Source organism: Chelonia mydas, chromosome 1, assembly GCF_015237465.2.
Source record: "Chelonia mydas isolate rCheMyd1 chromosome 1, rCheMyd1.pri.v2, whole genome shotgun sequence".
Taxonomy (NCBI): Eukaryota; Metazoa; Chordata; order Testudines; family Cheloniidae; genus Chelonia; species Chelonia mydas.
This window is the reverse complement of record NC_057849.1, coordinates 188,404,963-188,475,209: the sequence shown is the minus strand read 5'-3', so window position 1 is coordinate 188,475,209 and position 70,247 is coordinate 188,404,963. Positions and strand designations below refer to the sequence as shown.

The 70,247-nt window shown below is 43.9% G+C and overlaps 1 long non-coding RNA gene across 2 annotated transcripts; it reads right to left on the bottom strand.

Moving 5' to 3' along the window:
• Positions 1-30,666: 30,666 nt before the first annotated feature.
• LOC122464132 lies at positions 30,667-66,870 on the bottom strand. Of its 2 annotated transcripts, XR_006288044.1 has the most exons (3): positions 66,821-66,870; positions 35,175-35,251; positions 30,667-30,986 (listed from the first exon to the last, which is right to left on the bottom strand). It is a non-coding gene; the product is annotated as an uncharacterized LOC122464132 (long non-coding RNA). The 2 variants fall into 2 exon arrangements; XR_006288043.1 differs by lacking the exon at positions 66,821-66,870 and having other exon boundaries at positions 35,175-35,733.
• Positions 66,871-70,247: the final 3,377 nt, after the last annotated feature.

Genomic DNA, 70,247 nt, shown 5'->3' with positions numbered 1-70,247 from the left:
CAGAAATGGTTAAAAACTATTGAAAGGACTTGATGGACAAAAAAAATAAACTTCTGAAATTCATAGGTCTGCCAAAGTGGGGCATCAGCAAACTGGTGGCCACTTGACATGGCAGCTTAGCTGCTGGTTATGTCACTCTGTGAAACCAAGCTGACAGAGATGCTGTTGGACTATAACCAAGTATTTCAACACAAACAAGCAGCAGAAGCACTGCATCCACTTCGTGAACAAGGGCTTCAGACAGAATTAGCATCTCAAGTATTGTATTTTAAAAAGCAACGAATGCATTGACAGTTTTTAACTGTTTTACATGAATGATGTCGTCAGTTTGTTTTTAATGTACACGTTAAAGTTAATTTCTTATCCTGAAATGTAAAAGGCAAAACAATGGCATGTGCGGTATGTGGAGAAAATAGGCTATATAAAAGAGGCCTTAACTGATATAGAACGAAGAAGGTCACCCTCTTTTATCACCACAGAAAAGTGTAAAATGTGATACAAGGGAGTTAACACTAGTTGGTACAAGGTAAGAAAATTATTACAAGGGTCCAATACCATGAAGTGAAATGTGAAAAGTATTACAACTCATATGGTGTAGAAGATGTTGGTTTTCCGCCCTGAAATACTGTTGCAAGACAATGCAAGGTCTAGGCGGAAGGCCCTTCTTACTGCTGTTTACACCTGGCTGACATTTACATGTTGTGACAGACCCAGACTAGTGGGTACAGGAGTCTGGTAGAAAGCAAATATATTGGCCACTGGATGAACAGTTTTCTGTTCCCTGAGTGACCAGAGCAGGGGCTGCCCTAGAGCAATCACGAACCTGCCAGAACCAATTCAGACAGGCAAGCTAATCAAGACACCTGGAGCCAATTAAGAACTTCCTAGATTCAATTATGGCAGGCAGACTAATCAGGGCACCTGGTTTAAAAAGGACCTCTCATCAGTTAGTAGGGGGGCACGCCAGGAGCAGGGAGTGAGAAGGCGTGCTTCTGGAGGAGTGAAGAGTTCAAGCGTGATCAGGCTTCAGGAGGAAGATCCTGCAGTGAGGATAAAGAAGGTGCTGGGGGGAAGGCAATGGGGAAGTAGCCCAGAGAGTTGTAGCTATCACGCAGCTGATACAGGGAACATTGTGGACAGCTGCTATCCACAGGGCCCTGGGCTGGAACCTGGTGTAGGGGGTGGGCCCGGGTTCCCCCCCCATTGCCCCAACTCCTGATCGGACACAGGAGGAGTTACCTGGTCTGTGAGAAACACCAGAAGGGAAAGCCTAAATTGGAAAGGGATCTGCCCTGTCCCCGACCCACTAGGTGGGACACAGAGACTGTGGGGATTGTTCTCCGTTTCCCCCATGCTGGCCAGTGATGAGGTTAGCTGAGTGGACGGCAGGTTTGAGCCACTAGCAAGAGTGGCCAAACTGAGGGCGGCCGTGAATCTCTGAGGTGAGCAAATCTGCCAATAAGCACCGGACCCACCTAGGCAGAGGAGGAACTTTGTCACAATGTACAGGTGTAAAGTCTTACAAACCAAGTTGCCAGCATGTAGGTTTAGTCTGGGGGAGCAGTGTCCAAACTGCACAGTACAGTTCAGATGCTGGGATGCTAGTAAAGTAAAAAACCTGCCTGTGCTGGTGGTGACAAGTACTGTGTGGTGGCTGAAGAGGACCATTTCTGGCATGGAGCCAGGGAATGGTATTTCAATTGGCTTATGTTCTGTTTCATACCTAAATTTCCTGTGGTGATAAATATGGAAAAAAATTTTTGTTTTGCATCAGTTGGTCATAATGTAATTAAAATAAAAGCAAAGTTAAAATTACCAAAAGATGCTTTAAAGGCAGAGCAAGCTTTTAACGTGGGACCCTGGTGGAGGGTGCTTACACCACCTGGTTTGTACTTCTGAGCCTAATATTAATGGTGGTTCAAATAATTATTATTACTGTGCTCTGAGACATTTGTTGCTGGGTAATGACCTTGAGAAAGAGGGCACAGAAGACGGGAACATGAGGCAGATTAAATGAAAGTGAATACAGAACAGAAAGATGGAAGCAGGGGAATGTAGCTGAGGCCTGACCTGTCATGAATAATTAACATTGGGAGGGAGGCCTCATTTCTTGGAGGATAGAATTAGGGAGGTAAACAGATCATTAAGATGAACACAGAATATTTATGCTAATACGTTAAGTAAATAGGTCAGTAGGTGAAAAAGACAGAATGTCTGAGCCAGCTTAAATAAGAGGGAGAACACTCAGGGGACCATTTACTAACATAGAACACTGATTCCAAAGCTTGGAAGGTAAGTGGAGCAGAGCAAGTGTTCTCAACTAATTGGTTTAACATTTTTAAATAATTTGTCATCTTTGGGCATGACATCCATCTCACTTACTGAAGCTACTTGTCACACTGGTATACACACTGGTTAGGTACTTAAGTGCTGGGTTTTATCGCTAAAATATGTAAAATACAGTGGAAATGAGAGCAACTACCTTGGCGTTCACACACATACTTAGTTACTAATTTGGGATTTTTAATTGTTTGATTTATTTGTATGTTTGCAAGAACTTACTGGTTACTATATAACTAATTCTTGAATGTCCTACCAGATAAGGTTGTTTTTCCTTTAAAAAATGAAGCCACTGATGAAAAGTAAAAATGTGTGCAATTCCTACCATGTGGAAGGTCTTAAAGCTTTGGATCAAGGTCAACTGCGCATCATGATACTTAAGGGGTGATGGTGCAATTCATATTAAAATGAGACTTTTATAGAGAATGGAAATGTGGTTTGGATAAAGTAAGCATGAGACTCTTTCTTTTTAAAGGGTGGAGATAAATTTGCCTGGTCTTCTCCCATACAAACAATACTCTGCTGAAGCAACAAAATGAATTTTAGGGATGGATGACTACAGCATAAAAAACCCTAAAGAATAAACTGTTATAATGAAGGCTTTCTCTTGGCTTATTCAGAATTCATGATCAGATGTAATCTAATAAAGTTGCTGCAGATTGGAGTCTGATAAGCTCTGTATGCTGGTATTTAGGTACTATCTGGTTTCCTTAAATCCTTCAAGCTAAATTTATGAAGGACATGGACTAAGAGAAATCATGAATATTAGCAAGTTATATTACCTCTATGAAACAATGGCATTCATTTTCAGTTCTGTAATTAGTTCTTCAAGAAACAAGAGGAGGTTGTGACCGAAAGACATAAATGAGTAAAATGAAGTGCATTTAGTATCATTAGCTACTGCAATAACCTTGAGTTGTTTGTTGAAAGCTCCCAGGTTTCTTGCCTAGGTGTTGGACTGAATAAGGTATCTGCTCTATTGTTAGCATCTGTATTTGTTTCTAGGAGAAATGCTTAGTGTGATCCATTTCTCCTGTGTTTTGATATACTGACATCTTAATTATCCCGGATTCAATTGCTGTTCATTTTGCTATTACTTAGTGCAATATTATAATAGAATCCACTTAACTGGATGTCCTGTAGCTGCCCCCCTCCACCTGATTTAAAAAAAACCCTCTCAAATAAGCCATTGCCTTGATCCTCAAAGTGTCCTAGGAATATGTTAGGCCAGGAGGTACTGAAGTTTTCATGAATTGCTTTCAAAATAGGGACTATATAAAAGCATTACAAATTAAATACATATTTCACAACTGTAACATAACAGGATGACAGCCTGAACTGATCAGAGTAGAAAGTGGTCAGAGTGGGCACATTGTTTCCGTCATATACTCAGGTACCACTAATGAATTAGCTTGCTGGCAGGCTAAGTGTGCCATTTAAATGGATGATGGTATGCCCTTTATCCATTTCTTGAGGTCACTGAAAAGCACTGCATGGAATCCATTCTCAGGAAACCATTCCAGTTGGGCAGATGTGCTATGTCTACCCTGTGGTACTGTTGTATTAGAAATAATTATGACCAATGTATCAGTAGTTATTTTACCATGTTGTAGAAGCAGTAGTATTGTATTACTGTACTACTTGGAAAACAATGTACTTAAAATGAATGCTGACCTATTCCAGCATACTGGATTGTCTGGATCTCTGATACTTACGAAGGAATTGGACATCATTGACACTACTTTAAAAGTGGAAGCTGTACTCTACTGTATTGAAAAACTAGACTTATTCTCAATGAAAAATACTTGGTTTGTTGCTCCTCTGATGTGTATGGATTCCCTCTGATATCAGCAAATAGCATTTAAACCGGTAAATCCCCTGTAGACCTGATAGATTACTTAAATGCAATTTGACTTGCTCTGTACTTAGCCCATTGGGGTTCCAATATAGTACGACAGCTGTTTTTGGATTGTATAATGTTTATAACCCTCAGGTGTTTTGGCAGCAACAAGGATCAGGTTAAATATTTAGAAAAAACTAAATATCTAGAAAAAACTGACCTAAGCAGGCAATACTTCCCTTTTCAAGCACTGAGTCTCCATGTGAAGCAAGAAAAAATTGATTTTGGGATGCAGGAACACAGTATCAACTTGGTACAAACACTGCAATAACAAATCAATGAATAAAAAAAATAAATCACTCTTGCCCCCCACCCCCCAGTGTCTTTGGCAGTAGTTCTTGAACTCCAGTTCCCCAATGTCAATTATCAGATAAGCCAAGGTCCTTCTGACACATCTCCTCTTTCCACTTACAGTTTGGCATCAGTGGTTAACATAGTTCCAGAATCTGGGAGACCCTCAAGCAGGCCTTTCTCCTGTCCCTAGGGAAAGTGCTGCCTAGTCTAAGGCTCTAGCACCTCACCCTACTCTAGGCTTTTCAGCTTTATTGGGGCTGGGGAGAGGTGCTTCACTGAAGTTTACTCAGTTCTTTTGCTGCCATCTGCAGCTTAAGTGAAAAGCTGCTGCTTGCCAAGAGCCTTGTTGTTGTTGTTGTTGTTTTTGCCAAGTCTTCCATGGAGGGGGATAGATGGTATACAGGTTCCTTGAGTAGACACTTTACTGCCGGGGATGTACTCGTTGCTATAAGATACGGGCCCCTTTACCCTGCTTCTCCCTGAGCCCACTCTCAACCAATTTGGAGTTTGTGTACAGCTCTCATGAGTCACTGAAGTGTCACTTGGAGAATGTCTGGGTAGAAAGCTTAAGCAAATGAGCTCTCTGTAGCTGTAGTTTCACTGTTCACGAACAGATGGTAGGAGAAAGCACCTTCCCTGATTGAGCTTCTGTCTGTTCTTTCCTCTGTTGCCCAACAGGCGCGAACAGTGAACCCTTTACCTTCTATCGCTTCAGACCATAGGGTTTACAGGCTTTTCTTTTGGAAGAGGCTGTTCTGGGATCCCACCCCTTTCTCTTCGGCTACATCTCTACTTATGGTGGTGTGTAGAGTATATACACTGCACACACACCTAGCATGAGTATAAATTGCAGTGTAGATGGTGAGGCACTTCTTAGGAGAGTAAAGTAGAAACATGCCAGAACCTTAAGGTATATACACGATGGCCGACTCACCCAAGCACTGTCTCCCACATCTAGATGGCTATTTTTAGAATTGTAGGGTCCCATTGCTGAATTCTTTCCCTGCCACAGGAGTGACCAGAGCCATTTCTTGGCAGGAGGGAGGCAGCAGGGAAAGACTTGGGCAGCTCCCTGATGCCCGAGACTTTCCCCTTCCCTCTCTTTCCCAGAGCCTTTCACTGCAGCATGTAGTTACACCTCACAGTGTGGAAGCAGTCTGTTTCACTATAAGTACCCCACATGACAGCACCAGTATAGACAAGGTTTTACAGCAGTGTGAGTGGACGCTACAATACTGCTTTCTGTAGGAAATAGGGAGCTCCTGTATTTTGAAACTAAGCTGTACGCTATATTTACTGTTGGTGTAAGAGCTAAACAACTGTCTGATTGTTCTGTGTCTAGCAGCCTCAGTAACGAATGCTCTTTAAAAATGAATATTTAAAAAAAGTCCCCTCCCATGACTACCACCAGAGACGTGACATCTCCATCACTCTTTCCTTGCAGACCCAATAGCACAGCTCAGCATCCTGTCTGAAGGAGAGCATGATAGACAGATCTGAGATTTCTCTCAGGTCAAAAAGAAGGGTTAAGCAATATTGTGTGACTTTACTCAGCTTGATTAAATTATAGGGGAATAACACTGCTGCAACTCCCAGGGCAAATGTTTATGATCATACGACTGAACAGACACAACCAGTGTGGCTTCCGGACAGGTCGATTACAATCCATGTTGTTATATATGCTCTAAGGAATGTAGAACTTAGCGAGACAAAAGGAAATTAACATTGCAGCTGCTTTTGACCCCGTGCATTGATCAGCACTGTGAATACTGCTATGCCACTATGGGGTGTCAGAGGATTTTGTATGCCCAGTAGAAGAACTGTACTGTAGTATGTCTAGCTATGTGAGAGTCAATGGTTATATTACAGATTGTTTTTTAGTAGAATCAGGAGTATGTCAAGGATTCATTCTAATAGACTATCAGATGACATACCTTCTACTTTAGTCTCAGTCGGTTTTGACATTTAAAGATTCATTTTTAGAGGATCTTGAATATACAGATGGTATTGCCTTATTTGGAGAGACTACTGACAAGCTATAGTTAAACCTAGAAGAGCTGTGAAAAACTACAGAATCTATGGGACTTAACATGAATGGTGTTAAAACCAAACCTATGCATGCCTCATATAAAATGGAAATGAATGATCATCTGATGCTGCATGTAGATGGCAATAACATTGAATGGGTGAATAGTCTTATCTATCTGGGTAGTCAGTTGACAGCATGTGGTTCTATATGCAAAGAAGTTGCATATCAGATTGGTCTTGCACAAATGGCATTTCAACTTATTCAGAGGTCTCTGTTTGGGTTGGTGGGCTGTCTGTCTGACAACGAAGATATGAGTGTTCAGCGCAATAGTGATGACAACTCAGTTACATGGAGTAGAAATGTGGCCATTAAACATAAATGAGGAGAGGAAACTAAACAGTTTTCCATGTCAAAAGATATGACATATTTGGAATACTCATTAGTTTGATCTTTTTTTTTCATGAATGAAGAGAAACAAACAATTTTGGCAAGTTGCAGTCTTGCACCAGTAGAGAGGGTCATGTCCAGCATTCAGAATCATAGAAGATTAGGGTTGGAAGAGACCTCAGGAGGACATCTACTCCAACCCCCTGCTCAAAGTAGGACCAACCCCAACTAAATCATCCCAGCCAGGGCTTTGTCAAGCCTTAAAAACCTCTAAGGGTGGAGATCCCTCCAGCTCCCTAGGTAACCCATTCCAGTGCTTTACCACTCTCCTAGTGTAATAGTTTTTCCTAATATCCAACCTAGACCTCCCATACTGCAACTTGAGACCATTGCTCCTTGTTCTGTCATCTGCCACCACTGAGAACAGCCTAGCTCCATCCTCTTTGGAACTTCCCCCCCGCCCCTTCAGGTAGTTGAAGGCTATCAAATTCCCCCTCACTCTTCTCTTCTGCAGACTAAATAATGTTTCCTCAGCCTCTCCTCATAAGTCATGTCCTCCAGCCCCCAAATCATTTTCGTTGCCCTCCGCTGGACTCTCTCCAATTTGTCCACATCCTTTCTGTAGTAGGGACCCCAAAACTCAACACAATACTCAAGATGTGGCCTCACCAGTGCTGAATAGAGGGGAATAATCACTTCCCTCGACCTGCTGGTAATGCTCCTACTAATGCAGCCCAATATGCCATTAGCCTTCTTGGTAAAAGGGCACATTGTTGACTCTTATCCAGCTTCTCGTCCACTGTAATCCCCAGGTCCTTTTCTGCAGAACTGCCGCTTAGCCAGTTGGTCCCCAGCCTGTAGCAGTGCATGGGATTCTTCCATCCTAAATGCAAGATTCTGCACTTGTCCTTGTTGAACCTCATCAGATTTCTTTTGGCCCAATCTTTCAATTTGTCTACGTCACTATGGACCCTAACCCTACCCTCCATTGTATCTATCTCTTCTCCCCAGTTTAGTGTCATCTGCAAACTTGCTGAGGGTGCGATCCATCCCATTATCCAGATCATTAATGAAGAAGGTGGTATGCTTTTACAGAAGGTTTATAGAGCTGAGGTGGAAGAAAGCAGAGCATGAGGCTGACCATGAATGAGTTTGGAAGCTACAATTTTGAGGGTTTAAGAAGCCTAAACCCTCCTATACTAATTCCTACTGAAGGATGAAGACTTACAAAGGATCATTCAAGATGGAAGTACATTCTCTATGCCACCCTGGCTACATCATAGCCATGTGAATCCGCTGCTGCCAGTGTTTACCTCCCTGCTTATATGGGGTATTGCATTAGACATCAAGAATACATACACTTGTTCTAAGGTCCAGGTAGTGAAAGCCACACTAGATGAAGGTCTCTGGGTAAAAATAAAGTGAGGGGAAAATAGGGATGATGTCATGGTAGGGGGTCTGCTATAGATGACCAAATCAGGAAGATGTTGATTTGGTATTTCTGAAACAAATAACTGAAATATCAGAAAACTACTACCTGGTAGAAATGAAGGACTTGAACTAGCCAGAAAAGTTGGCTAGTAATATGGCAAAACACAATTTTCAGTAAGTTCTTGGAATGTATGCAAATAGGTTTTTTTTTTTTTGGCTTTGCTTTTCAGAAAGTGGAGGGAATGACAAGGGGGATGGCCATTTTAGATTTGATTCTGACCAAGAGGGAGGTAGTGGAAGGCAATTTGGGTGAAAGTGATCATGAAATGATAGATTTTGTGATTTCCAAGGACAAAAATGAGGTGAGAGCAGCAGAATAAGGAGAATGGAGTGCTAAAAAACAGACTTCACAAATTCAAAGAACTGGTAGGTAATGTCCACTGGGAAGAAAATCCAAAGGATGAAGGAGTTCAGGAGAGCTGGCAGTTTAAAGGAGACAATATTAAAAGCACAACTGTGAACCATTCTGATGCGAAGGAAAGTGAGGAATTGTAAGAGACCAATATGGCTCCACCATGAGCTAATTATCTGAAAATCAAAAAAGGAGTCCTACAAAAAGTGGAAATATAGAAGAATTGCTAAAGAGGAGGACAAAAGAATAGTACAAACATGCAGGAGCAGAATCAGAAAGGTTAAGGCACACAATGAGTTACACCTAGCCAGAGACATAAATGATAAGAAGTTCTTCAAATAAATTAGGAGAAAGAGAAGAATGAAGGAAAGTGTAAGTCCTCTACACAGTGGGGAAAGAGAACTAATACCAGATTACATCAAGAAGGCTAATGCTTATTTTTGCTTCAGTCATCACTAAAAAGGTAAATGTAACCAGATACTCAACACAATTAATACTAACAACAAGAGGGAAGGAACACAATTCAAAATAGGAAAAAAGCAGATTAAAGAATTTCTAGATAAATTAGATGTATTCAAGTCAGCACAGCCTGATGAAATTCATCCCAGGGTATTTAAGGAACAAGCTGAATCAATCTTGAAACTGTTAGCCATTATCTTTGAGCACTCATGGAAGATGGGTGAGGTCTCAAAGAACTGGAGAGAGGCAAACATAGTACCTATCTTTATACAGGGAACAAAAAGAATGCAGGGAATTATAGACCAGTCAGCCTATCTTTGATACCTGGAAAGACACTGGAACAAATTATTAAACAATGAATTTGTGAGCACCTAGAGGATAATAGGGTTATAATGAATAGCCAGCGTGGATTTGTTACCAATAAATTATGTCAAACCAATCTAAATTCCTTCTTTGACAAGGTTACGGGCCTAGGGGATAGGGAAACAATAGATATATCTTGATTTTTAGTGAGGCTTTTGGCAGTCCCACTTGACATTCTCATAAGCAAACTATGGAAATGTGATCTAGATGAAATTACTATAAGGTGATGCACAATTGATTGAAAGACCTTACTCAGAGTAATTTTCAGTGGTTCACTGTCAAAGTGGGAGTATGTATCTAGTGGGGGGTCATTCCTAGGTCCAGTACTATTCAATATCTTCATCAATGACTTGGCTAATGGAGTGGAGTATACTTATAAATCTCTGGAGTAAGAGGGGGTTGCAAGTACTTTGTAGGACAGGATTCGAATTCAAAGTCAACTGGAGAATTGGTCTGAGTTCAACAAAATGAAATTCAAGGACAAGTAAAAAGTTTCCTATTTAGGAAGGAAAAATCAAATGCCCAACTACAAAATGGGGAATAACTACCTAGGCAGTAGTACTGCTGAAAAGGATCTGAGGGTTCTAGTGGATCACAAATTAAATATGAGTCACTGTGATGCAGTTGTGAAAAAGACTAATATCATTCTGGGGTGTATTAAGAGGAGTGTTCTATATAAAACATTGAAGTTAATTATCCTGCTATGCTGGGCACTGGTGAGGCCTCAGCAGGAGTACTGTGCCTAATTCTGCATGCAACACTTTAGGAAAGATATGGACAAATCAGAGATTCCAGGGGACAGCAAGAAAAATGATGATGATCATTTTAGAAAACCTGACCTATGACGGAAGGTTAAAAAAAACTGAGTGTGTTTAATCTTGAGAAAAAAGAGTGAGGGGGATACCTGGTAACCATCTTCAAATATGTTAAGGGCTGTTATGAACAGGAATGTGATCAATTGTTCTCCATGTCCACTGAAGGTAGGACATGAAGTAATGGGCTTAAGGGAGATTTAGGTACATATTAGGAAAAACTTTTTAACTGTAAGGGTAGGTAAGCTCTGGAATAGGTTTCTAAAGGAGGTTAAGGAATCCCCATCACTGGAGGTTTTTAAGAACAGGTGGGACAAACGCCTGTCAGGGATGGTCTAGGTTTACTTGGAACTGCTTCAGTGCAGGGGAGTGGAATTGATGACATCTTGAAGTCCCTTCCAGCCCTAAATTTCTATAATTCTATTGCACCAAATGTGCTGCCAGCCTTGTGCAGTGCTATATTCATGGAAAAGCCTCATTTCAGATCCCTTGGGGCAATGAGATGCTTTAAATGTGTATTTGAAAAAATAAAGCAAATCTGAATTCAGCAGCGTTGTAATACAGAGTTCTGCTGCTTTGGGGGGTTTCTGAAACACTGACCAAAAATGAAGAAGAAGAAAAAAAGTTATTTTTTTTAGTGCAATCAGTAAATGTGTATGATGTTTCTGAAATTCTTCATTCCTAGTAATTAATGCACGGTTAAGCCTTGAAGCCAACATAGTTTTCTTTCTCCAACTCCCCAGACACTCAGGAGAAAAAAAACCAAAAAGCTTTTTCAGAATGCAGTGCTGCCTTAAAGATATTTTCTCCAGCTCTCAGAAGGGTACTAATTAATTGGGAGTTGACACATCTGAGGTATTTTCATTTGCGCTCTCTCCTTTTAAGTATCTGACCCTCTATTGAAAAATAATTATTACTTAATTCTTATTACTTCAGTAGTATCTAATGACCCCAATCAGGCTTGCGGTCCCATTATATTATAGGAAGCAAAAATGGATAAGAAGACAATCTTTGTCCAAAAGGTTTTAAAACCCAAAGACTAAGGGTGGAGGGAAAGGATACAAGAAGCAATGGTCATAGTGAAGGTTGGTACGTGAATTATTTGCTCATGTATGTGCTCTGGGAGTTGGGAAACAGGGTGCTGGCAGCCAGGAAAAGGGAAACCGAGGGAAGGAAGAGGGGTTGAGAATGGCAAAAAGGCTGAGTGACTGTGGGAGAGTGAAGGTGGAAGTCTGCAGGAGGGGCGGGTTGGACAAGTGGTTGAAGCACACTTGAGTTACACTCACTCTGACCCTCCCTAAGGGGGTGAAAGCTGTAGCCGTAATGGCTGCTGTGCAGGAAGGGAGGGTTCCTCCGTAGGCTTTCACTGACACTCCCCTCACTTCTACTGGGTGGGTGGGTGGAAAAAATGTAACCATTAAGGCCTGGTGCCATTTGAGGATGAGAAGAAGGCTGGCAGGGCTTGTACTGGCTCCTGCTGCTATAGCAATTGCAGTGTCCATTTGTTCCATTAAATGGAAGTGGCAGAGGACTGGTGTGATGTATGGGGAAAGGCAGGAAGGACTTGGACTATTGACCTTCAGAAGAAAGTAAAAGGTGATAAGAGGGAAAAAGTGATCAGGTCCCTCTCCTGACCTCATTGCTCAGTCAACTAGAGGCTCCCCCAGACACCATGTTTGCGCAGGCTAGCATGTTAGCTGGAAACCAACCCCAAGAGAAGGTCAGAAACAGTCAAGGTACCATGAGCATGTGTCCCAGAGGCAGTGACAGTTTTAGAGAACTAGTTCAGAAATGCCTTACCAAACTGCTTCTGCTGCAGGATAAAGGCTTGTACCTTTGCAGCTGTGGAGAAAGGGAAGGATTTCTTTGCCTGACAGAGAGTTCAATAATGCACCTGACCTACTAGGCCGTTCCACTGCCCGTAGTGCCTGATGAGTTGCTGCAGCCCTGGCTTGAACATTGGCCTGCTCCAGTGTGACTGCCTTTGTAATTGCCCCCAAGTCTTCAGACTGTAGTGTTGGCTACAGGAACTCTTGTTGTGAGACAGTTCTAAGACTCGCATTTGCTGTCTCTTCCTGTCATTTCCATTTGCTGTCTTGAGTGCTGCTTGGCCAAGTAGCCTCAGCTCAGACACAGACAGTTAATAAGAGGTCTGGCAGGGAGCACTGGGAGCCTACAATGGTGCCATTTGGGACTTCCATGGCTGTAAGAACAGAGGACAAAATCCAGACTGACTTTGACGTTGGTAGGGCAGCATGGAGACAGTCTCTCTTGTCTGATGGTGGCTTGAAAAAGAGAGTCAGACTTTTGAAATTCCAAAATGGCTGCTGGCCACTTAATCCTCCCTCTGTACCTGCCTACAATTAAGGCTTTCCTACGTTTATATCTAGCCATGTTGTACAAAGAAATATTAGTATTGATTCTTCTAGAGAGGACTGAGAGATCTATTGCAGTACCTTGGACAGCACTGACAGATATTTTATTGCCTATCGACCCCACAAAAGGGGGCTTTTGTTTTATTTTCTGCAGCCCTAGCAGCTTTGTTCCAGCCAGAAAAAAATTGCCTCTAAACTTAAAAAGCTGCTGATTGAATTTGGATAGGCTGGCTCCAGTTTAGTCTAGGCACTGCCCAGAATAGATCGAAAATCATCATTAGACAGAAACAGAAAGTTTGCAGTGTTGTTGTAACCATGTTGGTCCCAGCACATTAGAGAGACCAAGGTAGGTGAGGCAATGTCTTTTATTGGACCAGCGTCTGTTGGTGAAAGAGATGACCTTTCAAGCTACGCAGAGGAGTCCTTCAGCCCAGATCTGAAGGAGAGTTCTGTGTAGCTAGAAAGCATGTCTCTTTCACCCAGAAAAGTTGGTCCAATAAAAGGTATTGCCTCACCTATCTTGTTTCAGAAATAGAAAGTGCCTTTTTCCATTGATCAGTGGGGTCAAAACAAGTTGCCAGGAACAGCAAAGTTCTCTCTCTTCTAATATTGGAATTATGTTGTTGTTTTAAAATAACCTTTGGTGTCTCAATCATATTAATTAAAGCCTCTCCCATTCTCTTGATAAGAAAAGCATAAACCGGCGTCATATCCTAAATTGTCAAAAAAACTAAATAGCCTTGCGTGGAGAGCACAGCTACAGTAAAATAGGCAAGGATTTGATGTCTAGTGGTTAGAGCATGGGACTGATAGTCAGGAGCTGTTTCAGTCCCTTATACTGCCACTCAGGTAACTTAATCTCGGTGCCTCATTCTGCCCACCAGCAAAAAGGAGTGTAAATTATACTGCATGTTGGGGGTGCCGAGGCATCAGGCTGTTTGCGGAGCTTTGCATTTCTAGATCATATTTTTGTTGGAGAAATTTCAAGTATTTTAGTTAGTGATAAATGTAAATCCTCAGAAATGTAAACTCTTCTCCCTTGCGTTGCTTTTTCTCTATTTAGGCTGTTAAAGCCTCTCTGTATATCTGTAGTGCAGTCCTTTGAAGCTATGACCTTCAAGATCTAAACAAAAGTCATTGTGGCTTAGAAGGAACCACGATAAGCTAAGAGAATGCCAAGTCTACTCAAATGCATACAGAGGGAGTTGTAGAAAAAGATTCACAAGCTGTTAAATGCACATTAATAGTGAATAATTGTCTCGTTTTGGTGTAGGGTTGCTACCATGCTAAATGTTTCTTATTTCTTTGTAACTAACTATGCAAGGCATGATGCATATCTAATGAAAGTCACAGCTATGTCTGGACCCTAGGTATTTAGGGAAATAAACAAGCATCAGCCACTTTGTTAATGTGGCATACTAGCTCCCAGATAAATACTGAAAATTTGTGCTTAAACGTTTATTAACCTACCTCTGAAAGCTTTCCTCCTCTGTTTAATACTCAAGTATCACTTTATCAAGAGGGGCATATATTGAAACAAAAATCTGGAAACCCGAAGCCTGATTCCCCAAAGTGGGAGATGGAAGGCAATAGGGAAGGGTTGATAATTATACAGATCATTGCTTTGACCTAATCCAAAGTCAACCAGCGTCCAACGAGTTTGCAGTGAGCAAGCTGCTTAATGCAGCTCTTGTAATGGAAGCCCCATAATAATTCTACTGTTGCGTCTCTACTTGTGATTCATGCCTCATAAAATAAATATATATAGTATGAATATTAATATCCTCATTATAAATATATTTCTAACCAATATCTACCAAGAAATTATTTAAACACAGAAGCATATTCTCTTAATGGAGTGGAATTTTCTATCCCAAACATCTGACAAAGACTTACCTTTTACATCTTGATGCAGACTTTGATATTTTAGCTTTAGAAATAGCACTTTTATGTTTCCCTTTGAAGTATTTTTATCCTTTCAGCCTACCTTAACAATCAATCTATGTGGGGATGAGTAGGGAAGGGGCTTTGAAAATATGGAGGCCAATTTTTGCAGCAAAATAGAGGAAACGAATCTGATGCTCGTGACTGAGCTTGTCATCCAAATGAATGGGATTCACAGAATCTATATAGATTTTTTAACCCTTATAATGGATCTTTTTTTAAGTGGCGGGTCTTCGTTAGATTTGCTTTGGGAATAATCTATCTATTGCCTGGAAGATAAATAGAGGAGAAGGGTAGTCACAGACAGAGGCAGGGTTGTGGTGGGATTAGGGTATTGGTCTGAGACATGATTCCCTGCTTTGTGACAGAATTCCTGTTCCTTGGCCAAATTGCTTGGTTTCTCTGTGCCTTAATTACATGTAACATGGGAATAATGTCTCCCAGGGATGTTTGGAAGCATGAAAGATTGTGAGGTGCTCAGCCGCTGGGATAATGCAGGCCATATAAATACCTGAGAATGAAATTGAACAAATCTGTTGAGTCCTGACTGTTTGCCAGGTTCCTCAGTCTAAGGGGAAATGTAATTAAAACCAAGGTCAGGTGGCGGTCTCAGGGGGGACAATACCCAAGCAACACAGGAAAGAGCTACATAGGAGTCTCACTTAGTGTAAGTTACTCAAAACACAACACTGAATGATCTGTGGGTGGGACTTTCGTCAGGTTTCTTTTTTGTTTGACTTTCTTCTAGTTTCTCAGCCAAATGTTACTTTTTGAAAGGAAAACATGGCACATCTAGGTCAGTGCTCAAGGCTGGCTCAAGTCAGAAACAGATGGAAAGGAGTTATCACTAGATTTCTATGCCATGAGTTCATGGCCGCAGTCCAGTTCCTAAGGGGTAGGTGTCAACATGATTAAAAATGCCTTTACATTTGGCACTAAGTGGCCTGCTTGTTGGCAGTCTAAGCAGAGAAACCAAGGACTGAATGGGCTATGGAGAAGAGATTACCTTGTTGCCCTGAAGCTTGTTATTCCAGGATAGAGCAGAGATGGTGTATTAGGGCTGTGCATGGAAAACTTCCTTTGCTGCTGCCCCTGTTGGTATTTTGTTGATTAAAACAGAACACTTTCATCTTTTTTTGGCTGCTAATCCTAGGTCCATTCCAGGGCATTCAGTCAACAGCTTTTTAAAAATACCGTGTAGAGGCTTCTTCCCTGTGTGTGTGTGTGCTGGTCTTTGAAATTCTAGAAGCACTCAAAACTTTGGGGTCATAGCTGAAAGTGTTGGGCATTATTCAAACTTTGGTCCACAGTGATTTGTTTAAGATCACCCAGCAAGTTTGTGGTAGAGCCAGGAACAGACCCCAGATCTTCTTCATTCCAGTGCCAGTGCCTTAACCACAAAAGCATACTTCCTCTCCTGCCTTTTCCTGCCTCCACTCACGTTGACAATTAGTGTGAGAACAGATTTCTTTGCACTTAAACACCTCTATTTTCAGTCACAGCTCTGGCCAATCCAGAAATTAACACGGTCTTAACTAAAATTGCCAGAATAGATTTTGGGGGGGTTCATTTGTGTTCATGCTGTGGGTAAAGGTTCAAGTCAATTAACAGTCCAATGGATTCATTCTTACATGGAACAGAATAGTGCAGGTGGCATTCCTCTCACCGCTTTGTTTTTTCTTTTGGATGATTTGGTACATTACAAAATCCTTCTGAGTGTTCCCATGCACACACTAAATTGTGTTTGAGGTTTTGCAAATTTGGAAAAGGAAAAAAATCCCCATCTCCATTGTTCGCCTCACCTTTACAGCAATAAGACTGCCACTTTTCACCTAGCAGCTGGGCTCTTGCAGCGGTAAATTCCTCCTGCTGTGCTGGGGATTTCTTGCCCTCTGAGTTGAATGGCTCTGAATCAGAGTGCCTGTAAGACACATTGCCTTCCTCTCGGACTGGTAGAATTTCGAGCACTGGTAGACGGTAAAGGATAAGTTTATAGTCTGGGGGAAATAGCCTTTTGTGGGGGGTGGAGGGGTTGTTTTGGGTTTTTTTTGGACAATGCAACTAAAAATTAACAAAGAAACCACTCGCTGTTTTAGAAGAGAGGAGAAAACCAAACCTCATGGTCCTTATTTTGGGGTTTTCTCTACACTCCCCCTCTTTTCAGTATGTCCGCTCTGCAGCTGGAGTAGGCATACCCACCCTAGTTTTAATCTAGCTAGCATGATTTAAAGCAGCAGGGAAGACACACCAGTGTGGATCCTGCACAGTCTAGCAATACAAGTGTGTACTCAGGGTCCAGGGAGGGCTTGTACAGCCCACGCCACCGCATTTTAACTGCTAGTTTTAGTGGTACTAATTAGATTGCCCAAGCTGCAATCACACATCCAGCTGCAGTGTACACATACCTTTCCTTTCCCATGAGCTCTCTCAACAGTGTGGACTTGAGACCTTTGCATACCAAATGAAGAAAGACCAAAACTGATGATTGATCATACACTTAAAATTCCACCAATTTTCATGCAAGCAGGACTGTCGTCCCATCTCCCCCACCCGAACACCGCACCCCGCTTCAGTGAGTTCCGCTTGAATAAGAACTGCAAGTTTTGGCCTTAATCTTCTGGACAGAACCTTGTGTATTTGGTGTGGGATTTTCAAAAGCACTTATGTGATTTAGGCGTCACCCCAGTGACACTGAAGGGGATTTGCGCTCCTAAGTCACTTAGGTGTTTTAGAAAAGCCCACCTTTGCTCTCTATAGCTCTTTGAAAAATCTCCTTATCAATCTTGGTGTCATAATCTTTGGCAAATTTACAGTACATGGACCCAACCAAGAAAGGTACTTGGTATTTCCAGAGGAGTGCTGTGTACCCTGCACTCCAAGGCCAGGAAATGCTCAGCATCCTGCAGGATCAGGCCAGGTGTTTGTTTAAAAAGAGAGAAAATATAATATTTTCCTAGCAGCAGGAGACTCATCTCCGCATAAACATTAAAGATTAACTCTTTCTGATTAAGGCCCTTTAAACCGTCTTAATTAAAAGGAGAACTGTCATCCACGACTCCTTTTGAATTAGAAATAACAATGAACAGCACAAACGGCTACTTCATTTCATCTGGAATTCACTTAGTCCTTCAGAAATGTTATTTCCTTTTGCTTTTGTACAGAAAGGCAATAACTTTGATTTTTTTCCCCTGTGGATTTACTGTTTCCCCATCTGTGCTTTGCCTACGCGTTCTCTTTGTTGGGAAACTGAAAGTCACAATCCAAACTCCTGGCAACTGAAATAATGGGGGCTTGATATTTATATTACTATTGCAACATATGGACATCTGTTCTCTGTACCATTAAAAAGAAATTGGTTCTAAGTCTAATATTTGGCACTTCCAGTCTTTGGCAGTTGATGTCCACATTTTTCCGTCTGTTGAGTAGGAGTGGGTAGTGGGTGCCATAGCTGACCATTGTCCGGTGGTCCAAGTATGACTCTGCTGGGCATAGGTTCTCAATAAGGACACCACTTATGGTATTTAATTAGCACTGACGTCCAAAATGTTGTAATGCTTTGTGTAGTGTGAGACTAGAATGGACTTTCACCCTTAAATACATCGTGTTTGCTGAGCGCTGCTGTTACAGCCTAGTGTAATAGGTATAAAAACGGAAGACCCGGCATGCCTTCCATAGTACTGACAAGTGTTAACAGGATGGATGCATTAATTTTGAAGCCAAAACATCCCCTGCACAGAATAAACTCACATAAAGGAAGAGACTTAGGCAAATACAGGCTTCTTGGTTTTTTCAGTCTTATACTGTCAAAAAATGGCCTCTTTTGCCAGTGATAGCCAAGATGTGAGCGGATTTCAGGGGATCAGAGCTGATGTACACCTCTCCCTCTCTTTCAGAGGCATGTCTCCATGGTCTGACTTCCAGCTCAGATTGAGTCCCAGCTGCAATGGTACCCAGTAGGAGATGCAGAGTTTCACTCCAGAATTAGATGTGTGCTCACATAACCATGGGGTTGCCAGGGATCGATGATGTGGATGTTTCATAACTTTTCACCTTCACATCCAAAATCCCATGCAGACTGGAACCCGAAGACTTGTGGTGGAAAAGCTTCCCCAGAGTAGCTAACAGGTGGTGGTGGGAAGAGTGGGTGGCAATGACTCACACAGCCACCACCTTTTATCTGTCCCTAACCCCCAAGATAAAAATAAATCTGATGTCAGACATTTCTGCTCCCAGAAGCATAAGGGACAATTCTCGGACCTGCTTGAATAATAGTGTGATATCTATGTGACTGCAGGCTAAGAAGCCAAGCCATGAAATGAAGCTAAGAAAGGACGGTGTTTAGAGCATTTGATATCATTTGAAAGATAAAATGTGTTCTGAGGAATTAGTCCCTTTTCTCTATGGCTACCATTACTATAGTGCGATTGGGAACGTATTTTTCGCTATTATATCTTGCTGTCATTTAGCTTCTTAAAGTGTGTTCAGTGCATCTTTTTCTAGCCAGTAGCATTTTTTCAGCAGAGTGGGCCAGGATCTTCAATCTCCATCAAAAGATCTGGGTGCAGGGGGCGAAACTTGGTGCATTTCATCCTGCTTCCCACTTGGTTTGTTGAGAAGATGCTGAGGCTGTTCCTACTGTCTCAGGGAATGCTGAAGGTCTGTGGGGTCAGAATTCGTGGCCAGGTTTTCTCACACTGCCTGTATCTGTGTCCTTCTGCTCACACTCAACATGGTATATTTCCTTTACCTGGGTACTAGCTCCAGCCCAGCAGCAGGAAATATTAATTGTGTATCTGTGCATTAACTTAGTGTATGATCAGGAAACTGAAGAAGAGCAACTATTTTTTGTGAACTGTTGAAAGGAGTGAACTAAAAATCTCCTCCATTATAATGTCTGCCGGTAATGCCTAAGCAATGGCACACAGAGCAGCCCAGAGAGCTCTATGAAGTGTGAGGTATAAAATGCCTCTCCCCTTAGCCAGGCTTCAGGGATACCCACAACTTTATGCCCATGTCAGGAATCAAATATCAATCTTTGGCTTTAAGGGAAACTTGCAAAAGCACAACTGGTAATTATGTGCTTGTGATGGGGTGTCTAAACACCACATTGGTTAACCAGGGGTTAACAGGAGCCTGAGCCCCGTTAAGCCCCTGGGATGGCACCTGGAGGCGTGTTAAGCATAAATGAACAAACCCAGCTAGGGAGGAGCTGGGTCTTCATAAAGGAAGGAGCACAGGGAAGTGGAGAAAAAACCAGGGATGAGACCCAGAAGAGTGGTAGCTAGGAATTTGCTCTTGGGCTAGCCAGGCAGAAGCATGAGAGGCTGGGGGGAGAGGTGGGTTTTTCTGAGGCAGGAGAAAGCCAGAGGCAGTGAAGCCAAGTAGACAGTGAGGTGGGGTGTTTGGACTGGAGCTAGAGGGGCTACCGTCGCTCTCTGGGGAGTGGAGAGACTTATCAGCAATGGGAAGCTCTTGCAGGGTAAGGAGAGAGCTGAGGAGGGGTGGAGTGGGGAAGGTGCCTGTAGGCCACAGGATTGGAGCAAGCTCCTGTGGTTGGCCCTGATACAAGGGTGGGAACTGGTCCACTGGGAAGTGCTGGGGTGTTACAATGAACTGAAGAAGGTGCTGGGGAAAAGGCCTGAGAAATGGCTAATGGTAGGAAGGAGTCCAGGTAAGCAGTGGCAAGGTGTCGGGCAAAACAGACCTTGGCTGCTCATTGTAGGATCTCTGGACTGAAACCTAGTATGGAGAGTGGGCCTGGGTACCCCGATCAGTCATGGGGAAGGTGGTGTGAAGTCCCCTGTCCTAAGGGGATAAGGACAAATAAAAGGCTGGAGACAAGGGTGTAAGGACCACAGGGCTGAGGATTGGGGTCTTAGTGGCTTGCACACAGGACTGAGAGCCAGGAAGTTTTTAAAGCCGGTCTCTGACATAAGAACTGGAATCATTCACTCTGACTCTATTCACTCTTGTGTAAAATAGGGGTAATTGCCTACCTCTGCAGGGCATTAGTGCAGATCAATGTAGAAAGATGATTTGAAGAATAAGTGCCTTAAGAATACTGTTTCTGCTCAATTCCTGCATTGTGCTGCACAGTCCTTACATAAGCTGTTGGTTCTGAATACCTTGGATAAACCGACTGATAAATCTGTCTATGAAGACTGAGAAAACAGTTCCTTTGTAAGTCTAATTAGTCTGGTTGCAGGCAACTAAACAAGTGTCTACCTATGTATATGAGGCAAAGCTTGCTATATGAAAAAATAGAAAGTAATTTTCCTAACATCTGTGGAATATCTTGGGAACATTGGGACACTCCTTGCTACCCAGCATGTAATGAATTTATGTGCTGTAGTGCACAGAATTACTGTTTAATTCTTAAACACTCAGCATGCCTAGACTAGAACCCTAGTCCTCCCAAATACAAAAATACAGGTCCCTACTGCTTGAGCTGAAGGAATGTTCTCCCAGCTTCTGGAAGTAGTGGACCCAATAGTCTTTTAAGCAGGCCACCAAACAGAAGATGCCACACAGTCGAGCTCAGAAAGATAGGATTACTTCCCCTGCACCCTTTGTCCACTTGCCCTTCCTGTGAGTACAGGTAGAGATTTTTTGTTCACTAGACAAAAGGGCCCATAGCAAGTATTATCAGTAACAATTGTTGTAAATCTATGGTTTTGTTGCCTTAAGCAAGCAGACTTATGTTCACTGAAACTTTTCCTTTAAAACTTTATTACACATGCTTCTTTACGTTAATAGCTGGTGTAACAGTTATTCTAGTGAATCATCTTGCTAATTTTCTACAGTACAATCGCAACCTAGCCAATACAAGATATTGTTTAGAGGGATGTGACCTCTCTGCACTTGGTAACTGCAGCTTAGAACCAGCCAGCTGCTGTGATGCATGAAATACATCTTAGTTCATTAAGATCAAAGGAACTAGACACTTGTTCACAGGGGCAATGTCTGCAGCCAAAAGTATTTATACTGATTAACTGCTTTTTAGAACCCTCTGCTTGAATTGTTAACCTTCAAATAAACCATCTCTTGGGAAATCACTGACACAGCCACTTGTCTCAAAATTCAGCTGCCTGATCTTTTTTGAACTAGATGTGCAAACATTTAAATGATAATTGAAGCACTAATTAAATGCTGTGTCTGGGCACTCTATTAAGGCTTTCAGAGATGGCCTAAATTATTGGACAACAGTATTTGTTGCTGTAAACCCAGGTCTTGGGCAGGTTTGTGAGAAACGGGACTGGTACAGTCATTTTTGTTACTCTTGTTACCCTTTGTCGGATCTCTGAACATCTCAGCCACTGAACTAACACAGCCAAGAAGGCACAGAGATTTCACTTGTCAAGAGAAGCAGAGAATCTAGTGGTGTAGAGCAGGGGGCCACACCTTAAATTCCCTTTTCTACAAAACTTAACAGTTGGGGGTGGCAGTTTCATTTGGTGAACAGGGCACAAGACTGGAAGCTATGAGGCCAGAGTTTTGTTCCATCTCTGCTGCTGACATGCTATCCAACCGGGGGACATTTCAACAGTTATTCTGTATTCCCAGGTTTACCCACATGTATGAAGTGCCCTAGAAGCTACAAATGAAAAGCTCTATTTAAATACTAATTCTTGTTGGAGTCATTGATATTTAACTTCATACGTCTTCAACGTATTTCAGCCGTTTTATTACTCTTCGTGTAATATCACTTAGATTTCCTGGTTTACTGTTGCTCATGTTATGTCCCTGAATTGTCGGTCTTTTTCCTACCAGCACAGTTACTTCCATCTGCATTAGCAGACCTCAATTTTTTTTATTGAAAATCGATTTTCAAAAATACAAAGGAAAAAAAGGACGGGAAGGGAAGGGGACAAGGAGGCGAAAGGCCTTTAGGGATTAATCAAAAAATGTATATAAAGTTAGACCAAATTGGTTTAAAATTTGTCTGAGGTCTCTTTTCTCTGGAATGTTACCTGCTCTACCTAAAACTCTAGTCTTACTAAAAGACAGTAAACTAAATTGTTCCTCACAACTTGAGATTTAGGCATTATCTTGGCTTTCCCATGTTGTTCCCAGTTGAGTTAAAATGATTGACATTTCTATAGCACCTTTTATTTAAGGCTCTCAAAGGACATCATAATTTATAAATGACTCACGCATCTTAAAAACTACGTAAATGCAACAGGTTCTAAAGGCTTTACTGGGTCCTTGGCAAGTTTGGTTTGACCCCCAGCTTTGCTTCCCTTTGCACAGATGCTCAGGCGAAGGTAAATGAACAAGTGCTTGAGACTGAAGACCAATTTACTTCCCCAGGAGGGAGACAGGAAATAATACACTAGATGCTTTGGAAACAGTTGGTTGGAGCTTGATTTGGAAAATGACAACTCCATTGCCTATTAATACAGGGTTCAGATGATAACTTCACCTGTGTGCTCCATAACAGAAAGCAAATCCAAGCATGCACACAAGTACAAGATCAGTACTGTTAAGCTAACAGACCTGCAAATAGTCTGGGCTCTAAACCCTGGGGATTCTCAGGTTTCAACAGTATGGTGGCCTTAAATAGGCCATTATTGGCTCTTTCTGTCCCTCTTACTTAGAGGGCCCTCATTTCTGCAGTGTCTGAGCCCTTCAGTGTGGCATATTGAGACCAGTGTTGGAAATGCAGTGTTAAGGGCTGGGGAGAGGGGGGGATGTGGTTTCCAGGTCCTGCTTGCAGGCTAGTGAGTACAGCTAGTCTGGGAAGAGCCAGATTAAAGCAAGGTGGGGTGAGTTGTGCTTCTCTGCCTTAGGGAGCAGCCTGTTTTTTCCTTTCTGTTTTGGGGCCTTCTGTGTTAGTGTTCTGAATTCTAATAAATGCAGTGTTACACTGCCACTACTGTGAGAGTAGTATTTTTAATTTCATTTCCTGTGTGTGTGTGTCTGTGTGTATGCTGTGAACATAACGCTGACAATCTTTAATGTATTTATCCTCACAATATCCCTGTGAAGTAGGAAAATGTTATCCTCATTTTACAGATGGGGAAACTGAGGCATTTTTTAAAAATTTCACCAGTCATTTTGTACCTGACCCATGTTTTTTAAAATGCCTGTTACTTTTGAAAATGGGACGTAAACTCCTAAGTCACTTAGGTACTTTTTAAATCTTTACTCTAAGTGACTTGTCCATGGTTACCCAGGAAGTCTCTGGCACAGCCAGAAATAACCTCGATCTCTTGTTTCCCAGACATAGGTTTCAACCCATACTTGTAAATCAGCAGGATTGTCCTCATTTTTCCAGAGGGGGGCGGGGTATCTTACATACATAGTAGCAAGAATACTGCTTTAGTTATCTCACTCTGCAGATACACCCTGCAGTGTCATCACATAAAAATATGGTGGTTACACAGATTGTGCTTCATGGGACTTGAGAAATCCACCATGCTAAATTGCAGCCTCAATCTGAAATGTCTTTCTGTGAGCATTTCTGAAATCTCTATCACCACAATATCTAAGTGCTGCACGTGTCTTTGACAGATCTTACTGTCTTCTCTAAGGAAGCAAGTCCCCACCGGCAAACTTAAACCTTGCTGTTCAAATATGTATTTCCACTGAAAACAAAGTTTTCCAAGATTGAATATGGCTAAGGGGAATCACTCCTTTTAAAGAGTATATCCAAAACACTGCTTGTGAATGGATCCCTGCAGCAACTTTTCAATCTTTAAATGTCTCTTTAAATTAAAAGGCTCACACATTTCCGCCAATGAGAGAAGTGCCAGCTGTCTCAGACGTTTCTTTTCACTTTTAAGGATGTGACTTTGCACTCCAAAAGACAGCAAAACTCAAGTGTTTCTCTCCAACAATATCAGGCAGTTGAGAATAAGAAAAGTAAAACCTTCTGTCTTGCTCTAAAGCTTTAGAGGCAGGTAACCCAAGATTAAGTCACTGCAAAGGAGAAATTGAACATAACAAGAACAGTTAATCTAAGGTTATATCTTTGCCAGTTAAATAATGGAAATGGCCTGATATCCAACCCTGTATGTGAATTTTGGTTATTTCAGAGAAGTACAGCTCTAGCGCTGAAATCTGCTTCCCAAGCCCAGAGCTGCCACTTTTTAGTCTTTCTAATGACTTAAAACAAAGGTTGAGTATTCAAAGATCCCATGGCTGTTTTTATTTGCAAGAGTCTTGGTGGCCGGGCCAAACTGCAACTTAAATCATTCATATTTTCTTATCTGGACTTCACCCTGGCTTCTCTTTGGATGAAGTATGCTTTACTTACTATGTTAAACACGTGTGTTAATGTGGAGTAGGGGTCAAAAGCTACCCCACAGCTGGTTCATTTAGTGGTGGAACAGTGAGATCTTTTGTTACAATGCTTTCAAGGTGCTCAGATAACATGGTGATGGGAAACTTTTCAGACACTTACTTGATAGATTTTAATGGTACTGGAGGGAAAATGTTACCTAACTGTACAGTTAGTGTATATGTGCAAGGTTCTCCAAGGGGATTTCTGTATTAGTAAGTCCCTATCCTTTTAGAAATATTAGATGAAATCATAAGGCAAGTCTCAACTTTTTATAGTCCTCTTTTATAAACAAGTCTCTATATTGAGTTGCCAAAGAAAGTGAATGGTAATTTAGTGTTTGCAAAGGATTTTGATTGCTGCTTTCTTTCCTTTCTTTCAGGTTTGATATTAATTGACCTTTTCACAAGTGCTGCAGACAAAATATACCAATTTGAATGAAATCTGGGAATTAAATGACCAAACACATTTATCTTGCTAGGTATTTCAAAGCAGAAAAAACATAATGCTTGCACAACATGTTCCGGTAAATGTTTTAGAGTACAATGTAAGTGGTTCAATATATACAGCAAAAATTCTCTCCATCTGACACAGAGAAGGTATTGTGCTTATGGTGCTCCTTCTCAGTGTGGGAAGCTTCAGCTGTTAATGAGAGTTGTGAGCCCAAAATGAGTACAGAACATGCATTGGTTTATCTGCTAGATATATCTTAATTTGTTAAACAACACTTTAAACACAAATTAGGATAAAGGTGGCCCCAGTGCGTCAAAGAGAAGCAGCTGCTCTGCCAAACAAAGTAACTATAACAAATCGCCTATTTTGGTAGAAAGGCCTAGTTGGTCAAAGATTATCTCAGGTGAAGGGAGACTTGTAGTTGGTCACAGTTCTGATGGACAAGGTTACGGAAGCTGAGTAGCATAGGAAACATCTGAGAGCAGTGTTCCCAATGAAAAAATAAGAGCAGTAGTAGTATGTGGGGAGAAGCACTAAAGGTGAGCTGTGTGCATCAGAAGAGACTTTATGCTTGCCATGATTACATGGTGTGTGTGTGTGTATAGATAACTCTACACGTTAAAATATCATAATTTAATCTGTCTGCTGGTAGATCTGATGGTTTTATCTGAAGAAGCATAACTGTATCTGAAAAGGTTACTGAGGAGCTGGAATGGATAAACAGTCAGTTGTATGGAAAAGAAATATTCAAAGGTCACAATTTGAGGATACATTTTCTGATGTCAAATACTAGCAGACAAAGATTAGCAATTCCTGAGAGGCTAGGAGCAGTCTCTGCAAAGGAAACAGTTCTTTAAGTCCAGCTGAGTGAAATCTAAATTGCCAGGAGAAGATCCAATTGATGGTCCCATTTTGTCACTACATCATTTTTTTCCCCCTCCTCTTGCCCTTTTTGATAGTCATTGATAAGTTCAAAATTCTGGCACTTCCTCTAAAACCTTCCAAATCCCCAAGAGTTTAGCTTGAAGGGAAAATGGGCTTGCAATGTCTAGAAGTTCCTGGGGATTTTTTTTCCAGCATTCTCCTTATCAGAGATGGTCAGCAAGTTAAACATGTTGATGAGTAGATGTGTTCTGAAAGGCCACAGGTGACAAACTGTCAGGAATTAACTCATGTGATTATGATCATAATCAAGCTAAAGCCACTAGCACCTATATGTTTGGCCAGCAGGATGGGTACCTCTTCAGTTTATCTTGGCAATTCTCTTTATTTATTTATTTTTATTTAGCATGTGCATAGTTGTCTAGCCAATTGACTGCATCTTCTGTGGCATGATGCAGTTCTTCTAGGCCACCGCTAAACCTAGGCAACAGGCATTCGTCAGCTATGTGCATCATCGTCTGTGGTGCGCCACAGCTGCACAACAAGCTCTCACGAAGGCCCCAGCGATGCTGGTTGGCGGCACAGAGACCTCGCCCAGTCCGGCACCTGTTCAGTAGGGACCACTGGCAATGGGGCAGGTCAAAACCAGGCGGGCGAATCATGGGGTTGGCGACGAGGGACTGGTTGGGGATTATAACAGATATCCTTTCCTCTCGCCAGAGTGTTTCCACCCTAACATCCTGGCATGGAGGATGAGACCGTAATGGGCGACGTGACGAAAAACGTGCAGCTGGTAGTTTTAAAAGGTGGTCACGCAGCGGCAGGCTTGGGTTGGAGCGTACTTTTTCCAGTAACTTGCCAGTGGCAACCTCTCATCTGATAGGAGGAGGAGCAATATTGCTCAGAACTGTAAGCCATGGGAGTGGAGTCGGACGCAGGGCACCGGAGATGATACATAAGGCGGCATGTAACTGCATGTCCACCAGTTTGGTGTGTGATGATCAACTCCAAACTGGTCTGCAGTACTTTGCCACCAAATATGAGATGGCAAAAGCTGACGTCCGCAAAGTTGGAGCATGAGCACCCCATGACGATCCTGCCAGTTTGCTAAGAAGATTGTTGCATGTCTTAACTTTAGCTTCTGTCTTTTTCAGGTGGGCATGGTAACTCAGTGTGAGGTTTAAGGTCACACCTAGATAGACCGGTTCTACTTCATGCTTCACCTTCTGACCATTCCGATAAACATTCAGTTCTCGGGTTGCACTGGGGTGATGAAGATGGAACTAACTGGAGACTGTTTTTATGATGCTTGGCTGGAGGTGCCAGTCTTACAGTAGTCAGCTAACTTTACCATGTCCTGATTTACAGTGGCATCAAGCTCATGAAACGTCCAGGCCTGGGTACTGCAACAGATGTCATCTACATAAATGAACTTTCGTGACTCTGTTGTTGGCAGGTCACTGATGTAAAGGTTGAACAGGGTTGGAGAAAGCACAGAGCCCTGGGGTAACCCATTGCTCTGTCGTCTCCAAGCACTGGTCTTCTCCCCCATATGGACTCTGAACTGCCTATCATGGAGGAACAGTTCAACGACGCCTGTGACCCAAGGTAGCAAGACCCATGATACCTTCACGAGCAGGCCAGTTTGGTTGGTTGCATGTGCTACGACCTTGGTGAAAGTTGGCTTGGTCAGGGCTCAAAATTCTCTTAATAAGGAAGAGTAACCACTTGCTCAGCCATTTGGTTAGGTAGGACTGTCCATTACATGGGAGTTCAATGCGTCTACTGCCCAATTCAATGTGTGTCCCTTTAAATGGCATTATATGTGACCCTATGGATATGACCTTAGGGAATTGTTTCATACACTGTACGTACCTCCAGGGCTCCTTAGTGCACGACTGGCGCACAGCTGAAGGTATTCCGACTGGAGCTCCCACAGCATAAGAGGTACAGCAGGGAAATGTGTAATGGCTGAATGTATTCCCGAAATTGAGATATTAGGGATGAATACTGTGTTCCAGATCTTTTTTGGAAACCCTTCAGTGGCTCTCAATCTGTTAACTCTAGTGAAAAGTACAAGCAGAGGCTGCTAGCTGTCAGGTAAGGAGGGGGAGAAGGTCACATTGTGGCTTCATCTCAACGGGAAGTTTGCTGCTTCTTAAATTGTCAGGGGAACAGCAGCAATCTCTTTCCATGGTATCCTGGATCTCCAATGAGGGAGCATGTCTCCAATGGTGTGCCCCAGGACTACTCACAAGTGGTAGAGATGTGTATGCATGGTAAGTGTTGAGCTGTATCATAGCTTACTTGTCGTGACACATTAAGGCAGCTGTCTGCTATTTGTGCAACACTGTACATCTTCACCAAGAAAACGCTCTGACTTCACAGTTGTGCTGGGTCTGCCTTCTTCAGTGCTGCTGGAAACACAGCTATGCACAGAAACCAATTGCTTGGCTAAAGGTGGAAAGGCTGTGTCTCATGCATGCTGTGTTTTATGGTATTCAGGATTCCCTTTACAAACTGAGCCCTCAGGACCACCATGAACATAAAGTCTGAGTGCACAGTGCTGTAATCAGTGACGGGCTTTCCCATCGGGGGCAGCAGGGGCACTGTAACACAAAATATATAAATGAAAGCAGAGTAAAATTAGATTAATCCTAATTCTGTGTTCCATTTATGATGGTTAATTACATGGGGCTCCCAAGTGGTAACAGCAGGCCTGCAATGAACAGTCTGACAGAGCACTGAGGGGACACTTTGAAACTTGGCTTTAATTAACAAATACATGTGCTGCTGAGGAAAATCACAGGGTCCCCCTAGAGCTGACCACCTGCTGCTAGCAATAGTATAAACTCACTGCAATAGCTCTCACCATTGCAATGCTGCTTCCGTTTAGTATGAAATCCACTTGCTCTAACAAGACGGCAAAACCTCCTTCCTCCAGTTGCAGGAGTTGTGGTCTGCAGGCCATAACAAAGAAGCAGCAGCAGTAGGGGAAGAACGGACTCAGGAAGAGAAGAGAACCACTATTAGGGTGACCAGGTGTCCCGATTTTATAGGCCAGTCCTGATTTTGCGGGCTTTTTCTTATATAGGCTCCTATTACCCCGTCCCGATTTTTTACACTTGCTGTCTGGTCACCCTAACCCTGTCCTCCCTGCAATCTTGGTAGTGGTGGTGAAATAAAGGAGCAATTGTTTAGAGGAAGATCTGGATAAGAATAAGTGGCATGGTGTCGCTGGGAATTAAAGATAAGGGGAGGTTAGGTCAGGATATAAAGATCCATGTGTGTATATAAAGTCACTATGGGTCATGGCTTCATGAGAACATCTTAATGGAATCCTAGTGATAACTCAGCATCTGTAGATAACTCTGCCTACAAGATGTCTCACTACCACTTGTATTCATAGAGATTATGCTCAGTCTTGTCAGCAGGTGGACTTGAAACCACACTGCTGTGCTACTTTAGCCAGAGTTGATCTTCAGCTGCTGACATACTGAAACAAAGAATTAATTGCAAAGTTATGCCCAAACAGCTTTCAGTCTCTTAACTACTGGAGAAATGGAGGACAACAAAATGGTCCATTCAGATAATTACACATAATCACAGATTTAACTTCCTGGGAAATAAACTTCTTTTTCTGTTACTTTAAGAGACTAAAAATGGCAGAAGTAGCACATGAGGAAAAACAGAAACAACCTCTCGTGTTCCTTTGGCATTAAATGATCAAAAAAAGCACACTAGCTGAGGCTCCATTCCTACTGTATTAATTTGCTTTCAGAATAGGAGTTTCTCAAGTTATTCCAGTACTTGGTTCATAATTAGAAAGACGTACTGAGAGAAGTGAGTACACAGTTGCTACTTGCATTAGGTTCCCTTCTTTAGAGTTAGAGGATATTTAGCTTTTTGCAGAATAGTTTATCCAAGTATGAACTGTGATTCAAAGCAGATCAACCTGCCTTTTTGAGTGCCACTGAAAATAAACAACGATATACATGCTTTTGAGAACATCTACGCTTCTCCGTGCTACTAGTGAGGTGATGAGGTTGTACTTTTCCACAAAGGACTATTGTAGCTTAATTTGATTAGGCATGGTTACTTTTTGCACCTCATAGCTAGTACAACCCTAGGCTTCTTTTTCATGACCTAAGGCTTTTTACTCCTTAATCAATAAATATAATATTATGCAGATGGTTTTATTTACATGCAGAGGAAAATAGCAAGTAACAAAAAAAATCTGTTCATTCTTAACCCTTTAATGATGCAATAGAAAAGTTAAACTATTTACCATTGTTGCTTGATGGTTGGTATTTATTCATTTTTACTGTAGTGCTTGGAGGCTTTGGAATTTTTCTAACCAAAGAGAAACACTGAGGAAACAGAAGACCAGAAAAGGAAGAGATGTTTCCCTTTTCATGATCAGGTGATGGCCTGGCCAGTACGGTCTTCTCCAGCCTGGAGCTGAGGCTCTTGGCTTGCACAGGCAGTGGGGAGTGATAAAGTTGGAAGTCAAACGAAGAGGTGAGGTGCAGGGTATGGAACTAAGTTTTCTGCTCTCTCCTGGTGGCAAGGACTAGCAGAGATGGTCTCAGGTAAGCAGGCAAATACCAAATCCTGGATTATCTAAAATATATAGTTAAAGGTGAGACAGATCATGATCTATTACACAGTAAACTCATGATACCTGTTACAGCTCTACCTAGGAGCCAAAAGTAACAAAAAGAATGAACAAAGGAAATAAAATAAAATGAAGTAGAGATAAGCCCATACTAAAAAGTTAATGAGTCTTCTACTTCCTGACTCTATGGGAAGCTATCCAAGTTGTATGTAGCATTTCTTCATAGAGTCTTCTAGTACCATGTTAAGCTCAACAAACTTAAACAGTACAAAGTCACCTTGAAAAGTGTCTTGGAAATGATGATTAAAAATCTAGTTTTCAAAACTAATTTCCCAGCGTGCCTTGGGTTCTTATTAGCATGAATTTGACCAGATGATTTTTCTTGAGTTCTAGGACAATGTTTTGTAGATTAGAAGTTGTCTCTCCTTTTAGATAAGCCATGTTGCTTGATCCCAGTATCACAGCACTGTCATATTTAGCCCTGTTGCAGCCAGTGCAAATCCCATTGAAGTTGTCTGTTTACACCAGAGCTAAGTTCAACTCTAAGAAGACATATATTTTTTTCACTGTATAGTTACAACTGTCTTCACTGAATGCATGCAAAAAGGGAGAGGGAAAAGCTTGGTGGAGAAATGAATACACTAATATCAAATCAACAGTCCATAGTCTATCCTGATAACAAGTTGTGTTGTGGTTTTTTTTAAAAAAAGGCAAATAAAGTTTAATGACCATAATTATAAAAGATTTGTGAAATTGCAGGTTGTCAGGCAAACTCAATTACTGAGATGTAAATGTGTAACAGAGAGAACATACTGAACTGCAAATGCTAATAAGTTAGTTTCAAAATGTTATTGTAAAGGTACAAATAGGCTGCACTGCTGCATTGATATTTTGACAAGTTATTGGGAATGATGGCCTGAACCAGCTCCCATTGCTTTCAGGGATACTTTTGCCACTTAATAATTACTATCATAGTAGCTTCTCGAGGGGTGAGAAGGGCCCATAGTATAAAGTGTATATTGTATGAACAGTACACTTTGTCTGCACCACATGCATATGTATTGAGTTCCTGCCCTGAGAACCTTAGTCTAGTAGGGATGACAGGAAGAAAAGTTGAAAAAAATTATTATCCAAGGTGAGGGTGTCAGTGTGGTACTGATAAATGAAGTGACTTGTCCAAGGTCCCATAGAAAGTTTGAGGCAGAACCAGGAACTGAATGCTGGTCTCCTGAGTCCCCATCCAGTGCTTTAACCAGAAGATTGTCCTGTCTTTGACTACAGTTGAATCAGTGGCAAGAGGTTCACACTGTGAAAGTCTATTCAATACTATTTTGTTATCCTTGCACGCTATCTGTATATAGTGCAGCCTAAATAAAATTATGGAACAGAAGTGCATCCTGAAAGCTCTAGGGGTTACCTGGACACACTGTACCTGGTTATGAGTTCCTCACTCAGGTCAAGCTGCCATTGACTCAAATGGCAGCCCAGCCTAATACAGCCTACTGTAAACTGTCTCCAAATTGAACTTTATGATCCAAATTTTGCTCTAAAACAAGCAAGTGCAATTTGAAGTCCAGTGGAGTTAGACATTTATGCAGAAAGGCTGAAATTTAACACTGTTTAACATATTGGAAAATATAAATCACTGAAATATTGAACTGCTCTGCTTAATGCAGTTTTAATGGGATATGAGGGAGCTCCCACTTGGTTTAATAGTCAGGCAAGTGGCTGTGAAATAGCAATAAGACAGCAGGACAAACTACTCAAGATGCTTTGGAGTTTGAATAAACTATTTGCTGAAAATTTTTTGCCTAGCTCTACAGATAAGTCATTCGGGCGCTTATTAAAATTTTACCCATAGTCCCTACCCTGAAAACTTAGTCTGACTGTGACATCTTTAGCAAAGTCAATGTTATCCAAGATGCCTGTAAGAATTGACAGAGCAATTAAGTATTGTTGCAACTGACTATTTCTCTTCCCCTGCCCCATTACAGCCTGGTGTTTAGGAAGAATTTAATTTTGTTTCTTTCAAATCTTCAATCAGTTCAGTTGCCAGGTGTGTGTAGGATGCTTTAATTGCATCTGGAGACTGTATATTTTTCTAGATGTGAAGTGTTCAGCCAAATTACAAGTCTAAACCTTATCTGTCTGGGACTGTTTCTCATATTTCACTTTCTGTCTATTCACTGGCCTGATTATCCCCTTATTAGTCTCTCATATGAATTGTCCTTACTGTTGGAGTTGGTCATTAAATGTTTTAGGGCATGGCCTGGAAAGAGCTGAATTTCCTTCAGTTCCATCTTGAGCTTTTGAGCATGAAAATGTTAATGAGGATCAAGACAGACTGCGCTCAAGATGTTGCACTGACTGTTTTCCCATGTGACCCTGTAGCTGTAATGGTGACTTTCTCTAGATGCAATCAGGAACTGATCCTTTCTACCTTTCACTTATTCCCAGGTGCTTCTGAAGAGAGAATTTCCACTGCAAAGACATCAGTAGTGATAAATAAACATTTGAGTGGCTGATATTAATTTTTAGGTTGCAACACATTAAAAAAAATCAATCATCATCTCAGTCTGCATTTTGGATTCAAGCAATTAGACATGGACCATGCTGTGGTGCTCATAATCGGTGCTTATTGTGTGGAGAAGCAGAGCAACTCCAGCATGGCTAAGGTTTCTACTGACTAGCATTACTGTGCCTTCCACCATCTAGTATTTTATTTAGAAAATGGACCTTTAAAAGATAGTTTAAAATATTTGTGTAAAATTGACCAGATGTATGTAAAATACTTTCCTACTGTGTAAAATAATCCATGAAGGTTTATACTGATAAATAACTATAAAGAAAAATAATAAATGTAAATTATTTCCCTCCCAGCATACAGCCAAGTTATTGATCTACCAGAGGCCTACATAGTCCAGGGTCTTGCCAATGGCGTATTCAGCTTTTTACCACTTCTTCTGCAGTTTAAATCTACCCATAGTCATCATCTGGTTACATCTTTAAGTCACTACTGCTGCTAGGTCACCCATATGATGTGCAGCAAGCTCACAAGCACTATTAAAATTGGTTGCCAGTCACAGCAGAAGAGACATGTAATTAAAGGGCTGGAGTTTGAGCTACCCTCTCCCGCTATGTGGTGTCCCCTTTTGATCAGCGTTGATGTTCATTAGTGAGCTGTTGTGGGGGAAGCTTGTGCTGCTCATGCTACACGTGCTCTGTAGGTAAACAAGGTTGGAATCCTCTGTTGGATTTATGTGAAGATCTAAATTCCAAGCTTTTGGTTAAGTTTGGAAATTAAGACCAATGCTGCCATTCGATATTGGTGTAAGGTTACCATGCTAAAATGAACTATCTACTCAATGGAAAAACAAACAGAAAACAAGTATGTTGGTCCTTGAGCTTTGTAGTTGTTAAAATGATAACACAATTATCTAAATATAAACAGATAAAGTCACTGTTGATAAAATTGTGGATGACACAAAAATTGTTGGTTGTAAATAATGACTGGGCTCTCATACAGAGAACATATCAACAGTCAAACAAAAAAGAGATCAACCAGACAGAGATTAACAAGTATTAGAGCACCCAACCTGGCCAGAAGTCTCAAAATTTTACTAAACTGATATTGAGTAATTACCAAATGACCATTTTAGAAGATTATTAAATGTCTAAAATACATAGCAACACGTACCGCTAATAAAGACCAGATATAAAACAACAGCAGCTGTAACTACACAGCAGAATGATTAAACAGCATGAAGCAATGACAATTCTAATCTGTTTTATAAAATGAAATCAACGTTTGAACAATAAAAAAAAATCAATTAGTGAGCAAGGGAGCTGAAAAAAAATAAATTTTAAACCAAGTGATAAATCAATCACAAGTAATTGTGGAAACCACTCCAACGTGTCTTGTTTTGATGACACCAGTTATTATATTATAAGTACAGGAACAACTCTCTATTTCTTACTATCTATAGGACTATACCAGAAAACCAAGAGAAAGCTTTGGAGGTTTGAAGAATCTTTGGCCCAGACTGGAAAATTTAAAATAACATTGAAATTCAGAGGCCTGTTTTGAAGATGTTTGCTCATAATGCTTACTAACACCAGAGATTGTTTAGATACGACTTTCTGTTCTACTTCTAACCAGTTATGCTTTTTTGTTCGTTTTACATCTCATTCACCTAGGAAAGAGGAATTATACAAGTCAGTTTCCCATTCAGACTGTAGCATGAAACAGCCATGTTTGGAATTCAGACAGCTGAAGGAGAAAATTTAAAATTAGAGTTAAAAAAAACAAAAACAAAAACCCCCCCTGAAAAATTTGCCAGAATATTTTAAGATTTTGATCCCAGCACCCAACCCCCATCAAGTGAACTTGTGCTTAGGTCTGCTTATTCATTGTGGGGTGGGGGTGATTGGATCCCTGGGGTACAATCTGGAACTGTGGAACTGCTGAGCCCCTTTAACTCTCCAGCCTGGGCTGTCTCTCATGATGCTTTGCTAATGAAAAGTAGGGTAACCTCTTCAGATGCTATGGTCACTCAGTCAACAACATGCAAGGACACACCCAGCTAAATTGCATAAATGCGGTCTAAGCCATTTGTGAACCATACACAGGGAAACACCAGCAAATCCCCCCAGTCTTGCACCCCAGAAATGCACCATCTTACACTGCTCAAGACTTTCTCTTGCAAGCTCATTCATTCCCCACTTCATCAAAGGATAGTGGACATGCACCAGTCTTTGTAATCTGTGCAGATTCCCCAAGCACTTTAGACAAACTCACTGGTAAGGATAAAATATTAAAATAAGTTTATTAACTACAGAAAGAGAGAATTTAAGTGATTATAAGTGATAGTTACCTAGGAAAATAAAAAGTAAACACACTTTCTAAATCCTAAACGGTATCAGACTCAGTTAATTTGAATCAAACAGATTTTCTCACCCCACTAGATGTAGCCGGCAGGTTATAGTTCTTAATATGTAGGCTGAATTCCCTTCTGAGCCTGGGACCAATCTCCCCTTTTCAAGTCTCTGTCTTCCTAGTGTTCTTGTTGCCCTCAGGATACAAGGCGGAGGAGAGAGGTGATCTCATGGTGCTACTGTCCCTTATTTTATATTCTCAGTTCATATCTCTGGAAAAATACTGGCCCTGCCATGTCCTGGTGGGCCTTGCTGAGGCACAGAGTTGAGGAAGCCCATTGTGTGGTGCTTGTGCAGCTGTATCTTACTGAATTGTAAATCTCTTGTGGCACCTTAGAGACTAACCAATTTATTTTATTAGATGCATCCGATGGAGTGAGCTGTCGCTCACGAAAGCTTATGCTCAAATAAATTGGTTAGTCTCTAAGGTGCCACAAGTCCTCCTTTTCTTTTTGCGAATACAGACTAACACGGCTGCTACTCTGAAATCTGTAAATCTCTTGTTTACAATCCCCCTTCTGGTCAATGGTTGGTGATGATCGTTTGATGCCTGACTGGGTGGGGGTCACCTCCTTTGTTGCCACTGGAGAGCCAGCTGTGGGCGTCTCCCAGACTCATAACATATTTCAATAACAACCATCTAGCAAAATCTCATAACTTCATACTATATACATATTTTGACAGAACAATGAGTTTCAGCAGATCATGACCTTTTCTATGATACCTTACAAGGCATTCTTTGTATGAAATATCATAACCATATGCGAATGATGAATATGGGGGTGGCAGGGTGCTACTTTGAGGTATGGTGCGTCTCACGGGTGTTTTTTTTTTCAGAACAGAAGTGACCATTTGGTCATTTAATCTATTCTCCTGTATATCACAGGTCACTAAACTTCACCCATTTACTCTGTATTGAGCCAAACAGTTTGTGTTTGGCTAAAGCACATATTCCAGAATGACATGCAGACATTAGGAGATGGAGAATCCACTGCTTCCTTTGGTAGTTAGTTGCAGTGGATCTCTTTCACACATGGTAAGAAGCTGAAGTTTCCTGATGTTCCCTGCTATCCCTATCAACCACTGCTCTAGGTTGCATCATGAGTTTTATTCCCTTTCTTTTTTTGTGGGGGTGACTACAGCTGGGCCGAGAAACATGATTGTATTTTGAGGAGGATTTGGAAATTTGATTTAGTTCTAAAAAAGGGAATGGAGTCCTGACTTTAAGGCAAGCTGCCTGGTGGGCTAACCTCGAAGCCCCGGGGTCCCCAGCCCTGGGGCCATCTGCCCAGCAGGCAGGTTTCTTCAGCCAGGGTTCTGTCAGACCTTCAGCGAAATCCCACAGTCTCTGTGGAATGTTTCAATTTTGCAGAATTGGCAAATTCTGACTAAACATTGTTTTGTCAGGATTTTTGGGACCTGCTCTACTGGTGATATTATATATTGCTTGTATTATGGTGGTGCCAAAGGGTCAACACAGAACTCGGCTCCATTGTGCTAGGAACTGTACCAAGATCAAGTGAGGGACAATGAATAAAGGGGGGTTGGGGGGGAATAAGTGAAATAGTGCAGGGGAGAAGAGAGGACAGGAGCCTAGAGGGCTGGCAGACTGAAGCTGAGGTGAAGCGGCTTGAGGAAAGAATGTGGGACGGGGCTGGAGCAAAGAGCCTAAGGAAAAGAATGTCAGCAGGAAAACTATAGAAGCTAGCTTGGTGACATATTTACTGTCCCACAGCCCCTGCTTAAACTGCTGCTGCAGCTGCTCCTCTCCGCTCAAGTCTCCCACTGCTGCCTCCTTGCAGTGTCTTTCCCCAAGACAATAGGATGGGTGGAGCGGGAGGACCCAGTGTGGACCCTTGTGCCACCACAGTAAAGGGCTCTTCCCTGTGTGGCTCCAGGTTTGGGGGATACTGCGGAGAGGAGGGGTATCCCTGGCTGAGCCCACATTTTGTTCCTTCCCTACGCCTCTGAGCAGCAATTCCTGCTTACATTGCTTTTGAAGTTGCTCTGTGGGCTTCAGTTTTTTATAACACTTAGCTGTGTATGTATAGGTCTTCCTCTGAATCTGTGATTACTTTCTAAAAGTCTGAACAAACTTGTATTTTGACTTTTCTAATTGATTTTATATCTTCCCCAAAATCACATGGCTGGGATGAGTGCCACATGAATCCTTGTGACCTTGTCAAAGAGGGGAGGGGGGAGGGTCTCTGCTGCGGAGTTTGGGGTCCCAGAGGCTCTGGGCAGCAGGATCGTTCCAGCTATGTCTCGACCCTGCCTGCACCCATCTATAACCACCATTCCGAGCATTGCAGACTGGGACCTGTACTCTCCACAGCCTGGTAACCCTATGAATCCCTGAACTGCATTTGGTAGCCCCAATTGTAAATATTGGGGAGGGGTCTTGATGTGAGGACTTCTAATTACTGCCATGAGTCAACGCTGATGAGTCAAAAAGAGAGTGGGGGCGGGGGAGAGAGACTTCAGCACTCCACGGGGGTAACATTTGGGCCTTGTCTAATCTAATTATTACCGTTCTTAAAGGGAAATTGAAAACCACCCATGAATGATAGATACTTGAACTCCATCTGACCTCATTCAGTTCATTCGCTTCAAAAGAGGGTGGTCTCCACAAAGAGGTTGGTTTTCTGACACTCCACGCTCCATCTACAAAAACAACTGATGAGACTAAAGAGGAGGTTGGGGAATAGTTTCCTTTATGTACAAATAAATAACTTCAAGTTTAAGCTCAGCACAAAAATGTCTTTGGAAAGCATAGACTGAAGAATCTTTTTGGAAACCAATTACTTGCTTAAAGAGCAAGGACCTGTAAGTAAATAACTGGTTTCAATAAAACTTTTCTGAATTGTCTTTTTCAAGGCATTTTTGTGGCGATTCTGAAGTTGGTGGTTTATGATTCACTACGTAATTATGAGAGGTGCTTTTTCCTTTGAGAATCCTCATAACACCCCAGGGACAGCTAACTTGTCACATGTCAATTTCTTTCAGTGTTTTATATTTTTTCCTTTCTTCTATATTTTAGATGCACGATTTGTTTTGTTCCTGTACTGTAGAGCTTTTAGTCATCTGAAAAGTTATGGGAGGGAAAAAACTCCCGCTTATAATTTTTAACGGAATGTCTGATGATCCAATTCTTATTTAGAACCATATTATTTCTTGATAAAATTGTACATCAGGTGTGTTACTGATCACGCCTAATCTGTCAGTAACTCCTGCTTCATAGAGGAAATGAACCATTTTGTGATGATCTCTATTTAGTGATGTGGCGGGGGAACTCACTTGTACTGGAGTGGTAGCATGGAAGTAGAAAAGCTAAAGGCCCCCAACGGATGAATAATTAAGCTCATACACTGAGGTCTCTGGCAGGACAATAGAATAAGATGAAATGCATGACTGGAATAATTTTAAAAATGCCCCACGAGACATGATGGATGAACTACTCTAGAGAGGGTGGGAATATTCTGGTTACTAGTCAGACTAGATAGGTGGCCTAAACCATGCAAAGGAAAGGGATAGGGCCAGAATCTATGGGATTGTGTTGAATAAACTTGGTTTCTAAATAAAACGCTCTTCATTTTAAGAAGGTATTTTTGAAGCAAATTGAACATAGCATGTTCTGAAAGGGGAAAGAGCCGTCTGACATCTGAGAGGCAGGCAAGGAGCAAAAGGTGCCTGCTTGATCAAGGTGGCATTAAGCAGTGAATCTCCGATCTGGGCTGTCATCACTAAAGGTGAGTGTAAATGGTGTGTTCTGTTTGATATCAGTGCTGAGATGACAAAGATGTCAATTATAAAGATTGTGATGGGGGATTGTTTGTGATGTGGGCATATTAAAATGATCCACTTCCAGTTCATTTCTTGTACCTTAGGTGGCCTTCAAATGTCATTGTCAAGCAGTCACTATGCCAGTGAGACAGGAATTGAAATGGGGACCTAAAGCTCGCAGGCTCCAAGATACCCTATTATTCATCTCCTGAGACATTTACTCCACTGGAGGACAAGTCACTTATGATTATTTTCTGGCTCATAGTTAATAATCCTGTAAGTGATGCAAGTACCAAGCGTAGAATCTATCGGGGCTGTTGATGAGCAAGAAAACACACCTGGACTGTAAGATTCCATTTTCATTTTGTAGCAGTTAGTCATTCACTTACCTATGAATTGAGTGTATTTTGATTTTGAAGTCGCTGAAATGAAATAAACACAGAACCCTAGGATGCCACTTTAGTGAGTCAGTTTTCAGAGAAGAACCACACTTTATGCTGCAGAGTTCCATTGATTTACATGCATTTTCTTGTCACATGCTTTGGCAAAATGTATCTGCATGCAGTTCTTACCATCAACAAATACCATTTTACTTGCAAACGAGCTGCTTGGGGGTTTTTCTCTGAGTAAAAACACATTTAAATTTTACTGATCTTGAGTTGGCACTATCCCTGCTTTGAGCAATGCACTTCCTCACTGTGGTCCCTTCTGTGCCATTACTTTTTCCTTGCACACTGAAGCTGTTCAGTGTGTTAGCTTTTACAATATACCAAGCAATGAAAACGAAACACTTACTTATTTTTGCAATTTCCAAATAAATGTCTTAAAGGGCTCTCAAACACATCTACACTTTCAGGTTTAAGAAACTGATCTTTTCAACAATGTAATAGTGGACACTCTTCTCTTGCTTTAGGCTCCTTGTAATGATCACCTTTTAAAGAAAATTGTGAACATTGTCTTTTTCCAATGCAGGCCTCTTATTCATAATGAGTTTAAATAGAAGCAGCATAAACCCATCTGGAAATAAAATTATGCATTGAGTTCACTAAAAAAAGGTAATTACGTTATAATCAAGCTGTCACTTTCTGAGATAGTGGGAGATGAAGCACACCATAAGCTGACAAGAGAAAGGAATGGTTTGTTCTTACAAATATCCTCCACGGAACAATGCCATGAAAAATCTCTGTGAATAATATACTGTGGAACAGGGAAATCTCTAGGAACAGTAATGGAGCTAGGTGTCAGACAAAGATCAATACATTCACATATTGGAGCCTTAACAGTCACACAAAGGGCAACTATTTGACTGACTGACAGCCCAAAGGTATTCTGGCAAGGGATGAAGTTTGTCACAGAGAACTGCAAATGGGAAATCACAAATTTGTGCATCAAGTTACACAAAAAGAGATGTGATGAGATATCCCCCAGCTGTTCCACCTATCAGTCAGTCCTCGGGCTCCATTCATCATCTTCTCCCTGCCTTCCCTTCACCCAGACAATTCCTTGTACTAATAAGCCACCACCTTATCCATGTTCTCCTACAGACTCTTCACAAGATGTGAGCCAGAAATCATAAAAAATAAAAACAGAATGTTTTTTTTCCTTTTGCTGTGGCCCTCTCAGTGAATTCCATCTCTTGTTTGTCTCTGACTGGAAGTTCGGATTTGGGGCAGAGGCCAATTCTCAAAATAGTCCATAACTTGGTAGTGAGGACACTCACCTGGCATCTGGGTTCAAGTCTCTGGTCCAGAGTGAGTACTTGAACCAAAGTCTTCTACGTCCTAGGTGAGTGCCTTAACCACCTATGTTCCCTTGTGAATCTAGACTGAAAAATTGAAATGTTTCATTCTGATGATGTTGAAATTAAGCATTTTGACACTTAACCATTTTACCTTTTTTTGACCAAAATAATACACTAGAATCAACACACATTTGCAAAACTTGGGTGATCCAAATCTGCTTTCTTTAGCAAATTTGGCCAGTCAGAGCTTTTGTCTCATTGAGCCCTGTGATGGGTTGTCACCCCTAGGGTGCAGTCTGGGAGCTGTGGGAACCATTCTGCCCCTCTAAGGCACACAGCTGGGCTGACCCTGCTCTACTGGAGATTTACAAACAGCCTTACCAGGGCCTATCACCCAACACGACAACAGGTGGCACCACTCACACAAACTGAGCTACCTGAGTGCAAACAGCAGACACCAGCCAATTTCCCAGCTCACCAGGCATGCGCGCCCCACTGGAGTATAAGCCCAATTATGCTGAATTGCACTGCACAGGGATCTGTACAATGTAAGATCATAAATAGTTCACACCTCTCTCAATGTGGAGAGGAATATGCAACTAGCCTGGGTTAACCAAGCTGAGATTTTTTTTCCCCAGACGCTTCACTCAAAGGCACATTGGTTTAGATAAAGCAAAAACCAAGTTTATTAACAACAAAAGATAGGTTTTAAGTGATTATAAGTGATAGCAAACAGATCAAAGCAGATTACCTAGTAAATAAACAAAACCGCAAACTAAGATTAAAATACTAGAAAGATTAGATATGAATTAACAATCTCTCACCCTGGCCGATGATACAAGCAGTCCACCATGTTTCCTTTTAGCCTGGGACCAGCACTTTCCCTAGTTCTGTCTTTGTTCCTTAGGTTTTTCCAGGAGTGTCCTTGTATGGGGAGTGAGGCCACCGGATGATGTCACACCCCACCTTATATAGCTTCAACCTATGGCCGGAACCCTTTGTTGCAAACTCAGTTCTCACCCAGTTTGTGGAAAAATATAAGTACCCAAAATGGAGTCCAGTATCATGTGGGAGTGTGCTAATAAAGTTTGCGGATGATACAAAGCTGGGAGGTATTGCCAATTTAGAGAAGGACAGGGATACCCTACAGGAGGATCTGGATGACCTTGTAAACTGGAGTAATAGTAATAGAATGAAATTTAATAGTGAGAAGTGTAAGGTCATGCATTTAGGGATTAATAACAAGAATTTTAGTTATAAGCTAGGGACGCATCAATTAGAAGTAACGGAGGAGGAAAAGGACCTTGGTGTATTGGTTGAGCATAGGATGACTATGAGCTGTCAATGTGATATGGCTGTGAAAAAAGCTAATGCGGTCTTGGGATGCATCAGGAGAGGTATTTCCAGTAGAGATAAGGAGGTTTTAGTACCGTTATACAAGGCACTGGTGAGACCTCACCTGGAATACTGTGTGCAGTTCTGGTCTCCCATGTTTAAGAAGAATGAATTCAAACTGGAACAGGTACAGAGAAGGGCTACTAGGATGATCCGAGGAATGGAAAACTTGTCTTATGAAAGGAGACTCAGGGAGCTTGGCTTGTTTAGCCTAACTAAAAGAAGGTTGAGGGGAGATATGATTGCTCTCTATAAATTTATCAGAGGGATAAATACCGGAGAGGGAGAGGAATTATTTAAGCTCAGTACCAATGTGGACACAAGAACAAATGGATGTAAACTGGCCACTAGGAAATTTAGACTAGAAATTAGATGAAGGTTTTTAACCATCAGAGGAGTGAAGTTTTGGAATAGCCTTCCAAGGGAAGCAATGGGGGCAAAAGATCTATCTGGTTTTAAGATTAAACTCGATATGTTTATGGAGGAGATGGTATGATGGGATAACATGGTTTTGGTAATTAAATATTTATGGTAAATAGGCCCAATGGCCTGTGATGGGCTATTAGATGGAGTGAGATCCGAGTTACCCAGGAAAGAATTTTCTGTAATATCTGGCTGATGACTCTTGCCCATATGCTCAGGGTTTAGCTGATCGCCATATTTGGGGTCGGGAAGGAATTTTCCTCCAGGGCAGATTGGAAGAGGCCCTGGAGGTTTTTCGCCTTCCTCTGTAGCATGGGGCACGGGTCACTTGCTGGAGGATTCTCTGCTCCTTGGAGTCTTTAAACTACGATTTGAGGACTTCAATAGCACAGATATAGGTGTGAGGGGTTTGTTTTTTTTTTGTAGGAGTGGTGGGTGAAATTCTGTGGCCTGCGTTGTGCAGGAGGTCAGACTAGATGATCATAAGGGTCCCTTCTGACCTAAATATCTATGAATCTATGTGGTCTGGTCACATGACCTTCCTGAGTCATAGCGGCCATCACTTACAGGCTGCTGAAATGTTACAGGAAGGCTAAACTCTTCCATAGCCCATTGTCTTTGTTGATGAGCATTGTCTGGCTTCATCTTTTTTGTACCTGAAAGGCTAGCTGTGGATGTTTTCCAGAGTAAGCACTTTTGAAATACAGATACCTAGTCAATATTCCTAACTTCAGATACAAAAATGATACATGCATACAAATAGGATAATCATAGTCAGCAAATCAGAACTTTTCTAATGACACCTTACATGACTCATCTTGTACCAAATGCATCATAATTATGCCATAATCATATTATAATAACATCACTATGACAAATACACGGTGTAGTGTCACAAGCCCACATACCCTTAAGTAATTCTACTGCCCACATGCCTGGTATGAGTAATTTTTTTTAAACTAAAAAAATCTTTTCTTTCAATGGTCTAGGTAAAGAATGGTCAGGTAGAATTTTTTGTCTTGGCTGCTATGTTTTCAAGACAATTGAACAAAGCTGGTGTGGCCTGTTAAGCATAACATTAAATGGTCATTTGCAATGAATGATGCAGCTGTTGAAATGCTTTGGGTAGGCTCATCAGCAATATTGTTACCCCTTGCTTAGGGTGAATTCAGATTTACTTTCTTAATTACCTTTTGGTTGTACGTAGAGAGAGTTATTTTAGAAGGCACTGAATAGTGCAATGTCTTGGATGTGCAGCGCTTCAGGGGGTTGTGCTCCTTAATGGATTTGAATGCTTCATAAAGGAGGATTACTACAGATTGTGTATTCTCACTGGAGCCCTATCTTTTTCTGCCTCTTATGGCTATCCTCAAGTTGACCTCCTGTTTCAACAGATGCTGTGGAATAGACTTTTAAGACTGGCAGGTGGTGCTCTCTCTTTAAAGTCCCTAAGCAGCTGGGACTTGTGTAACATTATAGAAGCCTGATGTGGTTGTGGCATGCATAAGATTCATTAGTAAATGGCTCCACATAGACAATTTAATTTAGAAAAGGGGATGTACCATCCATTTTTTAAACTTAGTTCTGGAACTGCTACACCCCAGAAAGAACAAAGGAACTGAAAGCCATAACTATTAAGTCCTGATGTAATTTTTAAAGCCAACAAAGAGCTTCTGATACTGGTTGGAAGAAGCGAAAATACAGACATCTCTCCCTATTATTTACTTTTCCTTACACACACACACACACACACACACACACACACACACTCTCTCTCTCTCTCTCTCTCTCTCTCTCTCTCTCTCTCTGCCACAGTGGTTCAATTATTTGAATCTTGATACTTGGCACTTGTGGGGCTAAATAACAGGATTTATTTACCTGCTGCAGCAGACATCTAGTGACCTACATAACTGTTCATGATCAATGATGAGCAAGAAAGGTAAAATGTTAATCAGATTTTTTAAAAACATGAATTCTGTAAGTGGCAGCAATGTTGGTTTTTTTAAAATGACGCATGAAAAGATGCACTGGCCCAGCCTGACTTAAAACAATGCACAGATGGGTGTCTGATTGATATGTTAAGTAGCTGTCCCATTATAGATAAAAAGTGAGAGTGGCAAATGTTTGAAATATGTTACTTAAAGTTAATAGTTGTTGGGGGAATAAGGAGGAGTTGAGCAGAATTTGTTAGCTGTTCCTTCAGGTCTTGTAGAATTCTTGGAGGCCCTTTCAGATGGAAGCAGAAGGTGGGGCAGGTAGAGGCCATGTGTCTGAGTAGGTTGGCTATGCAGAAATCATCAGGGTTGATTTTGCAGGAGTGTTGTATGAGGGTTTTGTTTGTTTTGTACCATATGAGTCTGCACAAACCCAGAGCTTCAAAGAAAAAGCGAAGCTGCCAGATTCTGAGTTTTGAGTGACACCCCCAAAACTGATTTTTTGCTGCAAATCTGTAAACTGGAGTGCATCTTTGTAAGGTCTGTGAAGCTCCATGGACCTATCACTACACCCAGGCTGAGATTAGGGTGGCAATGAAATCTGAAACCCAGGTGATTTGCATTTTTATTTAAAAATGTCTACACTGCTTTTCTGGTATATAGAACTTTAGTAAATATACATGATTCTCTGTCCCAGGTAGCTGGTTTGGAATCTTCCATTGCAATGGATGGAATCTGGGCTAAGAATCGTATTTCAGTGCTATGCTAGACACTTAAAGAATCATTAAAGTTTTCCACCTGTTTAGTTGAAAGAACTGTATAAGGTTGCGACTAATTTACTATTGGAGTAAATAACAATTCTTTGAAACTGTTCTGGCCACAAACAAGAAATGTTTGGGGATTGGGGAGAACCATGAGTGGCACAAAAAAATGCTAAAAAATAGCAGCCCAATGCTAAAAAATAGTCTAAAACAGACACTCTTGCGGTGTCAGAGTAGATTATTATGTTCTGTGTTTGTACTTCACCTAGCACAATGGAGTCCCGGTCATGACTAGGGTCCTTAGGTGCTATGGTAATACAAATAATAAATAATTATAATTATTAGAGGATCAAGGGGGAGGGGACAGTAGCCCAAAGCTGCCATAGCTTCTGTTGTGTTGGGAGAAAGGTGTTGTGATGCTATATGGAATACAGCTGACCATTTAGAATACTGTTGATACCAATATTACAAAGTTGCAATAAATCTTACAAAATATGTCATGTACAGTATCAGTGGAAAAGTTAGGATTTGCTAAATATGATCATCTTGTTTATATGTTTTTATCATCTTTGTATCATGAGTTATAAGTATGTGTGGTATATTTGTATCTCAAACCTGTGCTATGTTTCTGGGTGACACCCCAGACAGATTCACATCGGCTCTAGCCAGCCTGCTTGATGGCCTAGCAAGGGCAATCAGCGGTACAATTAACCCATTGAGTGAAGCCAGGGGCTATGCCTCTGAGTCAGCAGGACATGTAGGGACATGCCTGTGGACAGGGGACTCCAAGTATTTTTCCATACCCATGTGCTGTGAGCTTGTGTTTGGGACAAAGGATATAAAAAGGCAACTGCATCATCTCCATTTTGTTTTCAATCCTGCCTCTCCCATACCGGTAAGTCTTCTGTGTTACTTTCACCACTGCTGGTGAATCTAAGGGTATGTCTTCACTACCTGCAGGATTGACGGGCAGCGATTGATCCAGCAGGGATTGATTTATCGTGTCTAGTCTAGACATGATAAATCGACCCCCGAGCGCTCTCCTGTCGACTCCTGTACTCCAGCGCCGTGAGAGGTGCAGGCAGAGTTGACGGGGGAGTGGCAGCAGTCGACTTACCGTGGTGAAGACACCACAATAAATCGATCTAAGTACATCGACTTCAGCTACGTTATTCACCTAGTTGAAGTTGCATAACCTAGATCGATCCCCCCCAGTGTAGACCAGGGCTAAGAAAAGTGTTAACCACTAGGTTTGGGAGAATCTGCTCTCCTTTTTGCAGCCTGGCCTGACCCTGGCGTTTTCCATGTGGGCTGCCCTAGGCACCTCAGGTTACAGGTGTAAGAGGCCATCCCAGCCCAAAAAGTACTAATGATCCCTGAGAAAAAGTTGTGTTCGTGGTGATTGGAATGTGCTGCATCAGTGCTTCTGTTAAGCTGCCTTTACAGATGTGGCTACTAAGGACCCATCAGCAACAATCAAGGGCCTATATTTTCAAATGAAACTACCTTTGAGTGTCCAGGCTGGAGTAATCTTAAAGACATCAGATTTTCACTAAGTGCTAAGCACCTGCCCTCTGAAAATCAGGCCCCCTTTGAAGGTGGGGTCAAGCTGAGCACCCCAAAAAATGGAGGCATTCCTGGTCAGGTTAGAAAATTTAGATCTAAAGCTGTCAGAGCCTCCATCTTATTGGCTAGAACGCCCAAGGAAGGTGGTGGTGGTAACTCTAGCTTCCCCCTTTGCCACAAACATGCAGAGGGAAGTTAATATTGCACCTGTATGTACAGGATGAATAAGCTTGGCCCAGTGGTTGAGATGATGTTTTCTAAAAATGTGTCAAAAGAAAACACATCCAAGCTTGCTTACAAAATGAAAGGCGCAGGACACGCTGCATGAGAAGTCCAAAAAGAAGTGTCAGCTATTATTAATTTCCGGCTTTTAAATAGCTATAGGTTTGTGTAATGCATTTTGACAGACAAAGTAATTCACAGAAGCAAAGATGGTGGATTTAGGAAACCATTTCGGATAGAAAAATCCTTCTCTCCGTTCATTGCTGTTTTTTCAGTTTTTGAAGTATTAATTCCTCCAAGTGAATCCTGCTTTTCACATGGGGGCAGAAAGGTTCATTCACACGGTTGAAATAAATCACTTTAAGTACAGCATTGGAAAGAAATGAGCTTTGAAACCTTCCCCAGTGCAACAATACACTTCTAACAATCAACCATTTTTGCACGTGCGAATGAAAGGCTGGTTGTTTGCTTATTTTTCTATAGCAATTATCTCTTTAAAGGATATTTCTCTGGTTTTGCCTTGCAGATTAAAATCTGAATTGCTAATAATCAAGATTTTTGCAGCCTTGTTGTAAAATGCTTGCAGCATTACTAGAAGCAATCCAAGGTATGATGAATGATGACCTATGCCTTGAAGTAAATTTGAGTATAAAAGCCTGTATGACAGGAAAGACTCTTCCTTTTTCATTTAGTGCATGTGGTAGAAAAGGGAAAAGAGTTAATATCCAATAGGTGCAATTACATTACAACTGAGAAATTTAAAATAGAAGATTTGAGTACAAGGGCAATTTGCTCTTAATTTTAGCTCTCCCTTGATTCTGACTTTATATTGGTCAATGCAGATGCTATTAAGTTTACGCTGATGTAAACACATTTCACAACAATTAAGATCCGTATTTGCAGCAGGTAAGGAGGGCACTGGGGAGTATACTTCATTTACTGTAATCTGATCTAATTATTTAACCTTTTAATTATCCATGTTTGTTGTGTTCATCTTGAAAATAACAGTGAGCTTTGTCTCACCATGTGTTGCTTGTGTCTGTCATGGGTTTTTCTCTGCTGTAACTTTGTGTGGTGTGCCTTTTATGTAGTCAGGACCAATCATTGATGGTGTAAGTGGGTAGCACTCTTGTGACATCAGAAGTTGACTGTATACGTTACTGACGAATTTGGCACAGGGTTTCCAGAATGATAGAAACTATCTAATAAAGGTAATACAATGAATGGAGGACATTAGAGAAATGCCAGCATTTTACAGAAAGGAAAAATTAAGGCTAGTACTTTGATGTACAAACAAAACAAGGAAACTTATTTCAAACTCATGGATCATAAAGATACAAAGCTGTAGCCCCAAACATTCTGTGTCCATGGATATCAGGACTCAGAAGGGGAGACTTGCCAGATTGCTGTTAATCTAGGCAGGCTGTACATGGATATATACTTGAAGATATAATCAAAGCCCTGTCTATGAAGGTTTTACACATCAGCACCATAATCTTGAAAGCAATTATTTACTTGCAGCGGGTGTAAGGATGTAGAAATTGGTACAATATGACATGTACTTCTTTTCATGACAAGGCACCTGAGCAGCCAAATTTTGAATATACTGACTATCATAACCATAGGGGTAGCCTATATTCCTCCTTACCTTAAGGGGTTAAGAAGCTCAAGTAACCTAGTTGGCACCTAACCAAAGGAACCAATGGGGACAAAAGATACTTTCAAATCTGCTGGGGGGGAGAGGTTTTGTTTTGGGTTCTTTGTTTTCTGTGGCCATTCGCTCTTGGGACTAAGAGGGACTGGACATCAATCCATGTTCTCCAAATCTTCCTGAACAAGTCTCTCATATTTCAAACTTGTAAGTAACAGCCAGGCAAGGCATATTAGTTTACCTTTGTTTTCTCAACTTGTGAATTTTCCCTTTGCTAGAGGGAGGTTTATCCCTGTTTTGTTGTAACTTTGAAACTAAGGCTAGAGGGGGTTCCTTTGTGCTCTTTGAATTTTCTGGTACTCTGTAAGGTTAACTACCAGCCTAAGTTTACAGAGGTGATTCTTTTACCTTTTTCTTTTTAAATAAAATCCTTCTTTTTAAGAACCTGACTGATTTTTCCATTGTTCCAAGACCCAGGGGGTTGGGTCTTTGATCATTTTGTAACCAATTGGTTAGGATATTATTCTCAAGCCTCCCCAGGAAAGGGGGTGCATAGGCTTGGGGGAATAGGACTCCAAGTGGTCCTTTCCCTGATTGTTTGTTAAATCACTTGGTGGTGGCAGCGATCCCAAGGCAAGAAGGGAATCTGTGCCTTGGGGAAGTTTTAACCTAAGCTAGTAAGAATAAGTTTAGGGGGTCTTTCATGCAGCTCCCCATATCTGTACCCCAGAGTTCAGAGTGGGGAAGGAACCCTGACACTGACAAAGATTGCTGATCATATTATATGTGTTATGGGAACAGATGGGCATGACTGGAGTCTTTCCTAGGGAAAATAAGTGTGGCTGGGTTTCTTAGAATCTACTAATTGCAGACCTGATGAACTAAAATCTTTTGAATGATAACACAAAGTCCTTTGCACACTCTGCCTAATAACATGCTATTCTCAAATCAGCTGGGAATGAAAACCCACAAAGAGATGATCTTTGCTCTGGTTTCAGGTGTTACTTAAGATGTCTCAAAATAAATTGAAAACTGCCCTGGACTAAGGCTGATATTGGGATCTGGTCTTAAGCATCTCCAGCTCATTTTTACTAGATTTTAAATGAAGAAAGTTTAGACTCACTCAGGCTTTATATGTCCCATAGGCATTACTTAGAGTTACCTTTACTTGACTGAAATATGTTGGCTTTCTATCAGAGAGACAGATCTGAGAGTTACTGGCAAAGAACTGGAAAATTAAGGTTATGAAAATGAAGAATTTGCCCTAAGGGAAGGATATCCACACTAAATTAAACTGATGAAAACTTTAGGGGGCCCTGTAATAAGGATGCTACCACAAATGGTCAGTAGGGCTTGTTGTTAATCATATGGGTTTGTAGGTAAGGCGGAGAAGGGTCAGTATGGTCAGGTTATAAACCATTAAGTATTATTAAACTAAGCTGAGCAGACAACCACTAATAACACAAATACAGTATTACTGCATGTATTTTAGTGCGAGTAACTGGGTCAAAGAACAAGTTTATGTAAGAATATATGAGTTGCCACTCTGGGCCATGGACCATCATGCCCAGTATCCTGTCTTTGACAGTGGCCTATATCAGAGCTTCAGGGCAAGTGTGCTAAACAGGGCAATTGTGGAATGATCCACCCCTGTCTTCCACTCCCAGCTTCTGGTAGTCAGAAGTTTGGGGTCAATCCGTGCATGAAGTTGTGTCCCTGACTGTCTTGACTAATAGCCATGGATGAATCTATCCTCCCTCTACTTATCCAGTTCTTTTTTGACTGCATTTATACTTTTGGCCATCACAACATCCCATGGCAACGAGTTCCACAGGTGACTTGTGCATTTTGTGAAAAGTAGTTCCTCTTGTTTGTATTAAACCTGCTGCTTTTGAGTTACATTGGGTTGACCCATGGTTTAAAGGAAAAGTCACTATAGTTTCATGAATGTCTGCAAGTTAACTGTGCTGTGCTTAATTGTTCTTTATGTTAATACAGTATTGATCCATTGTATTCCAATTTGCATTTAGTTACGGTTGAAATTCAAAGTTTCAGAGATGAGATTTGGGTTTAGTCAAGTGCCTGGCATTTGGATGCTGATCAGAACACCTTGTTTGAGGGGAAAATGGAGCCACTTGACTCTCTTTAAAGTCCTCACAACATGTACTTCTTCCTTCCAACCACAAGACCTGTAATGGCTTCCCCACACCCTCTTCCACCACCCCCATTCCTTTCCAAATAACCTGCCATTTTCCCTTAACTAATTTGTTCTCTGCTTGAAAGAGGCTAGTATATCTTCTTTCCAACATTAAGGCACCTGTTTTAAGTGGCAGTTGGGTGGCTTTCTTCCAGTCTCTACAGTTCCATCAGACAGTTTGCTCATTCAACATAGCAGGATCATGACGTTTAACTTGGTTCTGCCCATCTAAAAATGACTGGGAGCTGATACCGGAGTCCAATGTGAGCCCTTATAATTTCAAAGGAACACAGATGGGTTGGGAATGGCTATCATACCGTATTACCAATAGGCTGCATGTAACAAGAGTCATCAAAGCAAGCTGTGACTTGTACATTCCCCACTCTGGAGCAAATGGGCTTTTGGAGTTACGAAGGTGGCTGTATATTTCTTAGTCTGGAGAAAAGCAATTTCCTGCACTTAAATCTCTGTATCCCTTGCCCCAAAGTTGTTAAACCTCTTGAGTTTACAGTCTCCTGCATCAGCAGCCAAATAAATTCCTGCAGCAAGGTAAATGTGCAGGTAACAAACCATGCATGCATGTGCACAGCATCCATCTTTAACTGTGCAGCTGATAGTGTCACAGAATTTGCTGCTGCACATGCCAAGTTCCACATTCTCAAGTCTTCTCACCTTAGGTTAAAGCATTTCGTTTTTATCTTGTGCTACTCATGAGGGCCTATTAACATGGGCATGGCCTAAGCCTGCAAGGTCTTACTCACAAGAAGAAATACTTTGACTCCAATGGGACTGTTCACATGAGTAAAACATGAGGATGGGACCCCAAGTTTGAAGTTTGCGTTCAGCCATATCTGATTTGTGACAGCGGGAGAGGTGATTAGCAATACTGAAGAGTCTAGCTCTCCCATTGCAAAACTGCTTATGTTGCTCTCCTTCACCCAGGGGTAATAAAGGGGAGAACGTTGTCTTTGGGCTGACAGGAAGAAAAAATACAATTTCAAAGGGGAATATTGTGGAAAGTTGTGCTTGTAAGGGAACTGAAATTAGCATGGAAACTATTAACCACTGTAACTAGAAAAGGAAGGAAGTGTGGTCACAGTCAGTGCTAATACTATTGTTCTTGTTGAGACGGAAGCCAAGATGCACACTTAGCAAAGCTGATCATTGTTCCGAACCTTAGTGAAACAGATTTGCCATTGAGGGAGATGGGGAGGGGCTACATTGTAAGGGGGTAGAAAGAAGAACTGTGATGAGCTAGTGGATGGAGGCAGTGGCCATCTTTGCTAAGGGCAAACTGTGGCTTCAGGTCTATCTAGGACTGTAGGAAATTCTGGCCATTTTGAAAGAGAGCAATTCTTCATCAGTGGCTCTGAAAGAGAATCATATTCTTCAGCCACTTACGCCTAAAAAATTATTTCCCAAAAGCTACCCATTGGACTGCATGTACTCAAGATTCAATTCGCTGCTTGTTTTTTAGATAGACAACACCTGAGTGGAAATCATTTGGGACAAAAAAAAAGCCAGATGTAGAATGCTCAGTTTCTCTAAGGACTCATTCTTAATTGCACTCAGAAACAGATTGACTTGAAAATTCATTCACTACTGAAAGTGTTGTCATTTTGGGGAGCGTACAATATACCTCATCCATAACAAAGAGGCTGTACCTATGGAGCCTCAATTGGTAACTCCAGAAATATTGGCTTCAGATTGCAATCAGCAGATGGAGTCCCTTTGCTTGATTCAGATTATAGTTGCTGGCAGAGAAATATCCCCTCTGCTTTGGAACATACTGACTCCCAGGGCCTGAAATAGTCCAAGTGTATTGATTTTCCAGGATGTTTCAAATTCCTTGTATTCTAGTACTGCCTACAGGCTGCAACCAGCGTCAGGATCCCAATTAGCTAGGCTCTGTATATAGGCAAAAGAAAGTCCCCGACTTCAAGAAACTACAATCTAAATGGACAAGATTACAAGGGTAAAAGCTGAAAGACACTAAATATTATCTGAGAGCTCCAGACAGGGAACCGAGGTAAAGAGAAATGAAGTGATTGATCAGGAGAAGCAAGCGAATGAATGAGAGGCACATAGGATGGTTTAAATGTCAGGCCACAACTTTATGAATTATATATTGGGTGGGGCACTATGCTGCTACTTGCCCCCCCGCTTTCACATACCAGGCATTTAATTGGTTCCCATGCAGATTACAAACCAAACAATGACTCAGTGTCTATCCCTAGTCTATCAGGCAGACTAAATGAGGCTTCAGGTGAGGCTTTCTAGTCAGGTGGTGTCAGGCAGGTCGACATCTTGTTGTCACTGATTTTTGGTAGCCCAGCATTTATAATGACCTTGCTCCCTGACCTTTTGCCATTTCCTTCTTTCATTGCAAAGCAGAACTGACCAAATATGGGGTAGTTCACCAGCCAGCTTGGAATAGGTTTAGAGAGGGTAGGTAACAGGAGTTAATTAGACTCAGTGGAGAGCATATTGTTGCAGAAGTAGTCCAACTCTGTATTTGTGAATCTGTGGTTCCAGACATGGTGTATGCTTGGAGATGGAGACTGTAGGCCCATATAAATCTTCTTGAATCCCCTATGAATGTAATACTGTTAAGTCAGAATCATCAGGCAGCAATGTTGCACTTAGTCATACAAGATTTTGTTTCTATTTGTTTTTTGCATAGGAGCCCAGTTCACCTGAGAAGAAATGCTCTCTTGCTAGCCTTGTGATGTAAATGTATTTCTCAGGGAGCTGTGGCAAGCGGCAGAAGAGTTGGATCTCTGCCTTAATCCCCGCCGATTTCTGAATTCTTGAGGCAGGGAACCAGGCCTTGAGTTTATTGGCTGAAATACACAACTGGCTGTAGGCTTCTCTACATGGCTGCACAGTTCATACTAGAGGGGTGTAAACTGCAGCATGCACTAGCGTGCTGTGCTGTAACTGTCCCACATAGACCCTAGGTAAAACGAACCTAGTTCAGGTTAGTGTATTCCTGTTTGAAACAGGGTGATGTTAATGTGAACTAGGCAGCTTTTAGTTTGTGTTCAGAGGGTCTACACGGGGCAGTTACAGTGCAGCAGGCAAATCATACCCCACCATAGTCCGGATTGTGGGATCTGCATAGATATACCCTATGGAGGGCTAATTACCGCCTCTGTTCAAACTATTTGCACCAAGGGCTTGTCTACACCTGAAAATTAATCAGACAAGCTAACTGCAAGGGTGGTCATGCTTATTCTGGAATAAGAGTGCCTTTTCTGCTTTCCCTTAATCCCCTTCCATTGACAGAGAAATGACATGGCATAAAGGTTTTAGTGCCATGAGTTTGTGATTAACACATATTTCCTGAGTGTTGCAACTAATGAATGAATTTAGGCCAGTCATCCTGAATGTGGTGTGTGTGTGGTGGGTGGGGAGGTTTGTTGTTCAGTAGGTCCCTAAAAGCCTCAACCAGATTAGGCTCCATTATGCTAGGTGCTGTACAAACATATATAATAAATTACACTAAACAATTATGTTAAAAGAACATTTAGTTTGCAAAGTCAAGCACTCAAAAGTTAAGAAATGTTAGAATTCAAGTAACTAACATGTATAACCTTATTTTGTTTCTTCCCCCCCCCCCCCCCCCCTTATATATGTGCATTAGGATAGTCTATAATTACATTATCACATTATTTTTGGCCGGGTTTCTGTCTCATTCAGTGCACAAGAGGAACTTTCTCTGGGGATGACTCAGGGTTGTGTAGTGAAGTAGGCTATTGACTTGGAAGCCTAATGAAGCCACCCCCAATGAGCAGCGGTAGCTATGTTGGTGGGAGAGTGTCTCCCACCGACATAGCGTTGTCCACAATGGCACTTTTATTGGTGAAACTTATGTTGGTTGGGGTGTGGTTTTTTTCCTACACCCCTGACCGACAAAAGTGCTCGTGTAGACAAAGCCAAAGTCTGTCACAACCCTGCTTCTCATCAGACCTATCTGCCCTCTCCACCTTTTCCCACTCTCCTCCCACTGATTGCCAGTCCCAGTTTCCCACCTCCTCTCAACTCCTAGTTCAGCCTGTACTGCTCTCCCTCCTTGTCCAACCATTCTGAGCCTCCTCTTCCCCTTCTCTCCCCATCCAACCAGTCCCAGCCTCCCTTCACTACCCTGCAACTCCCGCTCTCTGCCCAACTCGTCTCAGATTTTCATGGGAATAGCAAAAGGCACATCTCTGACACAATGATCCCATCTCAACTCTCAAGTCCCTGCTCCAAAGCACGGGGGTCTTACAGCTTCTCCAAGGAAAAAGTTGCTAGATTTTTTTTTTAACATTGTGAAACAATGTATTTTCCCTTAACCTTGCCCTTGGAAATGGCTGAGCTGTTCTGGCTGAAACTTTCCAAACATCTGGAATGGAAGATTTCAGTCTAAATGGTTAAAATTTGGCCAAATTATAAGCAACTGAAAACATTGTCTTATAATGGGAAGTGTCAGGCTACCTTCATAAGAAAATGAGACAAACAAGTGGGTGGAAGATGGGGTAACAAATTCCACAGGATGAGCAATGGAAACGAATTCCATTAAAACCCAAATGCTACACCCAGATACCATTTATTCTGTATAATGCTCCATGTGTTAAAGTATTTATTTAAAGTTTTGTGTAAAAATGTATTTCAACTACTTGTTATAGCCCTCAATCTGTAAAGCCAGCTGGATAATGTACCAGGAGTACATCTGTACTGGGCTCAGTATGAACAATAAATAGCATTTCAAATGAATGAAAATACTAGACAAATAGCACATAAAAATAGCTGGGGTTGCCATAATATCAGCAAGCCTCAATAATATTATATTAGTATATCTGTGCTAACTCAATCTTGGCTTTAGTTTTCCAGGCTGGGTGATGTGAGGTTATAGTAAGAGAACCATATGGATACGTCTTGTTTCAGCTTCTGCTACTGTAGTGTCAGACTGAAGATGCAGTCTGAATTTGTGTGAGCTATTAGGTGTTTTCTTTGCTGTGATTTCAGTGTTTTGTCTTGTTTTAATAAACGTTGGTAAAGCTGCAGGCTATAAGGTCATAACCCCTTTAATGGAGGGCTATCCTCTTCTGGGTATCCTGCAATTCTCTGAGTAAGTGATGCAGAACATGGACCAAAACTATTATTCATCAAAGAGGGAGCTTAGTTTAATAGGGTGTGCTTGCATATGTGCAAACACATTAATATCTATTTGTGTGTCTATGATGTTCCTCTTAAATTTATAAATAGATACCTATGTACCATGTGTGGCTTTGAGACTACGTCTTGAATAAAGAGGTATTTCTAGGTTTTAGAAATACTCTGCAGTACTTGGGAACAATTATGGTAGTATTATATAGACTGTGTAAGGTTCCAGGATGGAGGATAAGGAAGATGGTAATTTAATGGGTAAGTTTGTTGTACCTTGTGATACAGCATGGCCAGAGGGCAGCAGGAGAGTGTTTTTTTTTTTTTAAAGCAGAAAAGAATTTTATTTGTGTAACACTTACAAGGAATCACCAAAAAGGATAAAGCAAAACTATGCAACAAAACAAAAGCAAACACAAGGTATAACACAGCAGCCTTCAGGAGGGAGAAGTGTTCAGGCTAGCTTGGGCCCAGAGAGGAGGGGCTTCCTCGACACTCGTGGTCTTCCACCCTCCTGAGTTACCTGGTGGCCTAGAGCGGGGGGGCTTCCTCGATACTCATGGTCTTCCACCCCCTCGAGTTACCTAGTGCCATGCCCAGTGTCACCGATTATCCCTCTCCTGAGAGTGCCCGACAAAATGGGCACGGCTGCGGGGTGGGCGGTTTGGGGGTGGGGGGGAAGTACACCACGTGTGATAGGACCCCTCCTAGGTGACAGTGATGATGGTATCCACAGCGGCAACGGCTGGGGCTGGGGTCTCTCGCTCTTCCCCTCAATCAAAGGGTCAGATGGAGGGAACCGGACGGGGTCACCGAGCAGAGAACCTCGGACAGTGTCCACCGCTCCTCGAAGGCGTCAAGGGAGTCGGTGGACGCTGCCCAGAGGAACTCCGCCCAGATACGTGAATGTACTGAGGATCGGAAAATGGCCCTACAATTGCAGGACGCTTCATTAGCCAACCTCCCCTCTCTGGTTTTATAAATGGCTGTTTTAGCTAGGGCTAGGAGGAGGTTATCCAGGAGATCTCGCGATTTTGTGGGGCCATGGATGGGGAGTGTGTAGATAAAAAGGTGAGGGGAAAAGTGTAGCCAAAAGCTTAATAAAATATTCGTGAGGAGCCGGAAAAGGGGCTGCAGCCTGGCACACTCTAAATATACGTGCACCAGGTTTTTCCGTTGCAAAAAGGGCAAGTATCCGGGATGGGGGTGAACTGTGTCAAAAACAGGCCCGTGCTCACAGCTCCGTGAAGGAGCCGCCAACTAATGTCCCCGACGGGCCTCGGGACCAAGGTAGAATACAGGCTGGCCCACCGGGGTTGCTCACCCTCCAAAGGTGGCAGGAGGTCCCGCCACTTTGTATCGGGGCGGGACACCAGGGTGTAGGCATGAAGGGTGTGAAGCGTGAGCGTGTATAGATATTTCCGTGGCGCGATTTGGAAGCTGACCGGCTGCAGTTCATGCAGCCGACTCGCAGTGAAAGGGTGAGGGGTTTGTTGGGATCTACGGGGTAAGGGCCCAATTGAAAGGTCCGGCGGGCCTGGGGTAGAGGGTGGGCAGGGTGCGCCCTCGCGCAGGGCTCGGTTGAGATAAGCCGGAGCAGCAGGCGTCAAGGCAGCCTTCACCTCCTGAAGTACGTGCCGGGGGGGTATGAGGTCTGGAGAGCCCCATGCGCTGAGCCAGCGTCAGGGGATCCAGCCAGTCTCCCCGGTCGTAGTCCAGGAGGTCTCCGACTCTCGTGACTTCCGCCAGAACCAAACTCTGGCGCACCGAGCGGGACTCTGCCGCCTGCACACGGAGCTGGGGCTCCGCGAGGAGATCCGCTCCCACGGTGGCCACCACGGACCTGGTTGTTGAAAACAGTTTACAGGTCCGGAGGAGGTCCTGGTAGAAGACCGGCAGCCCGGAGAGGTCTTGCGGAAAACCTCTCGGACAGAGATAAAAGAGCTGCCGGTCGTATCGGAGCCCTTGGAAGCGGCGCAGGAAGGCGTGCGCCAATATACTCCACGTCGAACTACCTGCACTATAAAGAAACCTCTGCAGGGCTTGGAGGCGGAAGACATGGACCTGAGTGTACAGACACTTCAGGCCCTGCCCTCCTTCCTTCAGGGGTAGATGAAGAACCCCAACAGGAGCCCAGTGCATTCCTGACCAAAAGAACTCTAGAATCGATGTCCGGAAGTTGGTCAGGAAACCCAGGGCTGGGACCAGGGTGTTGAGCCAGTACCAGAGCGTGGACAGGACCAGTTGGTTAAGCACCAGTGCTCTCCCTCGGAGGGAGAGACATCAGAGTAGCCTCGTCCATTTCCGGAGCCGCTCTATCACCCCGCCTTCTAAATTTTGCCAGTTCTCCGGTGGAGAAGGGTGCGTGGCAGAAAGGTAAACGCCTAGGTAGAGCAGTGGACCCGTGCTCCACCGGATGGTCTGAAGCACAGGTGGGAGGGAGCTCACCTGCCGCCAGTCCCCCACCGCCAAGCCAGAGCTCTTGACCCAGTTGACTCGGGCGGAGGAGGCTGCCGAATAGATGGCCTGGCAAGCCTCCACCCGTGCCAAGTCCCCGAGGTCCTGGACCACGAGGAGCACGTCATCGGCGTACGCCGACAGGACCAGCCGCAGCTCCGGCTCCTGCAGCACCAACCCCGTCAACCTCCTGTGGAGGAGACAGAGGAAGGGCTTGATCGCCAGAGCGTACAGCTGGCCCGAGAGGGGGTACCCCTGCCGTACTCCTCGCCTGAAGCTGACCGGTTCGGTCAGGGTCCAGTTGAGCCTAACCAGACACTCCGCGGAAGCGTACAGCACCTGGAGAAAACTCACAAACTGAGGTCCGAATCCAAACACCTGCAGAGTGCCCAGGAGGTACCCATGGTCCACTCTATCGAACGCTTTCTCCTGATCAAGAGACAGGAGGGCGAACGACAGACCTTCTCTACTCCCGAGTTCCAAAAGATCCTGGACTAGAAATAGGTTGTCAAAAATGCTGCGACCCGGGACAGTATAGGTCTGGTCTGGGTGGATCACGTCCGCCATCACGGACCCTAGCCGCAGCGAGATTGCTTTCACTACGATTTTGTAATCCGTGCTAAGGAGCAAGACGGGACGCCAATTTCGTAAATCGCGGAGGTCCCCCTTCTTCGGCAACAAGGCGAGCACCGCTCGCCTGCACGAAAGAGGGAGGACCCTGCCCTGCAAAGACTCAGCCCAGACAGTGGCTAGGTCTGGGCCGAGAATGTCCCAGAACGCGCGGTAGAACTCCACGGTCAGCCCGTCCATGCCCGGAGATTTATTGGTGGGCATGCGACGGAGGGCTTCCGAGAACTCGGCCAGGGTGAGAGGCAGCTCTAGCTGGTCTCGGTCGCCCACGCTGACCGTGGGGAGTTCCTCCCAGAGCACCCTGCAAGCGCCAGGATCGGTCGGATCCGGGGAGAAAAGGCTTGTGTAGAAGTCACGGGCCCTCCCACACATCTCCACCGGACCCGTGAGGGGGGCGCCGTCTGCTGCTAGAAGGCAGGTGACGTGTTTCTTGGCCCCCCTCGTTTTCTCCAGGGCGTAGAAGAAACAGGAGCCTGAAGGAGGCGGATGCGGGATCGAACAAAGGCATCTCGGGCCCGACGGTCCTCGAGGGCCTGGAGCTCCTCCCGCTTCTCCTGGCATGCTCCGCAGAGGAACGAGTCCTTGGGGCTGGCGGCCAGACTACTCTCCATCTCTAAGACCTCCCCTTCCAACTGCTCTATCACTGCATTTCTCCGTCGGCTGGTGCCCCGGGTGTAGTCATGGCAGAAGAGCTTGGCGCGCACCTTCCCTAGATCCCACCATCGCCGCGCCGAGGGAAAGGCACGCCGCTGCTCTCACCAGGCCAGCCAAAACTCCCGGAAGGACGTCACAAAGCCCTCATCCTCCAACAGGCTGTTGTTAAAGTACCAATAGGCCGGTCCCGGCCTCTCTGCATGGAGGGAGGCTGTTATGGTGGCTAGATGATGGTCGGAAAATGGGGCCGGCCGAATGTTGGAGGAGTGGGCCTGTGAAAGATGGAAACGGGATAAATAAATACGGTCCAACCGAGAGTGGTGTGACCGATGGGCCTCCACCTGGACAAAGGTGAACGTGGAAGTGTCATCTGGATGGTGGTCACGCCAGACGTTTACTAGGGAGTGATGGTCGACTATTTCTCAGAGAATGTTTGCAGCGGCCGGGCTCAGCTCGGCCCCTGAGCGGTCCTGTTCCTCAAGGGTGGTGTTAAAGTCCCCTCCCAGGACTAAGCACTCGTGAGAATCTAGGGTGCTGAGGAAGTCGGACACCCACTGGTAAAATTGCGGCCGCTTCGGGCTCGTTGTCAGGGCATAGATGTTGACAAGGTTGACCACGAGCCCCTCCATATGGACTCGGAGATGCAGCAGGTGGCCCGGCACGGCCTCAGTGACCCCTAGCACCTCGGGCCGTATGTTGGGGGAGAACAGGGTCACCACTCCAGCTTGTCGAATCGTGAAGTGGCTGAAGTAGACCCCGTCCCCCCACTCCAGCCGCCAGCTGTCCTCGGCGGTCAGATCCGTATGGGTCTCCTGCAGGAAAACCACAGAATACCCCCCTTCCCGAAGGTAAGAGAGCACCTGGGACCTGCGGAGAGCCATCCTACAGCCCCTGGTGTTCAAAGTTGCAATAATGAGGGGCGTCATGCGGAGGGCTGGAGGGGTGGGGGTTCCTTGTTGGGGGGGGTGTTCGCAGCCCCGGGTGGGTTGCGCAACAATCCGTGACCCATCCCATAAATGAGTAAAGCGTCACGGAAGCTGCGGGCCCGCCCGTAGGCCGCAGCACCATGCCTTCCTTTCCCTTTACCCTCCTTTATAAGGGCCCTTGTGGCCTGGAGGATTTGATCAAAGTCCCCCCATAGCTGGAGAACTAGCTGTACCCTGTTGCGGGAGCCACGGATGTCTTCTAAAAACTTTCGCAACGCTTTTCGCAGCTCATGGGGAGGTGGGGTTGCGATTTCTGGGTTATTCCCTGGTGGGGCTCTTGGTGCAGCCTCGTGGTCCGCTGAGGCGGGCAGGCAGGGTGCAGACCACCGACGGGGCGTCTGACAGGCTAAAGTTATTAGGTCCGTCTCAAGCCTTGGGACAGAAGAGGATGGCGGAGGGAAAATTGCAGCTCCTAATGGGTCGCGGCAGGAAAATGCAAAGGCTGCTCCTTGGGGGGGATCCGCAAGAAACGGGAAAGAAACAACCCCAGGGGCACCAATAGCATTGCAGGAGGAGGTGGATTGGGCAGGAACAGGGGTGGGGGTGGGGGCGGGGGCAGAGGCGAGGCTCTGGGGGTGGGGGCGGGGGCAGAGGCAAGGCTCTGGGCTTTGGGAGGCAAGCAGCTGAGAGGTGGTGCCTCCCGAACAGATTCGAGGGTTAAGGGGGTGGGGAGGGGGCTCCCAGTGATGCTAGGCGCAGGCTCTGTGGTGGATTTGGCAGCCATGGCCTCAGGTGGTGGACCACCTTCTGCAGGATGCTCGCCCGGGAAGGCGGTTGGGGGAGGGAGCATGGGGAAAGGGGGACTGGGGTAAGGTTGCCCAGATCGAGGCCAGCCGGCAGTAGGTCATTCTCTCCCTGGGTGACCGGGGTCAAACCTAGGGCCTCGATCTCCTCATACATGGAGGAGAGGTCATCTTCTGTCACCCCGGGGGTCTCCCCTCTGGCGCCCGCTACAACGGTCACTTCGGGGTTCGCGGGGGTTTCGGGCAATATTCGGGCAGAAGGGGCTTCCTCAGGGGTCTCGGAGGGGAGGGTCTCCTGTGGAGGGGAGAGTCTACCTTCCAGTGCTATTTTGTCCTCCCCTCCCGACACCGGCGGATGGATCTCACTTGTGGGCATAGCGGAAGGCTCAGTGTCAGTGCCTCCCTTCCTGGTCTTCCGGGGGGCCTCCACATCAGATGGGTGCAGCGGAGCTCGAGCCTTCCGCTTGCCTCGCTTTCCCTGGACTAGGGTCCAGCCCTCCATAGCATCGTCTGGGGGCTGGTTAGCAGGGGTCGTGTCGGAGGGCAGAGGTGATGGTTCAGGGACTCGGGGGGGTAACGGTGAGGCAGCATGAGGGGGAGGCGGTTCTCCTTGGGGCGGGCCCTCTCCTATGCCCGGTAATATCTTTGCTGCACCCTCCTCCATAGGCTCTGCTGGATTGTTAACAGCAAGGGCGGGGCTCCCTCGCTCGTCTGGGCGTTGTAGGGGAGGTGTCTCTTGGGCCCGGGCAGGAGCAGCGGTGGATCGAGCAGGAGAAGAGGTGGTTTCAGATGTCGGGCGGCCAGGGGTGTCGGCAACGACGGAGCCGATGTTCTGTCGGGTCTTGGGGGTCTCGGGTGCCCCTCCCCGCCGCGCCAAGGGGCAGTCTCTTCGGACATGCCCCGCTGATCGGCAGAGGTAGCACCGGGCCTCTCCTGTGGAATAGTAGACCCGATAGCGGGGTCCCTGGTAGGGGACTAGGAAGGACCCCTCAAGCGCCTCTCCATCATGCGCTGCCAGCGGCGGTAAAAGCTGCACTTGCCGGCGGAACGAAGGGACGTGACGGAGGGTGGGGTCCTTGCAGCCCAACGGGAGAGGGCTGATGACGGAAACGGGTTTCCCCAGGGTGGAGAGAGCGGGTAACAGGGCGGCATTGGGTAGAAAAGGAGGGATGGAGGTCAGGACTAGGCGGACGCCCAGGTCTTCTAGCGGCTCCAGGGGGACAAACACCCCCCCGACTGCCAGGCCCTTTTCCACCACCTCCTGGGCGGCAGCCTCCGATGCTAAGAAAAAGACGACCTTCCCATACATTTTGGAGGCTGCCACAATAGTCGTGGGTCCTACCACCCTCACCAACGCCTGCATGTATGTCTCCACGTGGGGCGAAGAGGGCACCAGGAGGCAATGGACGCCATGCTTCCTGGTCATGGTGGGAAAGGGGCCCCGGCCACTATTGATGGTAGTGGAGGCAGTGGGTGGGCGAGATGACGAGGCGGCAGGTGGCGGGGGGGGGCTGCCACCGCCCGGCCATACGCCCTGGGGGCCGGGGGAGGGACGCTTGCAGAGCTGGTGGAGGGAACAGCAGGGAGGGACGCCATGGTCGATGATGAGGCCACAGCGGTGGGGGCAGCCTCTGCCATGGAGGGCTTGGTGGTTGTGGCGGGGCCCTTCCCCTTCTTCACACCCTGGCCTTTCCGGTTAACCGGGGGGGGCTTTCCTAGAATCTGGGGGGGCGGTGGGCGTAGCAGCGTTAATAGTCGCCCCGGTGCCTCCGGCTGCCGATGCCCCAGCGGGGGCGGTGGCAGGTGTTTTGGCAGCAGTGGTGGGGAGGGGGGCTTGGGGGTTGGGCAGGTGGGTAGGTGGGGGAGGGGCAACTGAGGTTGTTAGAGGGGCCTCACTCCTCTCATTCCCTGCCATCGTGAGCAGGGAGAGACGGGGAGACACCAGAAGGAGGAGGGGGGAGGGGGAAGCAGATTAACCACTTCTCCCTGTTGGGCTGCAGGCAGAGGGGGGCCAAATGTGTTGGACTGGACAGGGGAAGGAAACAGGAGTTGGGGTCAGGTAGTAGGGGCAAACTGTGGGGTGGGCAGTCCGGGGCGGGGGGTGGGAACGCGGACCCACGCGCGTTTATCCAAAGAGTCTCGTTTGGTCGGCTGTTGTGTCTGGTCCAGATGATGGAATTCAGGGCAAGCAGTTGAGGCGAGAGGCAGACGGCAGGTTGCCAGCAGTGACAGACGGCGGGGGGGCTGTGTCGGTTGCAGTAGTGTTGGGGGGGGCACCAATGGATCGGGGGGCAGCTCCGTGCCACACCCCCTGTGCCCCTACAAACGCAGTTAAGACACAGTCAAACTCCCCCCACACGAGAGTACAGTTCAAAAGTTACTCAGTCTTACGGCCCCCTCCACGATGATTTGTAGCTTCCCTGGGCGATGTCTCCGTCAGCTGTCTTCTCTCCCGGTCTTTGTGGAGCATTCCAAAAATGCCAAGCAAAGATAAGAAGACTATTAATTGCGGGTCCACAAATGAACAGCAAAACGGTTGGGTCTGGGGGCATCCACTCCACTCCTCCGGGGAGCGGGTCGGCAGTCCTCCCCCCCTCCTCCGGGAGTTGCAGCTGAAGCAGTAGCAGCGTCCGAGGGCAGGCATGGGGGGGGCTGGCAGCCGACCAGCACTCGAACGGCAGCAAAGAAAAACAGCAAAAAGAACAAAACAAAATGAAGAAAAAGCATCTGGCCCGGTCGGGGGGGAAGTAAAGCAGGGGCAAAAGCAAGGAAAGCCCAGGCCAGAGGGCAGCAGGAGAGGGTTCGAAGGGAGCCTTCTTCCCTGGAGAGGGAAGGAAGTTTGCTCTAGATTAATTAAAGTATCTGAAGCCAATTAAAGCACCTGAAGCCAATTAGAGCACCTGAAGCCAGTCACCTGATAAAACCCCCCTGCTTCAATCAGACAAGAGGAGGAGTTGAAGCAGAGTGGATTGGTGTTGGAGCAGAGAGCAGTTTGGAGGGAAGCAGAGGAGAGTTTGGAGAAGTGCTGCTGTGGGCTAAGAAGACCAAGACCCTAGGTAAAGGGACACCTGGTTTATGTGGAGGGAGGGCACGAAGCCCCACAAGCTGAAGGGCAGGAGAGGAAAGTAGCCCGGGGGAAGGAACGGCTAGTTCAAGCGGTTTACCGCTATCCCTAGGGCCCCTGGGCTGGGACCCAGAGTAGGGGGCGGGCCCAGGTCCCTCCCTCTCCACTTTCCTCCTCTAGGACACTAGTGGGGCAGTTAATACCCCAGTTCAGGGGAGAGAAACGGTGCCCTGAACCCTCCCCAAGAAGAGAAAGCATGAGACCCATCAAAGTAGTGTTGGCAGTTTGCCACATACCTATAGATTTAACTGGCTGACAGGGTAATCCTTGTAAGCCTCTGGGTACTCTTAACCTTACTAATACAGGAGTTAATTAATATGTTTTTATATTAGCTTTCATTGACCATTTTTAGGATTATTTCACAGCACTGAGCATTAAGAATGTATCAAGTAGATCAATAAAATAATAAGAGACAATATCCCAGATATCGGACTAAACTTTTTAAGCTTATTTTAGGACACAGTTGCAGGTAATCCAATAAATTGGACTAATTATAAATAATTGCCAAGCAATTCCATGCATTCACACTGTTTTAAAATATTATTTATCTTGCTTGGTTTCCCGTTTAGTTATGGTCAACAAATTATTGTGGTAATTTCAACCAATGGGCCATAACCTCGCTAATTATTAACTCTATGCAATATCCACCATGGAAATCCCATCCTTATCGGGACCTAGGTGTTCACCGTTGGTATAAAGTGTAAAAGTACTAATGCACACACTGGTTACTGTTTAATGATTAAGTGCCCTTAAACTTAATCATTAAAGTGTGGATTTAGCTATAGAGGAAGTGATTTAGTATCTTCAACAATAAAGTTAAAGAAAATGTCGATAAGCGTGATGTATTCAACTCAATAAGGCTTGATGAAATGCATCCTAGAGTACTTGGGGAACCTACCTGAAGTAATCTCTAAACCACTGGCTATTATTTTTGAGAACTCACGGAGGATGGATGAGGTTCTGGAGGACTAAGGTACTATGTTTGCCATTCTCATCTTCAAAAAAGGGAAAACTAGGACCTGGGAAATTGTAGACCAGTGAGCCTAACTTCAATACCTGGGAAGATCCTGGAACAAATTATTAAACAATCAATTTGTTCAAACCTGGAGTATAATAAAGTGATAAGTAATAGACGGCATGGGTTTGTCAAGAACAAATCATGCCAAACAAATCGAATTTCCTTCTTTGACAGGGTGACAGACCTCATGGATTGGGGAAAGCAGTAGAGATGATGTAACTGATTTTGGTAAGACTTTTGACACTGTCCCAAATGACATTCTCACAAGCAAATTAGTGAAATATGGTATAGATGAAATTACTATAAGGTGGGTGCACAACTGGTTTACAAAACATACTAAACTATTTATCAATGTTTCACTGTCAAACTGGGAGAACATACCTAGTGGGATCCCAGAGAGTCTGTACTGAGTCTGGTACTATTCAATATTTTCATTAATGACTTGGATGGTGGAGTGGAGAGTGTACTTACAGTATTTTCAGTTGATATCAAGCTGAGGAGGGGTTGCAAGCACTTGGGAGGATAGGATTAGAAATCAGAATGATCTTGCTCAATTGGAGAACTGGCCTGCAATCAACAAAATGAAATTCAATAAAGACAGGTGCAAAGTACTTCACATAAGAAGAAAAAATCTAATGCAGAACTACAAAATGAAGCTAGGCAGCAGTACTGCAAAAAAGGATCTGGGGATTATTGAGGATCACAGGCAAAGTACGGGTCAACAATGTGATGCTACAGAGAAAAAGGTAAATGTCATTCTGGGATGTATTAACAGAAGTGTGGTATGTAAGACACAGGAGATATTTGTTCCACATTAGTGAGGCGTCAGCTGGAGTACTGGGTCCAGTTTTGTGGACCACACTTTAAGAAAGAGGTGGACAAATTGGAGAGAGTCCAGAAGACAGCAACAAAAATGAGAAAAGGGAAAACCTGACCTATGAGCACTGGCACCAGAACTGGGAGGGCCAGGGGATCATGACTTCCCTCCTCCCCCCCCCCCCCCACTTTTTAACAAAAGAAACATCTGTAGGATATTTAAGTATTAATTCCTGCAACACTTTGGCCTCCCCACACACACACACTTCTACAAAGATTCTGGCACCCAAACGGCCAATGTCCCCATCTACCTCCCCCACCTTAAAACCTGGCTGGGAGGGAGAGCTGTGTCTACGCTGGGAGGGAGAGCGCCGTGACCAGGCCTGGTTGACCAGCACCCGGGTTCCGCTGTGCATTGAGCCACATGCCGGCAGCTTGGCCCCCACCTGTCTGCTACCAAAGCTGCAGTGGAGGCTCCTCTTAATATCTTGATGCCGGGGACCTGTCGGATCTGGGAAGCAGGAAGGACCTATCACCTGAGGGCTTCAGGATGGTCAGCAGAGAGAGTAAGGTAAGGAGAGTATGGTGTGGAGGTGCTGGGGCTTTGGGAGTGGAGGTTTTGGGGGGGGCGGGGGCTGTGGTAGGGTGGGGCTGGGGTGGGGCTTTAGGAGGGTTGGGATGTTGGGGGGGGACTCCCCCCACACACACATGCACACTCTTGCAGTCCTTCCGGCGCCTGTGCCTATGAGGAAAGGTTAAAAAAACTGGGCATGTTTAGACTTGACAAAAGACTGAAGGGGGGGAATTTGATAAATATTCAAATACGTTAAGGACTATCATGAAGAGGATGGCAATCATTTGATCTCCATGTCTGCTGAGAGTTGGACAAAATGTAATAGACTTAGTTTGTAGCAAGTGAGGCTTAAATTAGGCATTGGGAAAAACATCCTAACTATAAGGATAGCTGAACACTGGAATAGGCTTCCGAAGGAGGTATTGGAATCCCCATCATTAGAGTTTGTTAGACAAACACCCATCAGGATGGTCTAGGTATATATAATCCTGCTTCAGCACTGGTGGCCTTTTGAGGTCCCTTCCAGACTACATTTCTAATTCTACAAGGGTTGGTACCTGAAATTACAGCAGCCAGTTTTTCTTCAGAATAATGGGCCTTCAGCTGAGGAGATGTCTTATTCATGTGCTAAGAATTATTTGCAAAGTGCTTGAAGTTATGGAAAGACAACAACCCAGGAAGGTTTCTGTTTATGGTTTTATCTGTATCCTGTTGTGGGTGACTTGTTATTGGGTATATCTCAGTTCTGTGACAGTCAACAAATATGAACGGCACGCAGGAGATGAAAGAGAGAAGTGAGTGTGCCCTTCAACTAAGCTTCGCTTCACAATCTATTTGCTCAGCATTTCACAATTTTCTTAGCTTTACCGTAAAAAATACAGTGTTGCACTCATTAGTATAGCCTTTCTAAATCTGTACAGACAAAATGTGTATCTCACCACACTCGTGTATTTTCTATCCATGTAGGGGAGACTGGACGGAGTGCTGTGACACAGCACAGAGTTCTCCCAATAGCTTTTCTGCTCTAACTCCCACCTCCGCTCTGCCTGAAAATGACCAGGCATCGCCCTCCTGTCTGCTCTGTCTTTTTCCTCCCTTTTGAAAAAGTAGGCAGCTCAGCTCCTTACTTCTCCCCTTCACCACTCATGCTCCTCCTTGCTGGGACACAGCCCCTACTCGCTGCTTCCTTAAAATCACAGGCTGGCAGCTGCCTGCTGTTCCTGCCTTTCTCCCACTTGGACCTGTTGTGCTGTTCCTGAGCTCAGGGGAGAAACTGCTCAAACTCTGGGTCTACTTCAATTCTGGCCCAAAGGGGGACTGAAAGACAGCCATGCTCTGATCACAACAGCTGGTTTACACTTGCAATGGAAGGTGGAGCTTGTAGGGTCTAGAGGTATCCAGCCCCAGCAGCTCTTGCCTCTCCAGAATGCACTCTGTAGCACTGCACAGAAGGGCATAGAGGCCACCAGCCCCTCCTTCTACTTCCCCAGTTGTCCATTGTGCTGCTTACAAGAACAACGAAAAGACATCTACCTGGAAAACATTTTGTTGAATACATTGCAAGGCTTTATCCCCATTACCTCCTCCTTGATAGTAGCTGCTGAAGTATGTATCTTTATGAGGCTCGGAGCGGCGCTGAGAGAAATCTTTTATTATGTACAAAAATGAGGCAACAGACTTTCTACTATTCAGTGTAGCTGCTGCCGGTGACAGCCCTGTACTGGACTTCTTTGTTTCTGCCCCCAGCAGAGTACATGTCAATGGAAACCAAAGTCTGCATGAAGAGGCGTGCTGTATCTATACATCCTGGAGGACTAATTAATCTAGAGCACAGCCACTGTATTTTTGTGCCTGTGAAGTCAGGATGCCATGATATCAGGAGTTTGCTTATACATAACTGGGAGAATGAGAGAAGAAACTACATAATATAAGAAAAGCAAAATAAGACTAGATTGAGCTGTAATAAAGTTCTTTCTTTATTACCCCAATTCATAGGTTATTTAATCCACATGCTTGGATTAGAGATCTGTGGCCACTACTGTCAACAGTGCAGCTTGACCTGCCTTTCTCTTTGCAAAGGGCAGCTGAGCACTTCCAGTCTCCATTACTAACTCTTCAATGCACTCACCAGAGAAGTCAAGCACTTTATGTGTGCACTCGGCAAAGGCTGCTCCAAGACTACAGGTACGTCTACAAGGCAATCAGAAATGGGAACACCTGTGCTAATTTTGATCTAGCTAGTGCCTCTAAAAATAATAACGAAAATGTGGCTTCATGGATTCCAGAACAGGCTAGCAATGCAAGTATAAGCCCAGGGGCTCCCGTGTGCTTATATAGCTCATGCCGAGGCTCATATTGCTGTGTCTACGCTGCCATTTTAGTCATTCTAGCTAGATTAAAACTAGCATGGGTATGTCTACACAAGCTGCAATTGCACCTCCGATTGTAGTGTAGGCATTACCTAGGAGAACAAACATTTAGTTGAAATTAAACTGAGCATTTTAGAGT